The sequence below is a fragment of the Mytilus californianus genome, unplaced genomic scaffold (genome assembly GCF_021869535.1).
Source record: "Mytilus californianus isolate M0D057914Y unplaced genomic scaffold, xbMytCali1.0.p SCAF_1, whole genome shotgun sequence".
Classification (NCBI taxonomy): Eukaryota; Metazoa; Mollusca; class Bivalvia; order Mytilida; family Mytilidae; genus Mytilus; species Mytilus californianus.
The window spans coordinates 110,675,298-110,737,496 of record NW_026262581.1 but is presented as its reverse complement, the minus strand read 5'-3'; the positions used below and the strand labels follow the sequence as shown (position 1 = coordinate 110,737,496).

The 62,199-nt window shown below is 33.0% G+C and overlaps 2 protein-coding genes across 2 annotated transcripts; both read right to left on the bottom strand.

Annotated features, from left to right (window-relative positions):
• Positions 1 to 4,134: 4,134 nt before the first annotated feature.
• Positions 4,135 to 5,967, bottom strand: LOC127730497 (uncharacterized). Its single transcript, XM_052238932.1, has one exon. It carries the CDS (start codon positions 5,589 to 5,591, stop codon positions 4,440 to 4,442), a length of 1,152 nt encoding a protein of 383 aa, XP_052094892.1. The 5' UTR covers positions 5,592 to 5,967; the 3' UTR covers positions 4,135 to 4,439.
• A 33,524-nt stretch (positions 5,968 to 39,491) lies between these two features.
• LOC127738700 (ATP-dependent DNA helicase PIF2-like) lies at positions 39,492 to 42,491 on the bottom strand. Its single transcript, XM_052250044.1, has 4 exons — positions 42,481 to 42,491; positions 40,898 to 41,085; positions 40,293 to 40,456; positions 39,492 to 39,503 (listed from the first exon to the last, which is right to left on the bottom strand). Exons 1-4 carry the CDS (start codon positions 42,489 to 42,491, stop codon positions 39,492 to 39,494), a joined length of 375 nt encoding a protein of 124 aa, XP_052106004.1.
• Positions 42,492 to 62,199: the final 19,708 nt, after the last annotated feature.

Below are 62,199 nucleotides of genomic sequence, written 5' to 3'. Positions count from 1 at the left end.
AAGATATATGAAGCATGGTTTCAACTTTGACATTAAGTGATAAAAAAGTGCCTCACTTCTATCATAAGAAAATACTCAGGTTTTAATAAAATCAAGATTTTAATTGAGATTAGATATATCAAGATTATTATTTGTTTTGTGTCAGTGGGAGCCCACTTGTACATTGAAAGTATAAAACACTTATTTGACAAATAAAACGATTTTTCTGTTTCAATAGTACTTGTGATTTAAACATGTTAAAAGCTGTAATATCTCCGGAGATATTATTTTCACAAAATAGTATTGTAACTATATGTATTGTTACTGTCAACAATATCACTCGATTTCAAATTATTGCTAAGAAGTAGATGTTTTATATATAGATGTCAATAATTGCTTCGTTTGGTTCAAGTGTATAAATTCAGATGTATCAAAAGATTGGAGTGACTCAAAGTCAGACAGAACTATATTAGCTTTAATAATTGTAAAGAATGACCTCTTTCATTAAACATTTCTTTATGGCGCTGTGACATACGAACATGTTCCACAAGTTTCTTTGTTCCTATAGTTGTATGACAGTCATGATCATTAACAAATAATATGGAAGAATAATCAGGTGACTCAGCAAGGAACCTTACGATTCTCCCTATAGAAGGATGGTAAGCTGTTATCCCATAAATAGTTTAGAAACATCACAATCACACCTGGCTGTTGGTAAGGGAAAGGGGAATGATCCGTATCATGTCATGTATAAGAGTAAGGGTAAGGGGAAATATCCGTATCATATCATGTTTAAGAGTAAGGGAAGGGGAACTATCCATATTATGTCATGGCAGAATGGAGAAGTCCAGGGATCATATTTATATACCAGAGTCAAACATTGGGATGATACACAGAAACAGTTGCCAACATTACATAGCATTTTAATCTCCATTGAATGTAGTGTGATGAATGGAACCATCGTTCAATGTACAATAGATACAACTGGATTATTTGGTGTATTGAATCGTCCTTAATATGAATGAAATATTTGGAACAAACAACATCATAGTTTAATGAAATATTTACATGTGTTTATACCCTACAGGTAATTATGTTAAAAGGAATTACTTCTAAAGATCAACTAAAATGTAACGATACAATTGACATGAATATAGAGAAGACATAAACCGCCAAGGCCAATGTGAAATTATATCCAAAGTCACTTTAAATGAAAATCAGTTTTAAAAATACTTGAGAATTTTCTCACAATCAAGGACATCGTAATTGCTAATTACGATGTATAAACATGACAATACTTGCAGGCACCATGGCAACTTAACATCAAAATCGGGAAAAAACATCTAAAATTTAAGTTTTTAATTATCACGTCCTTTCAGAAAGGATTAATTTCAGCGTAAGTGCACTAATCCTTTATATGTTACCGGGGAAAGTAATCTCGTATTTGACAGTACACATTCTTGGTGCCGATAGCAAATATTGTCCTCAAACTTGTTTTTTACTTTTTTACTATTACAAAAAAAAATATCTTGAGATAGCGCTTATTATTTAGATTCTCAAAATACATGGCTGTTATTCAGACTACAAAAGCTAAAGTTACAAACTTCTATACCGACTGCACATGTGTTTGAACAAGAATGTAGAATTAGTCGTCTTTGTACCAGCATTTCTTCCTTTACCTTGATGATAGCCGAGGTACAAGTGTACTTTTGTCCTAGAGTTGTAAGTTCTTTGAAAACGTCTAAAGATGATGTTTATTTGTCCGAGGAATACACTAAAATGCATAGGAATAGACTTGGGTGTTGAACTCAACATCCCCCCTTTTTTTTTAATTTCAAGCTGTTCAAGTGGTCTTAAAGATGTTTTGCTTCCATGCACTTTCTCAGAATATACCAATTGATTAATTGTTCTGAATATACCTGTAGGAATAACAGGAGGTGTTGGGTATACGTCTGTCAGACAGCAACCCAACGACACAAATAAACAAAAAAAACATCTAGAAGCAACATAGCATATTTTTACATTCAGAATTCAATTTTAAAATGTTAGGTCAGCGTACTAATTTTCGAGCTAGTTGGTGTTCTGAATGTAATTATATGAGTAAAATCATTTTTCCATGAATAAAACGAATATTTATCGATAGAAAATAATTTTTATTTTAGAGGAGATTATTTATCTGAATCTTATCATTTATGCATATTATTTTGGGAAAAATTGTTTGTCCATAAATAAAACGAAACTTATCGATAGAAATTATTTTATGTTTTAGAGGAGATTATTTAGATCAATTTCTTACTTGGGAAATAAAGATATATTGGGCGCCAACACTTTTTTTTTGATATTACACGGAATATATTAAAACTGTTAGATTTGTAGTCAATGTATTTATGTGCGTTATGTGTTTTAAAAGATTGCGCCATGATTTTATAACGGAGAGTTTAAATAGGTTGTGTAACAGTTTGGCGGTCAGTATATAAGGTAACTGCACGAGTTTCAAGTTATCGAGGATTGGGTACTGACTAAACCAGCACACGTTTTATAGTTAGAAGTTTAATTTTCTTTTACAAAAATATGTATGTATTTTTGGCATATTGTTTAAGTATCTTATCATATGACTGTTTTTATTTTGTAGATTGTTTTGTTACTGAACACGTGCAGGATTCTGCCATGCAGATTCTTTTGTGTTAATAGGGACTTTATATTTTAGTTTGGACTTTGAGGCAGAGGAGATATTTTGTATTTGAAAATAAAAGTTTGAGCTGGTCACTGCGCCATTCAGTACCCAAACGTTGTGTTTGTGTTTCATTGTATTCAGTAAGAAAAGAACATATAATTGCATGTGCTCAATTATGTTCACATGGTTTCAAAGTAGCTGGAGCATTTTAGCACATACATATTTTATGTTTGGTTAAACAAAGTGAATTAAAACATAACTACATACCCAGATCAATTATATCCTAAATTGAACGATGTTCATGTACAAGTTGCGTCCCTTGGTCGTATTATAGACTATAGCTAATGAAAGTCCAGGTGTCTCCTTGGAGCATTTTATAATAATTTATTTTTCCGATTCATGCAGAAAACATTTTTTTGCTGTTGGTAGACAAGGACATTCATGTGTGTAATCTTACCTATTGGAATGTTTCATTTGACCCTATTATAGTAAGCATTTCAGTAGGTATACATATCAGAAATATGATTATAAATAAACTCATAGATTATTTGTTTGCTTTAGCAACTACTGTATATGTAAGGTCATTTATATCATGGTTGATCATTTTAATGAGGCTATGTTGTTATCAATTTGAGGAGAAACACTTTTTTGTCTAAACACTCCATGCCTTTAGAAGATGCCTCGTATCTCCTCGTGATGGTAATCCATATAAGACAAGATAAAATAGACTTACACATTTATACTGATTGATTGCTTGATAACAGCTCAACGCCTCACCAGCACACGTGAGTTAGGTCTGGCGGATACTACTTTTAAAAAAAATAATTTTATTTCAAATTTCGTCCAAATTTTAAAAGCAATTTATATTGTTCAGCGAATCCTTAACACACAAACAATTAAATCAAAATTAAAGTGTATGCAATGCTTTTTTTTTCCTCTTTCCAATATGCTTTTTAAAAAATTCTTAACCATTATTGAATAAGAACAGTATCTGTTTTATCAACGTAATCTTTGTTCACGGTACATTGTTTTAACTTGTGACATAATGGCTTTGTTCAATATCACAAGTCGTGGTTTCTATCAATTATCTTTTCTTGCACACTGCAAATGTATTATGCAATTTAACTGAAGTACAATTGTTTCAAAATGTAGTTCAAATCAACCAATCATTCAAATAGAATGATTACACAGAATGAGTTTTCATTGAATAAGAAAAAGGCGTAATTGTTTTTGAATCTAGGATGATGTTGATACTGGGAGGGTTGTATCATAAACTTTTTGTAATATCTGTAGCAAAACATTGGGTGCACATGAACATTTTTATCAGTGTATCGTACATCTGTGCAAATGATAGCCAATTATCTATAATTAACTTAATTTTATAGTTTATCAAGGAGATAAGGATCAAATGGTATTAAATTTTTGCAAGGTAATAGTCTAAATTACAGTTTGTGACGTCAACGAGCAAGCACATATAGAACTGTTGTATGATTTTGGTCTTTTTAATTACATAAAAAGGTATGACCGACTATTTGTAAAAATACAATAAAGTAATAAATTAATCTTGTAATATTAATAAATAAGCACTGTATAAATAGTTCATTAATAATAAAACAATGATAAAAACATTACAATTAAATTTTAGAACTTAAATGCCTTTTTAGTTTTGTTATACATTATAAGGATACTAGAAGTACGTGTACATTTAGATCATGATAAATGCAGGTAAATGTGTATTGCATAAATTGTAAAAGTAAGAAATGATATAAATAACAAGTAAAATTAATCATAAGTGTGGAGGTTTCACTGATGACGGTCGCAAACGAGATCGTGTTACCTTTTCTGACATAGGTCTAATTCTAATCTTAGAAACATCTGAAATCTTACTAGAAGCTGGCCTAGAATAGCCATTTGAAAAACTGCTTCCGGACAAACTTCTATACCTGTCTGAATTTTGAACCGTAAAAGGTCTTGCACTTTGAGCTCTTAGTTTGCCTCTTATCAAATTTTCATTCTGATTTTCCATTATTCTAGCACGTGTGCGATTCAGCCACATAACATTTTTACACACTTTCGATCCGTCCTCTTGGACAGTTGGTAAAAATCCATATCGTTGATACAAATCTATTCGTGCTTTATCTAAATCTGTTATTCCAGAAACGTGGTGCCTTACAGCCTCCCAATTCATTTTTACACTCGTTGTTCGGTGTTCTACTGCAGTTTCTTTCACATGGGTTTTCAAGACGCGCCAAGATCTCTTTGCACCACCTACTGACGATACTAATTCTTTTTCCCGGGTTTCTCTAACAATTTCTTCTTGTAATTCATCTTCACTTTCGCTTTCATTTTTCTTACTGTCTGTTTCATCCTGGTCACTGTCTTGTTTTGTAGCCTGAAATAAAGCTAATGCTGTTATAGACGAAACATTAGTCAGTCGGCTGATTTTTTCTTTCAACAATGTATAACCCTTAGATACTCCGTATTCAGTATTTCCCGACATTTCTGTCATAACATCTTTAAAATCACCACTCGATTTAAAATTAGGACGAGGTTTTAATGCAAGTTTATCACTGTCATCATTAATCCGTTTTATAGAATCATCTAAACTTGACCAGTAGTTGTTGGCTTTGTTTCCAAATTTGTTGTCAACATAATCGTCCTCTTCCAGATCTGAGTCAGATATATCCTCATCAGAATAAATTTGAGAACAGACACTTTCACGCCCTCCGTCTTGTAATATCTTTTGCCTCTCTTTATATCCAAGTCTTGACGATGTATCTCGAGGTGACTGAAATTCAGATGAAAGCCTCGAAAGAGAACGACCAATTTGATCCTTCTTACTTCTACTACTGTTAATAGTTCCCGGTCTTGATTGTTTTGAATGAGCCGTTTTTGGACGTTCTTGGACAAAATTATTTAATAACAGAGAATTTTTCATTTTTTCACTCCTGAACCAAGTCCAATTCCTAGTACAAAACTCTGTTTGACCTCTTGGTATACTTTCAATAATTCTCCTCTCCAAAAAAATCGCCTTATCGTATTGATTCCATCAGTAACGCAATCATCATGTCTTATACGAGCACCTTGTTGTAGAAACGATTGCTGTTTGTTTTCGTTCGAATCACTTAAAGTGACAATAGCATTGTTAGTATTGTTATCACACAGAATTGTTCATTATATTGATTCCAAGGAACAATAAATTTCCAGATATAAATACTAATGCAATACAAACATTAGTAGAGTATATATTTTCTGTATCTGATCGTATAAATTTCTTCTTCTGTTTGACGAGAATTTAAGGTTTTATGCTTTTGTCATTAAAGAACAGAAGTCCAACCCTCTGAAAAGTTTAAATGCCAATCATTATCCGTCAATTGAAATATTTTCTACCCATTGTCCTACATCGATTACAGGAGTTTTTGATAAGGTATTACGTTACTTTTCAAAGTATGGTCAATAAAACTTTAACATTTTTTGATTGACATAGCATTGTCAAAATCTTTTAAATGGCAAGATCTATTAGTTTTAACATGTCGAATACCAATTAAAGTAGACTTGTTTGAAGGTTTTCCACACCAAGTCGTGAATAAAATAGAAATATACATGTCAATACGGTATTAAGATACTTATTTAAAACTATGACAATGTTAAATAATTTGCTTTAAAACCCAATAAGTATATTTATTGTATTTGCATACAAAATATACAAAGAAGTGATAATCCTGTTTTTATCCAAAAACTGTTTTAAATGGGTTTTACTGTACTATATCTGTTATTTTCATTCGAACTCGTATTTGTAGAAACAAGATTATCAAAACAAGTGAAGATCAGTGAAGTTCTGTGTGAAAATCACCGAATCGATACTCAGGCTTTTGATCCTTACTTAAGAACTGAACATACAAAGGATGAAACATGTGAGACCTGTCTTCACTGTAGCTCCTTTAAGCATTAATTGAACCAAATGTAAAGTACGTAAGATATTGATATGGATGTTTCACCTGGATTTCAACCATCCGACAGTAACACCTATGCTTAAAAATGGGCGTGAGTTGGTCCTTGCAGAATCTTTATATGATACATTGTCTGTAATTCATTGTTTTAAGCGATAATATAGTTATTATGTCCGCTAACCAACCGAAATAGTTGCTAGTAGTCGTCGACACAAAAAATTATTTCTTGATGAAACTTCAATTGCTCTTAATATAAATCTATATTTTGACTAATGCCTCTAATTTTTTTATCGTTTTTCATACATTATACACCCTTGTTTTACAGTGACAAAAAATGTCCATGAAATGCATGCACTATTTTCCCTTGAAACTGAGCGACCATTAATCTGTCAATCGTTTTAGATTTGACTGATGACAATGATTTTTGTCACGTGAGAAATATAGGCTTTTGAAACTCGATTTTGTTTTAACAGCATTTTTATAGTGCGTACATGATATTTCGAAATTGAAAATGGAACCATATACAAGTGCATATGACAGACAAATATTATTTAGCAATACAAATATAATCATTAATACCGAGAAGCCTAAGAAGAACTCCACGTGTGATTCATGTGTGGGAAAATATACATTAAAACCGTTGGTTTTGCTTTAACACATATTTTTTCTAATATGGTATACGTTGTAAATTTTTCTAAGAAGTAAACATCTATGATACTGACAGATTCTGAATGAGCTGGATAAACATCACATATACACCATTGCACATTACCCAAACAAACACAAATGCGAGAGATAAGCACTTGTATTTTAAAGGGGAAAACTACAAATTTATTCCTTAACAACAAAAAAACAAACAATTTGGAATAACTTTGTCCTGCAAAATTATGTTAATATTTATTTAATGAATAAGAAATAATATACATCTAGGTTTAGTTGTATATAACGAAGTCTTTAGAAAATGTAAACAAATGTTTTTACAAAGTTTTATAACCTTTAGTTTAAATTTTCTGTTTATGTTAATTCTTTCTTTGAGACGAGTAGACCGGATATTTTTCTTTCATAACGAACTTATATTTAATGAAAAATATTTTTTTTTACCAGTGCATTGCAAAATATATCCCTAAACTCGTACAACGGTTGACTTTTCAAAAAGAAATTAATTGAACTAACAAGAAACTTATTGTAGAATGAGCTTTAGATAAAAGATTGAAGGCAAAGCATTTAAATACCTGATTGGAAGGAAAAGCTTAAGCAAGTTAATTATCTTTTCAAACGAAATTTAAATAGCAATAATTTTGACCCTGAAAGATTATTTCAAGTTGTTAACGATCGAAGAGTAAATACGGTTTGTCAATTACGGTCAAAATATATAATACTTTCCTTGGACTTAATGCGAAACGTAAATACCTGAAAAACCTACCAGGTGTATAAAGATAAGAAAACTAAGTCATTTTAAAATAGTAAAAAAAAGGAATCTAAAGCACTACACACGGAAGTAATGTTTTTACAACCAGAGGCCATCAATTTGGTATAACTTGACAAATGACCATGAAAGAAAAAGTCACGACGGTTAAGTATTAAGATCGGATCGAAGAGGCAATTAAGGGGGTAGACCTGGGGTATGGAAGACAACTCTTAGAAATGTTTTGGAAGTCATTTGTGCGTTTTAACCTAGCAGTAATTGAAACAACGATCAAGCATTTATGTTGTTTACATTTGACTTTGAGAATGATGCAAGGAGAGCTAGGACAATTGGACAAGTTAGACGCCACCAAGCATTAAATTAAGGAGCTATATTTTTTAAAGCTTCAATAATCAAAAGGTGAAAAGGTAGAACATTACCTTTCATGTACTGAAGAGTAATTGGAACGACGTAGTGTCTTGACATCATTTAGATAAAATCTTGGAAGTTTTTGGAAAAATTGATTGAATAATGAAGTTATAAGGTTTTAGTGCATTATTGTTTGTTAATAGGCTGTACTTTACTGTATGTCTTTGGTTTTTAAATACAAACGGCAATATTCTAGAAGATATAATCTGAACATCCATCCTTGTAGTCCAAATAATTATGACGTCTTGAAAGGCTATTTTATTTTTTTGCTTTGACGCCTTACAGCGACGTCATAACGCCGAACTCATTTTTATCTCACCGGGCCCGAAGGGCCCCATGTGAGCTTATGCCATCACTTGGCGTCCGTCGTCGTCTGTCGTCGTCTGTCGTCGTCGTCGTCTGTCGTCGTAAACTATTTCAAAAATCTTCTCCTCTGAAACTACTGGGCCAATTGGGTTGCTGCCACCGAATTGGTAGTTTTAACAAAATTTTGCAGTTTTTTGTTATTATTTTGAATATTATTATAGATATATATAAACTGTAAGCAGCAATAATGTTCAGCAAAGTAAGATCTACAAAAAAGTTGATATGACCATAATTGTCAATTGACCCCTTAAGGAGTTATTGCCCTTTAAAGACAATTTTACACAATTTGTTCAAGTTTGCTAACATTTAAAAATCTTCTCCTCTGAAACTACTGGGCCAATTACCTTCAAACTTTAACTAAATGTTTCTTAGGGTATCTTGTTTATAAATTGTATCCAAAGTTTGTATCCATCGACAAACATGGCCGCCATGGCTAAAAATAGAACATAAGGGTCAAATGCAGTTTTTGGCTTATATCTCAAAAACTAAATCTTTTAGAGCAAATGTGACATGGGGTAAAATTGTTTAATTGGTCAAGATCTATCGTCTCTAAAATTTTCAGACGAATCAAACAACCCATTGTTGGGTTGCTGCCACCGAATTGGTAGTTTTAACAAAAATTTTGCAGTTTTTTGTTATTATTTTAATATTATTATAGACATGTATAAACTGTAAGCAGCAATAATGTTCAGCAAAGTAAGATCGATCTACAAAAAAGTTGATATGACCATAATTGTCAATTGACCCCTTAAGGAGTTATTGCCCTTTAAAGACAATTTTACACAATTTGTTCATCAAGTTTGCTAACATTTAAAAATCTTCTCTGAAACTACTGGGCCAATTACCTTCAAACTTTAACTAAATGTTCCTTAGGGTATCTTGTTTATAAATTGTATCCAAAGTTTGTATCCATCGACAAACATGGCCGCCATGGCTAAAATTAGAACATAAGTGTCAAATGCAGTTTTTGGCTTATATCTCAAAAACTAAATCTTTTAGAGCAAATGTGACATGGGGTAAAATTGTTTAATTGGTCAAGATCTATCGGCCCTGAAATTATCAGACGAACCGAACAACCCATTGTTGGGTTGTTGCCACCGAATTGGCAGTTTTAACAAAATTTTGCAGTTTTTTGTTATTATTTTGAATATTATTATAGATATATATAAACTGTAAGCAGCAATAATGTTCAGCAAAGTAAGATCGATCTACAAAAAAGTTGATATGACCAAAATTGTCAATTGACCCCTTAAGGAGTTATTGCCCTCTAAAGACAATTTTACACAATTTGTTCATCAAGTTTGCGAACATTTAAAAATCTTCTCTGAAATACAGGTGAGCAATTCAGGCTCTTGAGAGCCTCTTGTTTCAGTTGGACTTTGAGAGAGAATTTACTGCTTTATTAAAGCGTTTAGCTGATTGCTACTATAGGGAAAATAGTACTATTACATTTTCCAAGCATTAGGTTGGCCTTTTGTGTACCCAAGGTAGGTGAAGGAAGTCAACTTAGGAGCACTGTGATTGGATGTAAGGGTACAATATATATTTTTTTATTGATCTATGAATAACTGCAGTGTGTATATTTACAATATAAATTTTGAAACCCATTGAAATATTTTCTAGAGAATTATTCGAAAAGACTTCCAGAATTTCATAAATTTGGTGTAAAATGACGGTGGGCATGGATAACATAAACAAGCTCCGTTGGAAGTTGGTCATAATACTATTTGGCTTCAATTTTTAAAACAGAATAATAAAGAATTAACTAACACCACACATAACTGTTTTGTCCAGGTTTTTATTATAAAAAGTGGTTAATTTAGAAAATGTTAGTATGGTCGCCTATGTCAGAATAAATAGTACCGTTTTCCCTTTAGGGAAAACGGTACTATTACATTTTCCCAGCATTAGGTTGGCCTTTTGTGTACCCAAGGCAGGTGAAGGAAGTCAACTTAGGAGCACTGTGATTGGATGTAAGGGTACAATATATATTTTTTTAATTATCTATGAATAACTGCAGTGTGTATATTTACAATATAAATTTTGAAACCTATTGAAATATTTTCTAGAGAATTATTCGAAAAGACTTCCAAAATTTCATAAATTTGGTGTAAAATGACGGTGGGCATGGATAACATAAACAAGCTCCGTTGGAAGTGGGTCATGATACTATTTGGCTTCAATTTTTAAAACAGAATAAAAAAGTACTAACACCAAACATAACTGTTTTATATAGGTTTTTGTTATAAAAAGTGGTAAATTTAGAAAATGTTAGTATTGTCGCCTATGGCAGAATAAATAGTACTGTTTTCCCTAAAAACGCTTCATTTTAGGAGTATAAAATAAATTTTGTATCCAAACACGGTAAAATTTGACGGACCTGAATTTCCGGATAATATAAAACTAACAATCCGGAAATTCAGGTCTGTCCAATTTTACCGAGTTTGGTGCAAACATTTATTTTTTATCTCCTAAAGTGAAATCAGCTTAACGTTTTATAAATGCTGTAGAGTATCGTCCGCCTCGGATGGAATTGTAACTTATTTTATCATTCCTTTGGTAAATTATTGGAAATATTTTGCACTAACAAACGCATAAAAGGTAAGCATTTGTATATATGCAAACATTTCTAGCCATCAATGAAAATTTTATGGCTAAATTAGGTCTCAAAGTTGAGAGCAAAATTCCCTCTCAAAATCCAACAAAAAAAATGGCTTCAGCGTTATGACGTCGCTGTAAGGCGTCAAAGCAAAAAAATAAAATAGCCTTTCAAGACGTCATAATTATTTGGACTACCATCCTTGTAGTACAAGCTAATGCTACCAGATAATCTACATTAGCACAAAGATAGTACTTAGATAGTGACAGACTCGCTGTCAAAACATTAAATTATAATTACCGTTTGCTTACTGGTGACGGGGGCATTTTGTAGGCTGGGGAGAGGAACCAACATTATGTATTATAATTTTGATATGTTAATTCGTCCTGAGTTTATCCATACTGAATATTACTGTTTTTCCTCATAAACTTGACTACAATTATTACTGGGACAATACAATTTTCACTTAAGCATACATAAATAATGCAAAGAAAGACTGTATGAGGTTTTGTAAGGGGAAAAATAAACTTTGTCCTATAAGTATCCTCTTTTCTTGTGCCTTTAAGCCAACTTGTTTTAAGATTTTGAAAATTTCAGTCAAATTAAATAAAAGTTTGTGATTTTCAAGTTTTGTAAGTAAAAATTATTTAAGCAATGGTTTACAGGAATTAAACGACAAAGTTTGAAAAAAAATATGTGTTATCTGAGCTGGCCATAATTTTGATCATATCAATAATTTTAAATCATTTATATACATTCAGGCTACAAATATTACCATGACATTTCAGATTTACTTTAGAATATGATTCTACTACGCATTTTAACAGTCATGGGTATTCCTAATGAGAGCATGTGCAAAAACACACAATAATGTACACATACCCTATTCTGGTCATATTTCAATACCTGATGCCATATTTGAAACTAATCGTAAGTGTGTCAGATAGAAAAGTAAAGTGTTTTATGAATTGGAAATCGTCATATAATAATAAAATTATTAATGTATTATTATATTGTAGAAGATCACATACATTCTAAATATTTTGCACCTTCTATTTCATTTAATGTGACCACTTTTATTTTTATTTGGTTTCTTGTTGCCAAATATAGGTTAGTACATGTATGTGTGCTTAGTTCAAGCACAAGAGGTTGAAAACGATGTTGTGCAAGGTATTCCCCAGCCTTTTATTACACATTGATGAAAAATTCCATGCATTGTTTCAGTTCAAAGTATCATCAAACAGCAATTGACTGCCTGTCAGATCTAACAGGAAGTGACTGCCTGTCAGATCTAACAGGAAGTGAATGCCTGTCAGTTCTAACAGGAAGTGACTGCCTGTCAGATCTAAACAGTGGTCACATTGTACATCTCAACATCATGAAGTTCCACACTAAATATCACACAATGCCTAAATACATAAGGTGGGTTATATGCAACTAAAAATTCTATGCTCAGTGGGTATAATACAAATTCAAAGTATCGTCACACAGGAGATAACTGCCGTGCAAATATGAAAATCGCTTACACGGTACAACTCAACAACACTGAGTTCCAGACCAACTATTAACAGTCATTAAAACATAAAATGAGAAATTGGTAACGAAAAATTGGTTTTCTAAAAACTCAATAGTATCGTCAAACAGAAAGTGACTGCCTGGCAGATCTGAAAACGCTTTCGTGGTACAACTCAACGCCATAAACTCCCAGACCAAACATCAAACCATTCCATAAAACAAAACTTAAGAAGTACTTGACGAAAAATTCAATGAACAGTAGATACTATAAAAATTCTAAGTATCGTAGCACAGACATTGTCGGCCTGGCAGATCTAATCAAAGTACTATAGTACTGAACATCGGATGACCGCAAATTCTGGTGGATAGTCACAGGTACTTGTCTCAGAAAAAATAAAATATCTCCATACCTGAAAGTTAGGTTAAGGTACATAGATTTATTTTTTTCCTGTGTGGAGGATGAGTAAATGGCAGAGAATTCAACCTCACCGTAATAATTATTATATTATAGTGATATAATCATGGGACAATCATTTGTTATCAGTATAATCTGGTTTGTTGTTATATATTATATTAATATTTGTACAGATTGAGCAGATCATCTTAATGACTCTACCGGCAAATTTTCATCCATTTAAACCATCATTCTATTTTACTATTCTAATGATAGTGCAGTGCAAGTGCATGATGGACACTCTTCTGTAATAATTCGTTTTTCTAATAGGTTTGATCTGAGTAGGCATTCATATTTCTCCCGCTAATAAATATGTATTGATGAAATTAATATATAACAAGCGATAAGAGATATTCATCCACAAACACAATTTTTCGGTACGTGTGCATAGATATTAATGATTTTTTTTACTTATATATATATATATATCAAGTGTAAATTGAAAACAACGTATATATATATAGAAGTCTATAAAAAGGACCAACCAGCAAATTTACTAAGTACCGGATCGTCTAGAATAGACGATACTGTGCAGATAAGGAAAAAATAATATAAGTCTAGAGATTTGCACAACGGTACTAATATAAGATGGTATTATACGAAGATGTTGTTATTAAATCGTGTTGACAAATATTTCGGCTTAACAAATAGCCTTCCTCAGTGTCAATAATTTTAACAATACTGATATGTATAAAAATAGCTCAGTAATACAGGTAAGTTTTGGTCTATTGATTTAATCCAAAATCCTGAACATCATAATATAAAACAAAACTCAATACTCAAATATACGTGACTGTGTATATTTACATCCCCAAAAGAGTGAAAAATAAAACTTAGTATTTTTTATTGATGCCGTTTGGATGATGTACATTTAGTTCCTTTATCCAAAAGCTTTCCCGAACCTGTCGCTGGTCATCACTCCAGTGAATGTTCTGTTCAATCACTAGGATCTTCATGCGGTTAAAGTCATCAAGTTTGTGACCAGACTGTCTGAAAAGCTGAGAAACTGGGAGAAGTGGCTTCTTAGAAATATCACTCTAATGGCCATTGAGGCGTTTGTGGAAAGGCTGCTTTGACTTACCAACATATTGGAGGCCACAAACCGAACATTCTAGAATGTAAATAACATTCATACTTTTGCAGTTAACATTGCAAAATATCCTATAGTTATTTTCGGTTGCCTTACTGTGAAAAGTTGATGAGTGATGCATCTGTAGGCAGCATTTGCAGCGTATTTCATCACACGAACGACATTCTCCAGAAGTACTTCGATTATTAGACACTTCAGCCCGCACCAGCAGGTTCCGCAGACTATTGGGTTGCCTAAAAGCTATCATAGGAGGCTCGGGAAAATCTTGGATAGTTTGGAATTCTTTTCAACTGTTTTCCAATGCTCACGAATGACACCGAAGCTGTTTTGAGAGATGGGTGGTAAGTCAGAACACATGGAGTCCTTTTATTTTTCTTTTTATATTAGTATTCTAACAGTTTACTCCTTGGAATAGTTTCCGCTTTCTGAAAACCTGAGTTTCTGAGCAAGACGCTTTAAACGTAGGTCACTAGAGACTGATTCGCCCTCCAACATTGTGGTCAATCTTTCCAAACACCAGTTAACGGAAGCTGAAACATCTCTTCTCTCGAGAGGCTTAAATTTCTGTCCTCTACCTGCCCCTGTCAATGAAACTAAATTGTCGGAAGACCTTAACAATTTTGCCAGAAGTCTACGCATTAAGGAATATTTCGCGTCGAAGGAGAAAAACAACAGAAGCTCGTATAGCGACTCAGAAATTTCAGAAGACGAGAACAACTACAAATTTATAAAAAAGAGTACTTGGATCCCTAAACCGAGCAATAATGCCACCTTGGAATCATTTATTGACAATTTTAAGTCGGACATTATTAGAAATACTAGAAATAACAATAAACCTTTTGACAATCTTACCAATGAAGAACGAACTGCACTGAAAAACTTACGATCTAACGACAATATCGTCATTAAACCTGCAGACAAAGGCAGAGCAGTGGTTGTAATGGATAAATCTGCCTATATTCAAGAGGTAAACGACAACTTGGCGATGCAAGGTTCTACCAAAAACTAGACTCTGATCCTACAACATCTTTTAGCAGAGAAATAACTGATACTTTGGTAGAAATGCACAACGATGGTTTCATCGATGAAAAGACTCTTGAATATTTGAAACCAGAAAATCCAAAACCGGGCAGATTTTATCTTTTACCTAAAATTCATAAGGCCAATAACCCAGGAAGACCTATAGTTTCAGCGAACGGTCATCCGACGGAAAAAATATCGGAATTCGTTGACTTCCATCTTCGTCAACATGTTGAAGACTTACCATCTCACATCAAAGATACTACCGATTATCTTAGAAAATTGCAGGCCTTAAATCCACTCCCCTCCGACACGACACTTGTCTCTATGGACGTCAACTCCCTCTACACGAATATTCCACATGCAGATGGCATTGATGCATGTAAAGAAGTTTGGAATTCCCGACCAGTGAAATATCCACCTACTGAATGACTGGTCAAAATGCTCACGCTGGTACTAAAAAACAACAACTTCACTTTTGATGGAGATCATTATCTGCTATGCCAACATATTTATGGGCAAATTAGAAAAACAACTCCTTGAATCTTCCATCGAAAAACCGCTTTCCTGGTTTAGATTTATAGATGATGTGGATATGAAATGGAATAAAAGTGACGAGGATTTAGATACATTCATCACTCATGCCAACAACATACATCCAAGTATCAAATTTACTCATGAGAAATCTAAATCCAAAATCACCTTCCTCGATACCTCCAGCTCGCTCACAGAAGGCTTCATATCCACTGATCTATATTCTAAGCCTACTGACACTCACCAATATCTGTCCCCTAAAAGTTGCCATCCTGCTCATTGTACTAAAAGCATCCCGTACAGTCAGGCACTCAGAGTCAAGCGAATATGTTCCAACACAGAAACAACTAAAAAACAACTACGTCAACTCGAAACCCGCATGAAGAGAAGGGGCTACAAACACAGAACTATCCAAAAAGGTTTTCAGAAAGCGGAAACTATTCCAAGGAGTAAACTGTTAGAATACAAATATAAAAAGAAAAATAAAAGGACACCATATGTTCTGACTTACCACCCATCTCTCAAAAACAGCTTCGGTGTCATTCGTGAGTATTGGAAAACAGTTGAAAAGAATTCCAAACTATCCAAGATTTTTCCCGAGCCTCCCATGATAGCTTTTAGGCAACCCAATAGTCTGCGGAACCTGCTGGTGCGGGCTGAAGTATCTGATAATAGAAGTACTTCTGGAGAATGTCGTTCGTGTGATGAAATACGCTGCAAATGCTGCCTACAGATGCATCACTAATCCACTTTTCACAGTAAGGCAACCGAAAATAACTATAGGATATTTTGCAATGTTAACTGCAAAAGTATGAATGTTATTTACATTCTAGAATGTTCGGTTTGTGGCCTCCAATATGTTGGTGAGTCAAAGCAGCCTTTCCACAAACGCCTCAATGGCCATTAGAGTGATATTTCTAAGAAGCCACTTCTCTCAGTTTCTCAGCTTTTCAGACAGTCTGGTCACAAACTTGATGACTTTAACCGCATGAAGATCCTAGTGATTGAACAGAACATTCACTGGAGTGATGACCAGCGACAGGTTCGGGAAAGCTTTTGGATAAAGGAACTAAATGTACATCATCCAAACGGCATCAATAAAAATACTATGTTTTATTTTTCACTCATTTTGGGATGTAAATATACACAGTCACGTATATTTGAGTATTGAGTTTTGTTTTATATTATGATGTTCAGGATTTTGGATTAAATCAATAGACCAAAACTTACCTGTATTACTGAGATATTTTTATACATATGATCAGTATTGTTAAAATTATTAACACTGAGGAAGGCTATTTGTTAAGCCGAAATATTTGTCAACACGATTTAATAACAACATCTTCGTATAATACCATCTTATATTAGTATCGTTGTGCAAATCTCTAGACTTATATATATATATATATATATATATTTCTCACGACAAAACATTTTCATATTATTTATTCATGTTCTTAAAAAATATTTTCATGAGTATTCATTGAAGAAATGAATTTATAACAAGCGATAAGGAATGTTATTTTGCACTCGATAATATCCGCGTATTTATACGAAATACGTTCGGTTATCAGTCAAAAACGCAAGTCACGTGGGTAGAAATGTCTGCGGCAACATAACACCGGAATGCCCTCAAAGCCATCCGCTGTAAAAATCGCTTACATTCTACAACTCAAAATTATAAAGTTCTAGACCATATATCAAATATTAATACAGAAGGTGAGGAAAATTTGACTAAATATTCCAGACTCAGTTGATATTATAAATATTCAAAGTATCGTCAAACAAGAAGTGACTGCCCAGCAAATCTGAAAATAATTCCTTATACAGAAGCTGAGTATGTAACGAAAGTTATCGAGAGACCAATGCATGGATTGACAGGTGATTGTAGTATACACCCCACTTCGTGAGTGATATTTCACTATATACGAAAGGAGGTACAATTGACCTCATTGTTTTGATCAGATTAAATTCCTTTTCCAAAACATGAATTTATTCATATTCAAAACTGTTTTATTCGATTATAGATGTTTGCAGGAGACACACGTCTCCCCGGGAGAACCTCATATAAATATACTTTTAATTTAAACTAATCTTTGCTTACACAATCCATACCAACAACGATCAATCGGACTGATACCTAAGTATTTAAAAAGTGGCCATATCTAAATAAGATAAAAGTGCACAACTTTTCTATTTTAACTCATAAATCGATGCATATTGCCATATCCATTAATAATGTAAACCTTCAAATATTGATACAAAGGTTACAATATGTGTCATTGATAATGCCCTAGTGTCCATCAAACAACTGGAAGGTAAAGTAGAATAAGTGAGAATTATTCTTATAATTTCAGACTTTTCTTATATAGAAATAAAAAGATGTTGTATGATCACCTGTGAGACAACTATACATGAGGAAAAAAAACCCAAAAAAAAACCACAAAGATGTGAACCATAACAGATCACCGTATGGTTTTCAACAACGAGCAAAACTCATACCGCATAGTAAACTCTAAATGGATGACAATTAAAGCAAATATATCTAAATTACGGATCTGAGAGCACTCGCTGTCATTAAAAGACAACTCAAAGCCCAATTTCAACAAATAAATAAACCAAGTTCTGCCAGTCCGAAATGAGAATCAAGACACTTCCAACGATCGAAATATTTATAAGTTGAAATAGGATTTTGAATGAATTTTCAGTAGCTGCTCTTTAATCGGTACTTTTTTTTGTTTTTGTTGTTGTTTGTTTCTGTGCTGAGCTTTGATCTGATGAGAAGCCCGTTTCAACTTATTTTTGTCGAGCCTGCGACATAAATGTCGTGAAAGCGAGACATATCAATCCTAGATTCCGTCGTCGGCGTCAACATCTAGGTTCAGTTTGTAGTTAAAGTTTTTTAGACACCAATAACTTTGCCATACCCTCATGGAATTTTAGGAAATTTAGACAGAAGCTTGTTTATGACCAAAATACAGTATCCAGATTAAAATTTTGAAAATATTTATTTTCGTTTTTCCGTATTTTACTGATAAATGGACTTGGGTTTTTTACATTTAACAAGTAGATACAGTCTGAGGTTAAAGTTTTACAGTCATCAAAAACTTTGTCAAACCCTCATGGAATTTTAGGAAATTTGGACAGAAGCTTAGTTACTACCAAAATACAGAATTCAGAGCAAAAGTTTGAAAATATTTATTTTCATTTTTCCGTATTTACAACAATGTAACTGATAAATGGACTTAGTTATTTTTACATCTAAGAAATAGACACAGTCTGGGGTTAAAGTTTGTTACACATCAATTGTATAATACTTTACCAAACTTTCATAGAATTTTATGAAACTTTGGCAGAAGCTTTTTAAAGATTAAGAGATAATGAAAATATTTTTTTTGATAGATGGACTTGCTTTTTAAGTCATCATTACACTGACTTTTATACTGACAGCAGCAATCGAAGGCGAGAAACAGGGTTCCGCGGAACCCCTTACGAATGTTTAGTTTGTTCTTATGTTGGTTTCTTACACTACTGTCCCATGTTAGAGGGAGAAATTTAGAGCTCATAAACATGATTGAGGCCGCTGGTTTTCTGTTTTAATTTGTTAGAACTTACTGTACGTATTTGGATTTTGATTATTGTTAAAAGACCGTACGATGACTTGTAAGTGTGCACATCTTTGTCCTTTGATCATTATGGATAGTTGTCTCATTAGCAATCATACAACACCTCCGCTTATTTTATAAAGACGCGATAAAATGTCTGAAAGAAGCACGATATTGTTCAATGCCACTTATAATTATTAACAGGATGAAGGACCATAAAGTGTTTTAAGTACCTGGATACCATTTAAATTTTGGAAGTGAATATGATCATATACATGTATTAATCTTCATTTCCCAAATCAAAAAGGTTTGCGACTAGCGCACAACTAATTGCAAAAACACGCGCAGGTGTGTTTAAACCACTGATAGCACGATAGACCAAGTTTGGTCAGTATCAATAAAATCCAGAAATGATTTCAGGCACTCCGGAAGTGTAACAAGTTCTGCTCAGCCTGAGACATTTGTTCATTGGTCCTTCAATGTAAGATAGGGAGCAGAATGCATCTCCATAATTAATCATATTCTCTTTATTTTTACACATATCGACATCAAAATGGAAGTAATATCTACTTGCGCTTCCAAAGCAACTGATATAACCCTTCTTTTATGTAGTTTGTAAAGCTGAATTTTTAGTTTTCGGCGAAGTGTTACGAGGACAATTGTTTGTCTTATCGTCTTCTGGTCATTTAGTTATCTGTCCTTTGTCTTATCGTCTTCTGGTCATTTAGTTATCTGTCCTTTGTCTTGTCGTCTTCTGGTCATTTAGTTATCTGTCCTTTGTCTTATACATTTAGTTATCTGTCCTTTGTCTTATACATTTAGTTATCTGTCCTTTGTCTTATACATTTAGTTATCTGTCCTTTGTCTTATACATTTAGTTATCTGTCCTTGGTCTTATACATTTTTATTGTCTACTTGGTTTTTAATTTTTTTTTAGCGATACTTGACTTCCACAGCTGTTAGAGATGTATAAATACTCAGAAACTATTATATTTTTAAAAAATCTAGTAAGTGCTTAAGGAATGACTCTCCACCACATCCGAAACCCGAGCTTGAAATAACTCTATATACAAAAGAGAAGCAATTACTAAGGGATTCATAGTACAAAAGTATCTATCCATTCTTCTTATTTCCTTTTCTGTCTTACTTAAAATTTAAATTTAAGACATCTAAATCTGTCACGATGCATTTTGATCCAGAACTTTTCTTATACGCAACCAAATTCAAACGTCTATTAAACGAAATTTCTAGTTTTAATTTTCGATAAAAAGTTAACCTTTGTCCCCTTATTAATTTAATAATAATGAAGATATATTAAAGTAAAAATTATGGGGTGCTGATCACAAAATTTTACTGAATTTGTAATGATCTCTTAGACTAGTCTTGTTTAAAATAGATAATTGTTTAATTGTGTATGGCTCGGCAAAAACAAATATATCGTACACCAAAATACTAGATGAGGTGCATCCCAAAGGTCTTCGCTTGTGTCTTTGTGCGCCTTTAAAACTAAACCAGTCGAGTGTTTGTACGTAGAGGACGACGAATCTCTGCAAGACGTTTGAAAATTACCTTCAATCTTTAGGCATTTCTTAAAAATCCTGCATACATCTGAGTTTTCAATCCAATCTTTGAAACATATTTGAAGAGTACGAAAATAAAATCCCTTTTGAGGAATTCGCTTAAAACCGCATCTTAATGTAGTTGATTTGAAATTCGTTTCACTATTATTAAGTACAGACTTGTAAAATGCCCTCCATGGGAATTTCCTCAACCAGAATTGATAATTGATCTCCGTAAATACAATAAAACTGAAACAAATACTATCGTAATTCAGCAACATTACCTTGAAATTAAATATTCAACCATGTATACTGATGGATCGAAGGATAAAGACGGAGTCGCATCTGCTGCTGTCTACCGAGGCCGAGCTGTAAATGTCCGCTTACCTCCTGTTGTATCCGTCCTTTCCGCAGAAGAAAATCAATAATTTTTATCTTATAGCTTACTGCTGCTTCTGATAATCAAATTTTATAAATGTTCTTTCTCACTTTCTTGTCTGCAAGCTACAATAAATGGTAAAATCGAAAACTCTATGATATTAAACACTCTGAATGCTATCAGAAATTTAAATAAACTTGAAAAGATAATTGTATTTATTCTGGCTGCCAAGTAATATTGGAATTCATAGAAACACAGTTGAGGACCAGAAGGCCAAACATGCCTTGCACTATCCGTTGTCGGAATGTGTTAAACCGTACGCGGATTTTAAGCCTCACAATAGAGAATACATTGCAATATAATATAAAAAAGTTGGCGTAAACTTTTTACCAATACATTCCATGAAATAAAACCAGAAATAGGAAAAACTTTGAATAATTAAAATAATAGAAAACTTTAAATGATAACCGTATTATTTCCACGTGCTGAATCAAACATTCTAGAATAACACGCGAATATATTGAAAAATAATCCGCAACCGGAATGTATACTAAACAATTGCTAGAATACTATTTAACACTTTTTAATGGAATGTATTGATTTCATTGATATTCGAAAGACACATTTCAGCGTCAATAATATGCACGGTTTGTTTGTAAATACTCCAATTCAACTACTGAAATATCCTTAAAAAAAAAAATTAGAATGAATTCCAATATTTTTATTATTACTTATTTGTGTTGTAAAATTTTAATGTTGTAAATATTATGTTTGTTTATAGTGTTTTTTATGGTTAAGCATTTAGATTTAATATTAAGTTTTATCTCTATATATAAGTAATGTTGTCTTTAACAACAATTCAAACTGATAGACATTTTGTCTGATTTTGAACAATAACTCGTTTGAATAAATATATATATCGGGGGCTCTAATTTCGATGTAATAATATCCCTTTTCTGCTGAAGCGACATTTTTCTTGCTCTATTGAGAAATACTTGTGAGATAACAGAGGACAGTCTTATTGGTTCCTCAAAGTGAGTATTTGCAGCATGATTCAGAATTCGGATAACTCATACGAGCTTCAAAAGGTAAAGTGTATATTTACTAGTTAACATGTAAAGGTTGTTGTTAACTGAAGTGCATGGTACATTATTTTCATTGTCCTGCACTAAATAAAAATTATAGCATATCCTTTAAATTATAATGGTGTAGTTCACTTCATTGATTTGTATCGCGTAGGAATATAGTCTAAAAAAAGAGGCGAAAGATACCAAATGAATATTCAAACTAATAAGTCGAAAACAAACTTTGGTTTGCAAGTTTGGCTGTACCTGTAGAAAACTTATTTCAAACGGAATAACACATCCTAAATTTTACGGTGATGTTGTTTACCGAGCCCGGAAATTTAGATACAATTCGGGTGAACTTATCAATCCTTTTAATAAACTTATTTTAAAAGGTTACTAATTCAACACTGTAATTAGATCTTTGAATATTGTTTTTATTGGTATAAATATTGATTTTTTTATCAGTAAATTAAAACCATACTAAATATTATTGTTATACACATATACACTTTCACGGTACTACAATCTGTCGATACCTATATTTTGGCATTGCACAAGGTCATGTTTTTCTCTGACTGTTAATGACGTCTTTACACTAAATCCAAAGGATGTATACTGATTGATATTTTAGTCTTAAATACATGATTATTTTTATTAGTTGTTATTGGCTTTCAACTAGCTGTCAGTAACTTCGAGTATTTTCAGATATGTACTTTGTGTCTTTTTTGTTGTTAGGGATGTATAAATTCCCTGCCACGTCCGGTCTGTGTTTTTGCTATATGTTTTTCTTCTTTGTATTAATCTAATGAGTTAAGCCCTTTTTAACTGAATTTTATAGTTTGTTTTTATGTTGTGCTGTAAAACAGTGTCCCAGGTTAGGGGCAGGGTTGAACGCTCACAAACATGGTTAACCCCGCCACATTATTGATGTGCCTGTCCCAAAGCCTGTAGATCAGGGGTTGTCGTTGGTTCATGTCTGTCATATTTGTTTTTCGTAAATTGTTTTGTTATAAATTAGGCCGTTAGTTTTCTTTATTGAATTGCTTGATATTTTTCATGTCAGGACTTTTTATAGCCGACTATACTGTATGGGTTTTTCTCATGGTTGAAGGCCGTACAGTGGCCTATAATTGCTTACATCCACTTTATTTGAACTTTGGGGGATAGTTGTCTCATTGGCAAATCATTACCATATATCCTTATTATTGTATTGACAATGCCATGGCAAAAAACATAAAAACACATCGACCATTAAAGACAAACATTAGTACACAAAACACAACATAGAAAACTACATGTGTAAAGACTGAGCAACACGAACTCCACCAAAAAAACAGAGGGTGATCTCAAGGGTAAGGAGATCCTGCTCCACTTGTGGAGTGTGTAATCAATAATGGTAAAATCTTAGAATAGTTCCTTACATTTGGACTGTTAAAATTTAAAAGATATAAACAACAAAGTATCTTAACTAACACTTCTTTAAATTCGTTTATCAACAACCATTGATTGTAAATTATATTTACTTTTTTGTATGCATAAATTCAAGTTGCCGTGTACAAAATAATGGTAGCGAAAGTCGTCCGGTTTACAAAGGGTTTAAAAAACAACTTGAACATTATATTTTTACGATTTTTTTCTAATATGATGGCATTAAAATAGAAATACATTAAACAGTATTCAAATACACTTAATACGAATCGACTATGTAATTTGTAAATGTTAGATTTTAGATTGTCTTCAGGATAGTCCTAGAATAACTTGGTATGGATGATTTTACAGCTTTTTAGATACTGGAAGGGTACATCAATGGTATCGATGCAAAGAACTGGAACCTATTTTTAAAGGAAAAACATAAATGCATGTATGCTATTTGTTAATTTTATCAAGTTGTACAATTTGTCACACAATTTCTGTATCATTATGTACACTCCCGATACGTTTACAATTGTATCCTGGTAATCTTCCTCGGAGATAGCATCATTGAAGATAATAGAGACTGGACTGAACACCGTGAATGCAAAAAAAAGCAAAACTAAAAAAAGAGATTAAGTCAATACAGTCCAACTGTATCCAGGTAATCTTCTTATGGAATAAAACCACTAATTCATAACCCCATTGCTTTCTATGTTAAATTCTGCAATTCCAAGCATTCATAGCTATTTTGTCTTACGTTCAAATAAAGTGGAAGTAATTTTATGTCAAAACTATATCACATCCTTGAAAAATTCAACATACCTTTAATTGCATATTAAAGCGCACTGGTTTCCGGAAGTTTGGTAGTACAAAAACAGGGACCTCTGATATGAACAAAAAGGCAAATATGCTCTCTTATTTTAATTTCATATATCTTTTGATTATTAGTAAGAAGCTTTGCACAAGGGTTCTACAGTGAGTCCTTAAGCTTTTATTTCATACCAAAATCATCCAAATACTTTACTTATTGACAAAGTTACATCTATGCGTAGGAACTATTTTGTTTAAATATGTACTACTTTCTGGCATGTTCTTTCAGACCTGTCCCGAATTAGTGGTTCTATACCTACAACAGCACCAAACTTGCTATATTGACTTCTGTTTTACTTATTTTCTTCTATGATTTATTTCTAGCAAAGAAAACACATAAAGCCTCAATGAAAAATTATGAAGATTGTTTATGAGTTTGCATCATTGAAGATAAAGGAGGCGGAGCTGGACTCCCCGAAAGCTAAAAAAAGAGCCAATGAGGCCATATCTGCAATAAACATACATACAAACAAATATATTTTTATATCATTAAGATATAAAATTAAAGAACCTTAGTGAGCGCGCTCGCATACCCCACGTCCCCACATTGTCACTGGAGAAATAAAATAACTGTAAGAAAAAAAAATTGTATAAGAAAAAAAAAATTGAATCATAATTTCCTGTCGATATGCACATCTACATGGTATGTCCTTATTATCTACAAAGTTTCATGAAATTCTGTTGTGTGGTTAAGAGGAGTTGCGATGACAAACTGTTGCAGAGGTATATTGAAGCAAATAAGTTCAAAGGGGCGTAACTCCTAGAAAAAAAATTGAATCATAATTTCCTGTCGATATGCACATCTACCTAGTATGTCCTTATTATCTACAAAGTTTCATAAAATTCTGTTGTGTGGTTTCAGAGAAGTTGCGATGACAAACTGTTGCAGAGGTATATTGAAGCAAATAAGTTCAAAGGGGCGTAACTCCTAGAAAAAAAATTGAATCGTAATTTCTTGTCGATATGCACATCTACGTAGTATGTCCTTATTATCTGAAAAGGTTTCATGAAATTCTGTTGTGTGGTTTGAGAGGAGTTGCGATGCCAAAAGGTTGCAGTAGTATATTGGGCAAATAAGTTCAAAGGGGCGTAACTCCTGGAAAAAAATTGAATCGTAATTTCCTTTCGATATGCATATCTACGTAGTATGTCCTTATTATCTGCAAAGTTTCATGAAATTTTGTTGTGTGGTTTCAGAGGAGTTGAGACGACAAACTGTTGCAGTAGTACATTAAAGTAAATAAGTTCAAAGGGGCGTAACTCCTAGAAAAAAAATTGAATCGTAATTTCCTGTCGATATGCACAACTACATAGTAATTCCTTAATATCTAAAAAGGTTTCGTGAAATTCTGTTGTGTGGTTTGAGAGGAGTTGCGATGACAAGAAACAGGACTGACGGACTGATGGACTGACAAAAACATTATACCCTCCGCAACTCGTTGCGTGGGGTATAATTAACAAACAAATATAATGACAGACTTTTATTGAAAAATAAATTACATTGATCAATCTAAAACTATTACGTATATGATGAGCAACTATTAATGACAAAGTAGTCTTTAGAAGAAATGGACTAAATACATTTCTTTTCATTACACATACTGTTTACGTTTGTATAGATAAACAACAAGTACAAACAACATAAACCAAGATGACTTTAATCTCCACCTTTGCAATGACAATGTGAATAATATATCAACTTTATTCAATCATCTACTTTTATTTTTTCCTATATCAGTTTTGAAGACTTTACTTTCTATTGGATTGCAATCATACTGGGTTTTCTTTTGAATTTGAGGTCAATTCACATTTACTAAAAATAGACTGAAATTTGTACAGGAAAGTGGTATCAGGATGCTAATTCAAATATTTTATATTCGAACGCAACCTTACCTAGATTAATGACAGGTAATCTCTATTGAATTTGAGGTCACCTGAAAGTTCCTAAACAGCACGAAAATAGAATCCGGATGCTTAATAAAATAATTTATATCAGATAGCAACGGTAACCTTACTTTAATACCTTTTTATATCATGAGAAGTTTCCTATTGATTTTGAGGAAATCATCTTAAAGGCCAAAGTCACAATAGATTTGCATTACTTTACTAACATTTTAGGTCAAGGTCAAAGTAATTGAAAAAAAGACTGAAATTTATACAGGAAAGAGTTTCTGCATCATAAATCTATAACCTAACATGGGAACCAAATTTAAATATTTGCTCACATGTAATGAGAGGAAGAACCCTGTTGATTTTAAGGTCAATTCCTCCAGGTGAAAGTCGATAAAAATAATCCGAAGTAAGAGTAGAAAAGAGGTTTTCAAATGATAAATGAGGCTTGTTTAGGGGGGGTATCAATATCCCATATCCCTTTAAGTTTTTGTCCCAACATCACATATCCCTATAATATTTACCCCTAATATCCCAACAAATATTTTTTCAAATATCCCGTATCCCTAAAACTATTTGGAAATATCCCAAAAATTCATTAATTCATTCCAAAACCCATTTTTGTATACAACATTCGTAAATACATGTTGTATGTGTTGTAGTAAGGATGTTGGCTTTTTCACAGAGAAAAGTTAATCATTCAGAGTTAACCAGAGGCCTTTAAATTTAAATCTACATGTCTTTGGAATAACCAATTATATAATTAAGCGTTTGTAACGTCAGTGGATAAATAAAAAGTTATTGTTGAGATAAGCATGTTATTTAAAAGTAATTATCACTAAATCAGTAAAACATGAAGGCAGTGTCAGATCGAGATTTTCGCTTCCTCTTTCCTCTCGTGGGTAAACGGTCAACATTGGTTGCAGATTCCTCCTCTAAATCCATCTCCACCTCTTCTTGTAATGTGACATCATTCATATCTGATCTTATATAGATATAAGAAGATGTGGTATGAGTGCCGATGAGACAACTCTCCATCCAAGTCACAATTTGTAAAAGTAAACCATTATAGGTCAAAGTACGGCCTTCAACACAGAGCCTTGGATCACACCAACAGCAAGCTATACAGGGCCCCAAAAATGAATAGTGTGAAACAGTTCAAACAGGAAAACCAACTGTCTAATCTATATAAAAAACGAGAAACAAGAAACACTTTTGAACCACATCAACATACGACAACCACTGAACATCAGGTTCCTGACTTAGGGCAGGTGCAAACAAATGCAGCAGGTTAAAACGTTTTAATAGGCGCCAACCTTCACCCTACCCTGAAACAATAGTGTAACATCACAACATAGAAAGACACACTATGAAATATCAATTGAAATGACTTAACTCAATCAAAAGACATATTAAAACAAGTGAACATACATTGAACGAATATATTTGATCTATGACACAATGTAAGTACAAAATTAATAAAAACAAGGGGGTTAGATGTAAACCAATATCAGAAAGACAACCATAACCTTGGACAAAGTGCCGCAAAATAAAATAACGTACACAGGTAGATTAAAATAATTCTGTTGTCAGGTATATATGCAGTACGGAAATATTTTTTACTACAAGATAAATAATTTTGTTATTCATAGTACGAGAACAAAAGTGAAAATTTATCGTCATACTGAACACGTATATATACAACTTGTATCAACATGTCAAATAAACACGAAAGTACGATTTGAGCGTACTGGCAGTTACAGAAAGCTAGTTAAAAGCCAAGAACAATAAATGCATCACAGACTAAAATCAACTAATTTAAAAACACATCCCAGGTATTTAGTGTTTTAACGTCATGGACAGTCAAAGAAGACATGGCTTGTGCAATGCCAAAGTAAAAGTATCGACAGGCAGTAGGATAGTTAGGAGTTAAACCTTTAATAAATATGTATAATGTTATATATAGATAGAGTAATCTCTATATAGAAAATGAACGTGGATGTGTATTTATACATCCCAAACACCGTTTGAAAAGAATACAAATTTAGTTATGTTTTAATTTGCTGATGAAAAAATCGATATTTGTGCCAAAGTAAACTATATTCAAAGCTATACACACTTCTGTCATGCAAGCATAAAAGGAATCTTCATAGAAAGTAAAATCACAAAAATACTGAACTCCGAGGAAAATTCAAAACGGAAAGTCCCTAATCAAATGGCAAAATCAAAAGCTCAAACACATCAAACGAATGGATAACAACTGTCATATTCCTGACTTGGTACAGGCATTTTCTTATTTATAAAAAATGGTTGATTAAACCTGGTTTTATAGCTAGCTAAACTTCTCACTTGTATGAAAGTCGCATAAATTACTATCCCATCGTCTTCAGCTTGAAAGTCATCTAGCTAATAGTAAAATTTCAATAACACTCTATACTATAAATGTTTCTGATGTTTCTGCATAGTACACTCAACGAAATCAAGAGGGGGAATTTTGTCCTGAGAAAACCACTTTCACGAAACAAATTTGGCATCATCAGGCATTTTATAGCAATCTGATGTGATGACAATGTAAAAAGGACTAGATGGTAGACCTTTGATATCACGTTTAAAAACACATACTGTTGATCCCTTGCTGTAGATTACATTTCTGGTTTCCTGGATTTCAACTGTAGTACCTACAGCTTCTGGTACATCTACTTTTAATTTTGAAAAATCTAGCTCATGAACATGAAGGTTTCATTAAATAATAAAACAAAAGAAGAGTTCCTGCGTGGTCTTCTGGTGCTCATGTTTCTTATCGTTAACTGGCGAACACATTGTCCATTTTCTACTTTCCATTCTCTCATTGCATTTATTTTTGTGTCTGAAAGTTTTACTTCTTTGGGATGAGACATTTCCTCAAGAGAATGATAATTCAAGCAATAACTTGAAAAATTTTCATAATGTGAATACTCACTAGTATAATACAAGATACACATCTATGTGATCTCGTACACAATTTGAAAATTTGCTAGCAAATTGTATCATTACTGGTGTGTCATCAATTACTCTCATCTCATAGAAAAGATTTTCAACAATGGTTGTGGATGTACTTTTCATCGAGAATTTTGCCTTGAATAAAGGTTCTGTTTCATTCACAACATCCCTAAGACTTTTCAACGCAGTGATTAACTGTGAAATGTCATGTTTCGTCTGCATCGAATTTGCACCATCTGGACTTTGAAGAGCATGGTTTTCTGATGTCATTGTTTTAATCTCAATGTCACAAAGACAAAGAAAGTCATCAATGTCGGCTAGTCTTGAAATAGCATCATCTATTGAGAAGTTCTGTTTGTCTTTAGTAAACCAAAATGTTGACAAGAGTTTGTGTAAAATTTCTAAATATATGAGTAAACTACTGCTAGGGGTTATCATTTTCACTTGACCAACAACAGTATCACATACAAACACGATTCTTCTCTGAACACACAGAAGTAGGTTGCTGAAATTGAGCAGTCGTTTGACATCCGTCTTCACTTCCAGCTCTACCTGTATCTGCCAATCGTTTGACAACTTTGGTCTCTACATTTATTTCCTTTACTGTTTTGTCATCAATATCTGAGAAATATATCCTTCAAGAGGTTATTCCATGTTCATCTGTTGTTGTAACTGGAGAAATGCCATGAACTTTCTAACAATCAATTGTACCATTTCTAAGAATCTCATCGTAAATAAATGTATCATCAATTTCATGGTAGGCAAAAAATCACCCTTTTTAATGTCTGTTGATGAAGTGTGTGTATCACGTGGTTATGCACAAATATGCTATAAACAAGATGTTACACGCCAATAACTCTTACTGCCGTTGCTTTCATTTGTCTGAAATTATGATGTATTGAAAATAAACTCAATGAAAATCAACAAAGCACTAAAATGACCTTTTCTAGTAAATTAGTTTTGGCAATTTTATCAAGTGAGATGTAAATATTTCTGTACTTAACTTTCAAATTCCACATTTTTTTTTCATGTTCATAATTCAATATCCCTTAAAATGCATCAATATCCCATATCCCATTTAATTTTAGAACAAATATCCCATATCCCTAAAATTAAAATGGCAAATATCCCGTAACCCAATATACCCTATACAAGCCTCATAAATCCAGATTGGAACCAAAATTCTTTGTAAACTTCCTGTTTCTCAGTAGAGTTACCCTTTTCGCCATCGAATGGCGTTTACATATATCTCAATTGATACGTTAGTTACGCACCTGCATATGATTCTATTATATGGAGTTCATGAACAGGGGTGTTCTCATAACGTAAACTTCTTTTACTGAAATCAACAATTTGCCGGTCACCATTAAACAGATACGACGATTATGTGTTTCAACTTACGAGGTACATGTTTTAGAGATTTTATTATACCAGGAGAGTTATCTGATCTAAAAAATATACCGATTGTGTCATATTTCCAATTGTGACATCGTGAGTCTAGATTCGCATGACTAGTGACAGATTCATAGGAGAGGCGTACTCTGTCGACGCACCCGGTCTCGCTCCTCCTCTTGGTGTTCATACGAATCTCTCATGTTTTTGTCACTTGTATATTCAAAATTTATTTAATAGTTTTGAAAATCGTTTCTACTATTGTCTTTTCTTAAAGAGGTAAAACTGTTTTAAATTTTTTTGACGGAATGTTAGTCCAATAAAGTGGTTTACTTTTATTTCTACATTGTGAAGTTTAACTAAAAAATGAATTTTGCAAATTGATTATTACAGATGAAACATTTTGTCTTGCTTTTTCAAATGTCTTTATGAAAACTCGGTCACTCATCATATTTCCTGCTCTTGAAGACGGAGGAATTAAAAGGCAGACTAATGAAATTCGATTATATTACACTTTGTAGGCTTTATAAAGTTTATTATCATTCTTTGCGCCTCGCTAATGTTGAAGACTGGAGATATCTTTTTTTTGCAGTATACATGACATGGCTATTTGATATATGCTCCACATCTTCTTTCATCTATATTAGTGCTCTGAAAAAGTACTTACATAATGTTGTTTTTAGGTTAAGGATCCTTACTGTTCCACTTCATCAGACTCATTCAGTGTGTTCTGTTCTCTTTATTTCTGTTGCTGCCTCCAGTTTTTTCAGCTCGTTACTCAGAATAATAGATTTTTTCATTTTCCCAATGTTTATCTAGTCTGTTTTTGAAAACGTTTATTGATTGGGCCTTTAATTATCACTTCGTCGTGTAGCTTGTTCCATATTTTTGCAATTCGTACAGCAAGGCTATTTTTCCTCAAACTACTGTTAAATCTTTGATGAATAATTTTGTTACTTTTTGCTCTTGCGCTATGTCTACTTTCCGTATTTGCTACTAGTTTGAGAAAAGTACTTGTTTCTGGGTTTAATTTTCTATCTAATATCAGTCTTTAGTTTTCTATGTTGTGTTTTGTGTACAATTGTTTGTCTGTTGGTCTTTTTCTTGTTTAGCCATGGCATTGTCAGTTTATTTTCGACTTATGAGTTTGAATGTCCCTTTGGTATCTTTCGCCTGTCTTTTAAATGTCTCTATCTAATCCCTCGGATTCTTCTATATGACAATGTAGCCTTCGCGTCTTAAGTCTTTCTGTGTAACTTAGTTTGTTGAAACCTGGTATTTGTCGTGTTGCTCTTTTCTGTACATTATCAATTTTATCTATATACTTTTTTTTAAAAGGGGCCCATACTGAAATAGCAGTCTAAATGTGTCCTCATTAATGTTTTCTATAGTGGAAGGCAAATTTCAGCATTAAGAATTTAAAAGATCTTCTGCTTTCAGCACAAATGAGTTTGCTTTAATCACTTTTTTGCAGATATGTTTATGAAATGATAAATTTTCATCTTTGACCATGCCAATATCCTTCACTTTTTGCATCTGCTCATGTTTTGACTTACTAGTAGTAGACTGTAAGATGTGCGTTCGTCTCATTGCATTTCTGCTCATATTTATGTGTTTACATTTTTAAGTGTGGAATCTCAGGAGCCGTGTGTCACTCCATATTTGTAACTGATTTATATCATTTTTTAATAATACCTTGGTCACTCTTATCTTCTATGATCCTGAAGATTTTAGTATCATCAACAAATAAGAAGGCATCCGTTTTAACCGTTGCCAATCTGGTAGGTCATTTATATACAAATAACAGAGTGCCTAATACTGAGCCTTGAGGTATTCCCGATGTAACCTTCTTCAAGTCTAATGTTTCAACATTTACTGATACTCTTTGTTTTCTATATGATAGAAAATCTGTAATCCAGTCTACCATTGGATTAATAATACCACATTTTTCAATTTCCTTCATGAGTCTCATATGCGGTACTTTGTCGAAGGCTTTCGTAAAGTCTAATATATGAAATCTACCCGATATCATTTATCTAAGGCTTATGTCCATATATCGATTACTTTCAGTAGTTGTAGAGCGGTCGATCTTCTCGAAATAAAACCATTCTGCTTGTTTGAGAATAGTTTATTAAGCTTCATGTCTAATAATATGTTCTCTTATGATTTTCTGCATATTTTTCCAAACAACGGAAGTAAGACTTACAGGCCTTTAATTTTTAGCTTGTGATTTATTTCCTTTTTTAATATAGCACTCACTAGAGCATTATCCCATTCTTTAGGTACTATTTGAGAGGTTAATGATTGACTAGAAACTAAGCTCAAGGATTCAGCTATATTTTCTTTTACCCAAAACAACTTTTGGTTGTAAATTATCCGGGCCTGGGGATTTATCCGTCTTTAGTTTTTCTAGATGTTTCAATACTATTTCTTTACTAATGTTCTATTTTATTTTCTATGAAAATTGGTTTAGGTTCAGGTATCTCATTTTGCGGTTCATTTGTAAAGACACTAGCAAAGAACTCAGTTATATTTCTGCCTGTTGTTTGTTATCTTCAATTATTCTACTGACTTTACATCTTCCGGATCAATATAAAGGTCACCCATACCTTCTTTTGTCTTTGATTTGGATTTTATATAGCTCCATATAGCTTTGGGATATATCTTTTTCAAATAGGTTATTTGTTTATTAACTGATGATTTAGCCTTGTTCTTTACTCTTTTATATTCTGTTCTAATTTCGGAGTCTTGGCTAGTCACATTTTGTTTGGACAGTATATTTTTCTTCTAATAAAATTTCTTGTTTTCTTATCTATAGGGAACACGTTTTTCTTTTTTTCCAATTTGGGTCATAGTTTTTGTTGGAAACAATCTTTGTTCACGGTCCTTTAAAATGGTTAAAAATAGCTCTAATTTGTATCGATGGAATGTTTAGCATTCAGTTTGTTGTGCTAATTTATGTTGTTTAATTAGTTAAAACATATTTCATTTGCTTACATGTGCAAAAGGGATGAGACACAAGTTAAAGAAACTTTTAAAGTCTTCTCCCATTAACAATTTATAACAATAGAATATTCACAAAGCATACATGTAAATAAGACAATACATTATATGTATTGGATATGTGAATGGTTGTACACAATATATGTCATTGCTTATCGCAGACCAAACATCTCAAAGATATACTTGTTACATCTAAAGTAAAACAACTACATACCTCTAAAATCGGGTGTTGCAAACAATGCGTAAGAAGCAATTGTAAATGCTGTAAAGTCGCCAATACTGAAAACTCTTTCACCAGCACACAGTAAAAAAGCAGCGATACAACATCTATATAACATGTAACATCTAACTGTAAAATGGAAAAAAGTATTTATATTCTTACTTGTGGAACTTGCAAGCTGCAATATGTTGGCGAAAGAGAAACTTAATTCAACAACAGACCTAATAATCACCAGTCATTATATACCAAAGGTGGAACTGCCCCATCACAAGACACCTCTTAAGAACAGGATATACTTTTGAAAATATCACCTTTCAAATAATAGAGGTCATCCAAAATTGGGACACCAAAAGTAGAAACAATGAGAGATTTTGGATGCAGATACGTACTCTTGAACCTAATGGACTGAATGAGAGAGATGAAACACAATTTTATTAAAAACCCAAAGAATAAATCTTGAACTTCATACTATTAAACTTACCCAATTATTTGTGTTTATTTATTAAATGCAATGTACAATAAGCTGCAAAATATATTTAAAGAACATGTACGATAATCTTCAAAAACGCATCCGATTTTACCTTGGGGCGAGTTTATTTATCTACTAGGGTAAGTGGTGGAGTAACTCGAGTGAAAATTAAACTCGTAGAGTACGCATAGAGTACGCACTCGAGTGTGTCATCGACTTACTCTCTTCAACCCACCACTGGACCACGATTCCTCGAGTTCCAAAATGGCGTCTGAAAAAGAAAACATGCAAGATGCAGTTGTTAAAATCTGCACAGTATGTTTAAAAATATCTTTGCAGATTATCGATTTTACTTGATAAAAAAAAAATACGTGCGATGTGGCATATTTGTTATTTTTAACTTCATCATGCAAGAGACATGTACGTCCCTGATCACGTATTTCCACTATCATCTGATCATGTAAAAAGTATTTATATAAATATTTGTTTATATTACTATATAACTGCACAAGATGATAAACACAAATTTTTTGTTTTGCCCAGTGCATTAGAAATACTGTTTTGGATAAAATCTATTATTATATCAGGTGATTTTTTTTTATCAAAAATGAGACGGTATGTTTCTGTAACAGTTTCATGACCCCTGTCACCTATGTATTCGCGTTGCAAATTTTTTCAGTATTACTTGAATGAAACTTTACACACATTATGTAATGCTATGGAATCACTGTTTTACTCTTAGATGTTGGATTCACCTCCTGATAAAGGGCGGGGAACAGGGAGATGGATTGGAGTTATATAAGAAGTTTTTTGTCTGGTGCAATGGGCTCTTTCCCTTTCTCAATATCTGATACGAGATCGTTTTTTGCAACATCTAATATTTGTTTGAATGTTTCTGCGCTGATCCTACAATGAGATTGAAAGTCAACAGGGACAAATGTTGGAATAACTGTTTCTCCGTAGCATGTAATCCGTGGAACATGGGGTCTACGGAGCAATGATGCTATGGTAATAGCTAAATTATTCAGTTGCGTCTGTCTAGTCATTGCTAGATTGTCAATGCCCTTCATATTCCATATGAACATGAAACATTGCAAGTTTTGTCAATTTCGTCCTCCATGTTCAGAGTTACTCTTGTACCAAGTTTTCCGTTCACGTAAAACATTGCGCGCGCATAGGCACTAGAATAATCAGAGTAGATAAATAAACTCGCCCTTGATGGCTGCACGCGGCTGATGAAACTAATTTGTTTAGCGAAATGTTGCGTGAATATATAAAATGTAACAACTATTTTTATAACACTGATTAGCGTGTTAAAGTTACATTCTAAGGAATTTATATAATTTTTTAGACAACTACTTCAAAGAAGTTAAACGTTGGAGGACTACAGCAAACCCACTAGCCTTTGGACCACCAATAAAAAAAGTATAAGTATACTCTAGTAAAAATTACTATTTACAGTTCACATGGACCCAAGGCCTATGTGAGCTATAGCCATCAATTGGTGTTTGTCATTGTCAAAAACATTTTAAAAAATCCTCTTCTGAAACCACTTGGCTTATTGGAACCAAACTTTGGTTCAATGTTTTTTGTGTAGTCCCTTTAAAAATTTTAATAAACATATACCATTAGACTTGAAATAGCAAATACTGTCATTGTTAAGGTATGCTGTTATTTAAAGTTGTCTCACATGTAAAATCAGTTGTGTAATTGGCTACTGTGAACCTGATGAGTGATAATAGACACCTAGGAGCCACTGGATTGATTCCAGACAAAAAAGGGGAAACGGTGGGTAGGGTAAGCTATCTGCATATAATATATGTAGACTATGGGTTTTGCTCATTGTTGAAGGGATATGGTGACCTATAGTTGTTAACTTCTATGTCGTTTGGTCTCTGGTGGAGTGTTGTCACATTGGCAATTATACCACATCTTCTTATTTTTATATTGTTATGATGATTGAGCCATGTTTCTCTGTGTCGAACAATTATAACACGAAGCAATTTTTTTTGCCAGTTTGATAACTAATCTATTATTGTTTAACTATATATGTATTTACCTCATACACTTGTCCTTTTATCTGCATCTGGACCTCTACCATACATGTCATATGAGTACCATACCAATTCCATTTTTTTGGGTCTGTTATGTTGAACAAGAGCAACCTCTATCGATTCAAACTGTACATACATATACAGACTGTCTTTACACAAACGGAATTCCTTAACTCAACATATACACGGACAAGGTAGTTGTTTTTTCCTGCTAATTGTCTCAATGAAACAGTCCAAAAAGATTGATCCTAACAGTGTGGCTTGGACATTCAATGCCTCCTGCTCAATGTCACTTATGACAGTTGTTGTCCATTTATTCTGTTGGTTGATATAGTCTACATTTGAAACAAGATTGATCCTAACAGTGTGTGGCTTTGACATTCCATGCCTCCTGCTCACTGTCACTCTTCAATTTTTGAATAAGTGGATCTGTATGTGCATATTACAAAGATATTTCAAATATTTTGGCATTGAGCATCACTGAAGAGACATTAATTGTCGAAATGCGCGTCTGGAGCAGTAAAATTGGTACCGTTAATGTTATTATGCAGTTGTTTTTCATTCGTTCTGTTGGTTGATATAGTTAAAAATTTATGTTAATACTTTGTTTCCATATCAATATATGTTTGTTTAATGTATGATGAATAGTATAATTATTTCAGACATTCAGAACAATACCATTGACTTCCTTATAATTCATGCCATTGGTCATGATTAAGTTTTAAACATGTTCGATCATACAAATCACAAGCAATCCAGTCCCCATTTATATAAATTGATTTGCATAATGGACATACAGGCTCCTTTTCCTCTTGATTTTCTGTTTTTGAAGATTTTCGTTTCGACTTTGTAGTAAATTTTGATTTGAGTTTTCGTCGCCCTAGTTGTGTTTCAGATGAATTTCCAATAGAAGTTGACGGTGAAGATTTAGCAGAAGTTGACGGGGTAGATTCACTAGAAGTTGCCGGAGTAGATTCAGTAGACGTATAGAAGGTTGTAATATCAGAAACAGTTTGCTGTAGTTATTGTGGGTAACTAACTCCTTCTAAAGAAGGTATTTTAGAACAGAGTTTTTGTTTTATGACAGCATTTGAACTGGTAGAGGACATTTTAATTTCATATCCTTTACATAGTTTAAGTAAATTATTTTTTACAATGCTGACAAAAGCAGAATTTCCCTGGTCAAATATAGCAGATTTTAATTTAAAGTGAGAACTTTGTTTGGAATCTGATTTGTCATTATATATGTTCTTCATGTTAAGGATTGAAAGAGCCACTGCTTTACTATCAACTCTTTTCCTCAGACTCTCAGATTTAGATTTACCAACTTTCTTCAGAAAATCTTTTCTGAACTGATTGTCTGCAATCCTACAGAATCTCTGGACAACATCTTTATACAGTTCATGTAGACACAGTTCTGCTGTTTCATTTACAACACGTAAATAATTAGTAGAATAATCAAAAGTTTGAAATAAATTTCTCCAAATATTAAACAGATTTGTATCCTTAAAAAGGACATTGGGACAATGACTCAAAAAGTCAGAACCATACAAATAATTTTTCCTGCTGAACTGAAAGTCTCTTTTCATCAACTTTAGTTATGAATTCAAATGTTGCATCAGTAATGTTTGTTAATCCTTGTGATAGGCTTTGCTTTCATTGTGTCTCAAAAAGTGTTTCTTTGTATTTAGAATCATGCACCAATTCAGTATAGCTCTTAGTAAGAGAGTCCAACATTTTTACTTTCATAAATGACTTTGCAAGAGATTCGCGGTTTTTTTGGGTGTACATATTAGTTTTAGCATGTTTAATGTAATGAAATCTACTTTTTTCAATACAACGTTCAAATATATATGTCAGTTTGCCCTTTCAAGAATCTGACATAATATGTTTTTTATTGTAACTGGCAACTGACTAAATGCTCTGTATGCTTTTGTAATACAACATATGTAAATTTGTAATAAATGTTACTGCACATTTCAAAGTCCTGTCCAGTAGGCTCAAATTAGTTTAACAAGTGAAATATATTCTTTTGAAGTAGAAAACTTATAAAGTTCTGTATAATATTTTGTCCAAGTTTTAGGTTCGGTTGATTTCTGGGTTACATCACCACATGTTTTCGTAAAAAGGTCATTTATTACAGAGTACAACCTGCTTACAAAATGTTCAATGTCAATTCTTTTAAGTAGTTCTTTGTAATATGCACATACAGACTGTTCTAATGGTGCGTTTGTTTCTCTTGAGAAAAGATCTGTTATTTCAGACATGTCAATAATTTTTTCCTCAACCAAAATACTTTCAGTTTCATCTAGTTCATCATGTTCATTTGACAATAAAAAGCCCATTTAATCTATTTTTGCATTACTGAAGTCAGATAATTCTTCTGGTAAAGGTTCAATTACTGATCTGCAAGGAATATTATTTATAGTATTGAAATGTTGTTTAAAGCATGAAAAATCAGTGTCATCAAACATAGTTTGTGTATGGTCATAATATTTATATAAACTGGGGTCATGTCTCATGATGGACGATTCATTGAAACCACTTAAACGGAGATTTTTTTTTCTCTTGCTCTACTAATAGCTACACTAAAAAATTGAAAACAACATGTTTAATAATTTCATGTGTCCGGAGCGCTTTTCTGGATTTACCTTCATCAGGAACGCTCAATGCCAAACATTTGAAATCCGAGGGATGTGTAAGTACCGAAAAAGTTGAAGAGCTACATGACAAAAATACCTAAAACAAATAGCCAAATTCATCTAAGGTCAACTTTGCCTGATGGAGTTGAAACATTAGTTTCTTTATAATTTCAAAATTTATAAACGGACAATTTTAGAAAAGTTTGTTATAAATCATGTCAGTACCGAAGTACTGACTACTGATCTGATGATACCCTCGGGGACTGATAGTCCACCAGCAGAGGTATCGACCCAGTGATGTAAAAAATTGAAAACAACACGTTTAATAATTTCATGCGTCCGAAGCGCTTTTCTGGATTTACCTTCATCAGGAACGCTCAATGCAAAACATTTGAAATACGAGGGATGCGTAAGTACCGAAACAGTTGAAGAGCTATATGACAAAAATACCTAAAACAAATAGCCAAATTCATCTAAGGTCAACTTTGCCTGATGGAGTTGAAACCTTAGTTTTTTTTTATAATTTCAAAATTTATAAACAGACAATTTTAGAAAAGTTTGTTATAAATCATGTCAGCGTCCGAAGCGCTTTTCTGGATTTACCTGCATCAGGAACGCTCAATGCCAAACATTTGAAATCCGAGGGATGTGTAAGTACCGAAACAGTTGAAGAGCTGTATGACAAAAATACCTAAAACTAAGTTGTCCTGGTGTAAAAATGTATTTGGCATCTACCTCAACTCTGTCTAAAGTAAGTCCTTGTGCTTTGTGTATAGTAATGGTAAACGCAAGGTATGAATGAAACTGTCTTCTAGAAGCTATTACTTTACTGTCAATGTAACTGAAAACAGTGAATGTTTCCTGCTTTATTTGTATTTGTGAAATTTTTGAATTCATGTCTGAAATTAAGTTATACTTTCTTTTAATGCTGAAGTAACAATACCCCGGAGACCATTTACAAAATATTCACTCAAAATTTTAAGTAACATGACTGGATAGCCTAACTTAATATGTAAATGTTGTGGGACACGGGTTCTTTCCAGTTTTGAAACATCTCCTTCATCAACTGCACTGAAATCAAACTCTTCTCCATCCATATCCATCAGTTTGCAAGCATTATAAATATAACAGTCAGGTTACTAGCACAAAGTCTAATTGGATCTTCACCTGGTGGTAAATGACGACTCAACCGCTTTATTAAGTGAAGAATGTTTTTCTGGTAGGTCACCTCTAGAAACATCATTAATTGTCTTCATAAACGCATCCTGATATTAGCACATAACCTCATTAAAAATAAATTTATGACAAAATATTTCTTTCAAAAACAGGAGACGTAAAACAGTATTCTCCAGAGTCCATTTTCAAATAATCTGGAACAGGTGGCAACTGGAAGAAATCCACAACCACTATTACTTGCTTTCCACCAAAAATCAAAGAACTATTCGGTATATTCCGACATACAAACTCTAACTGTTCAAACAACTTCCTAGAAAGCATTGAAATCTTATCAATAATAAGACATTGGGTACTTGTTATATTGGTTTTATACACACTAAAATGTTCATTTCTTTCTAATTTTTTCAGTAAGCTTTCATTAGAAAAATGACCGTCAATAATTCCAGACCAAGAGTGAACAGTCTTGTCCCCAGTATTGACGAATGCTATGCCTGTTGTTGCCGTGATTTGGACTAATTAACCATTTTTTCTTGGTTCTATTGCTGTTTCTTTTACCAGAAAGCTTTTACCGGTACCACTTTGTCCTAAAACAACCATAGCATGGCCTTTAAGGATGTTCGCTACTCTGTTTCAAAATAACAAGCTTTTTAAAAGACTGTTATCAAATGATAGTATATAGATAAAGGAACTAAAAAAGCAGAAAAAAATGAGCGGTCCGTGTGCTTGTTTTCGAGATAAAAGCCATTGAAAATTTGGCGGGAAATGATTCTCTCTAGATTTTTCATACTTTTAACATTGACCGCTTTTTGTTTCAAAAACTATGAAAAAATAACAAGGATTTTATAAGATTTTCAAATATGGCTTTTTAATCTATATGTAATTAAATTATGAAAAGAAAAGTAGGGGTTAGTGGGCAAATTTTTTTTAATGGAAATACATGGATAAAACCAGAGGATTCCGAAAATCTGGCAGAAATTCAAAAACAAGAGGAGCAAACATCCTTAAGCGCCTTCTCTAAGATAACACGTCGAACTTGTGTCAAAACCATGCTTTTACTTTCAATATAACTTTCGTTTTTACTTTGCAGGTAATTATAGCTGACCAATCAAATACGACCGTAATATATACTGCCAAGTCAACCGGAAGTAATAACATTGAAAAGTTGGTAGTTCAAGAATCACAACGGATTAGTGAACAATAGTAAGATTGGTATGAAGAGGAACACTAACGATTCATATAAGGTTGGGATTATTTTTCATTACGGTACAAATAGCGTCCGAAGCGGAGACGCGCGACCCTCGTTAGCCATCTTCTTCTATTACATATGGGTAGTCGACCTTCCCATGGATAGAAACATGTGCCTGTGACTATTTCAGATTATTAGATATAGTTTGATTTTTATATAAGAATAATTAGGACATTCAAAAAGGAAGTGTTATGAATCTTCACGCTTCGCACCACAGCGACAAGACGGATCTGAAATGATATTGACTCTGTTAAGATCACATTTAAAAAAAAAAGCTGAGCATTTAAGTTGAGTCAAAATGATGTTGAGTTTACGATTTCCAAATTCATAATGTTTAGGTACTTGGGCTTTTGAATTCATTTTAATATTTTTTAATTCGGTTTTGAATTTACCCAAAGAGTCAATGTTGCGTGTTACCACATTAAAGTTATTCCACAGTCGTATAGTTGAAGGTATAAAGGATACTGGGGTCAATGAGAGTCTACAAAAAGGGTATATTACATCATTTCCATTATGTAAGGGGTAAACAGCTGTACTTTGGATTGTTGGTTTAAATTGCAAAGATAGGCTGGTGCATTATTATGTTGAATATTATAAACTAATTGTAACTTCCTCCTTTCTCTTCGTTCAACTAGAGTTTCTCAACCAATTTCATCATAAATAATTCTACAACTATAAAAAAAAAAATAGGAAGACCTGTTTAAATTCAGGCTGCCTCAACTGAAGCTGGTCTTATTTGTTACAATAACCCACACCCATATTATCCCAAACTTCACAGGCATATTCGAGTAACGGTCTTATAAAAGTCTGTTCTAAGTGATTCCTTCTTAATATGTACTTTTAATTTTCCAAATACATTCAAATGTTTCGATACATTTTTTATGATACTTTGCACATGAGTGTCCCATTTAGCATCTCTACTAAATGTAACCCCAAATGTTATGAAAATCTGTATCTTGAATATTCTTATCATTGAACATGAAATTCATTTCTGCAGTTTCAATGTAAGAAAACAACATAATCTCTGTTATTCTTGGTAAACGGACATTAGCCATTTCTTAGACCAATCGCTCAGCTCACTCAGGTCGTGACGAATCACTGATTTTATTTGTGACATGTCACGACTAAAGCAGCTGAGAGATGTGTCATCTGCAAATAATCTATATAAAGAAATCAAATTTTTAGCAATATCATAAATATAGATATTGAATAAGAGAGGTCCCAAAACAGAACCCTGTGTGACACCAGCTGAAAAATTGCAAAGCTCTGACGAAGATTGTTTAATAACAACTCGCTGTTGTCTGTTGTTCAAGTAACTTTTAAACCAATGCAATAAAATTCCGTCCACACCGTATGACTTCATTTTATGTAACAACCCCTGATGCCAAACTTTTATCGAAAGCTTTAGAAAAGTCACAGAAAACAAAACAGCTAATTTCTTTATTTTCAAGTGAATCTAAAATACAGTTGTAAATTTCTGAAAGCTGGTGCTGTTTACTGTGAAAGTACTTACATTCGTGGGTATCAATTTTCTTGGCTTGAGCAAAAGTTAAATGTTCTTGGGTTCTTAAATTCGTGGATTTTAGTTTTCTGAAACGGAGATTCTTTAAAATAATCAAAGACATATCTTGTTTTATAATGATTTGTGGGACATTGCAAAACAAGGTGTTCATTTTCACTTTCTTATTCGTCTTTCATTACTAACAACATTCATAAATGTTTAAATGAAATAGCTGCTTTTGGGAATAAGCTGATTCATCTTTGCTTACGAATTGTCTCGTTTGAAGAATTTGCAAAGTTACATTTAAGTTGTTGCACACATGTAAACAGCAGTGGTGACACTAATTAACCCAAGATGGAACAGATAAACGATCATCGAAGGTGTTAATTTGGCCATAAACATGTCACATGAAGGAACGCTACAAATGTACTTTGAATTGTAGAATTAATTCTTATGAAATAAGAAAGCAAGTCCAAAATGAGATATACGAACACTTCGTCATCGCAGATCAATACTAGAAATCGGACTTTCATCGATCAAACTATTTTGTCATGAGAACAAAAAGACTATAAGTCGTACAATTTAGGTTTTTTAAAGATTAAATGGGTAAAATCCTTAAGTTGTATTTATAGTGCGCTTGCTGATAGTCGATGTATTCTCTAGAATATATGCATGTATCCATGTAGTCAAACCTACATGGGGATCTTTCTATGTCTTGATTTGGTCAACAGTTGTATTATTTCATTGGACACTTAAAATCGTAGATAAAGCAATTCACGAAAACAACGAAAATTGGTAACCCACGAATAAAATTTCTATTGCAGTGATTCCTTTTTTAAATTATAACACTTTATACACTTTTGCTATTCTTAGTCTTCAATTTATATTTACATAACAAAGTCAAAAGATAAGACCAAGAAAATGGTCACTTTTTCCGAGTGGGCTCATATATTCTAGGTTGGATATCATTTCTTCCTTGTTTCTGATTAATAAGTCTAATCTATGTGGGGTGTCAGAACGGTGTGGTTGTATGTTGATATAAAAAGTGCAGTGATACTAACAATCTATTTTCATTATAACTGTTTTTCCGCCTTGTGTTTTCCAGGTATCCCAATCAACTTCAAGATAATTGAATCTCCCCTAAATAGTTTATGTGAAAATCCCATTTTTATTGCCTCTAACAATAACTTTACCAATCTATCATTATAATCGTTAGTATTATATATATATGTATATGTTAATATCTACATACAACGAGAGGCCCCTTCCCTCATCTGTATTTAGGTATTTCTTGAACACTTAATAATTTCCTACTGCTGGTAATGAGTATTCCTCTGGAGATGGTCTATATCTATTTGCATTTGGCTTGACTTTTGGTATTCCAATAATGTTTGGATTGCTATCTCAGGTTCGGACAATAAGCTCAGACAACTTATTGAATAGCTGATCTGCATTTGTATAAAAACAGTTCGACTTGAGAAGAACTGTAAAATTATTCACATTTGAGCCGTTTTCTACATCATGGTCAAATCTTTCCTGCCTACCTCAGACTCATTTTCATTTATGCCATATATAATTTCCCTTGTTTTTCTTTCGTTAATTAGGGCTCCGCCTAGTGGCGGGTCGTCCTATAGTGACCAGTCTGTGCGTCCGTCCGTCCGTAACAAATTGTGTCCGCTCTATATTTAGAGAACCATTATAATTTCATACTTTATACTTGACATGTATAATTACCAACACCAGAGGGTGTGTCATAATGTTTGTACAACTTCCTAGGTCAAAGTTCAAGGTCAAAAACTTTTGCCCAGGAAGTTGAAAACCCACAGCGGGGCCCACAGAGATAGCTCCCATCTCAATGTCTAGTTTCTTTCTAAACTGTAGTTACTGTTTCCTTTTTATGGGGCACTGTTCCTTCACTAGACTCATCTGTTGTTATTTGTGCTGTAGCACCTACTTTGCTATTTCTCTTACCCTGTCTGTGTTGCAGCTGTATTTTGTGAGTTCTTCACTGACAATTTATCTTTCTTCGTGTACGTCGCATTTCTTGTCAATTGCTATTTAAATGTCTCTGATTCTTTGTTCGTAGTTCTTCATAATTTCCCTTCACATCTACTAAATTTTTAGGCCTGATTTTATGTGTTCCTCCACAAAATGTCTTAATGGGGCGCAAAACCACATTGTATCGGAGTTACCCAAAATGTAATATTTTGTATTTGTTTTTGTTTTAAAATGATCTTTGCATCGCTTGCATTCTGGGAGTTTTGCATCATTGTCTTTGTAGATTTTAAGGCATAATCTACATTCTCATGGATCCTCTGTCTACGAGTCATCTGTGGTATTTAAGATCGATTTTTCTTTCTTACTTTCACTTCAACTACATATATGCTATATACGGCTTCTTTATATGTGTTCGCAACAGCGATTCTTGCTAAAATGTATGACAGAGCTATTTATGGTTTTAGGGCTTTTATTAAAAGTATTCGTTCATTATAAGAATTTCTTGCTTTCTCATTCTCGAGAGCAGGTTGTATAGGGCTTCCTTCTCAGACCTACAATATTCCTATTAATTCTTTTTAGACAGAGCATTCCTATCTAAACTACGGTTCATGTTGAGTTGTTTGCAGAGCTATTTATGGTTTTTATGGCTTCAATAAAGAGTAAACGATTGTAACAATAATATTTCCTTTCTACTTTTCTAGGTGAGGTCGTATAGGTTTCCCTATTAGACCTACTATATTCCTAATACTTCTTTAAATAGAGCTTCCTTATCCAAATTTTGTCGGTTACAGAATTAGGCTTCCCTGTTTCGTATTGACCCCTGTGTTTTCTTATATGTATGTATCTATGCTATTTTGATCAGTATGCTTCATCTTTGTTGAATTAAACATTGAAATCCCCTAATTCAAATTTATAACCTGTTCATAATTGGCAAACCCAGGACCTGTCATAGCTTCGGTGTTGCACAGAATCTATTATTTAGCATTAGATGTTCTTTACAGTAATTGATTTGCTCGCAAACCTTTTTGTCTATGTTAAACGGTATTGTACTTGTCTGTAGTCTTGAAATACTTCATTCACCAGAATTGCTGGGAAGTGTCTATTTTGATTTGTTAAATTAGGGTTGATCACCTTCTTTTACTTGTCTCCATTTTCATTCACTCTTGTAATTGAGAAGTATGGACATTCGATAAATAGAACTGTACTTGAAGGTTGAGTGCTGATTATTTCGTCTATTAAGTATCGGTGTTGAGATAATGTGTATTCAATATTCTAATATGGATATTCCCTGAATTGTATGGTCTTGTTCGTCTTTTCTGTAATTTGACATGTTCCTAGCCATATTTAATAAAGGGGTTAATATAGATTTAATTGTCTCGAAAAGAGACTTTATGTGGCTCTCACTATCGACAGTTGCATATAGATATAGGAAGATGTGATATGAGTGCCAATGAGACAACTCTCCATCCAAGTTACAATTTATAAAAGTAAACCATTATAGGTCAAGGTACGGCCTTCAACACGGAGCATTGGCTCACACCTAACAGAATCACTTTTTTGCAGCACTTTAAGTTTTTCCACCATGGAGTAAGGAACAAACGCCTTTGGTGTCTGTGAAAAAGAGAAAGTTTGCTTCCAACTATGCTTATGGTTACCCTGACCACTTAAAGTTTGATATTCAAATTGTTTTTGATTACGTAAAAATAAAATGATCCCTATTTTCTATCTGTCTACAATCAAAAATCGTAGCAAAGTCAAGAAACACCGTCAAAAAAAATATTAAACAAACACATGCGACTGTCATACAAGTGAGAGGTTTATCTAGCTAAAAAAAAACAGGTTTAATCCACCATTTTCTTCATAAAGAAATGCCTGTACCAAGTCAGGAATATGACAGTTGTTTTCCATTCTTTTGATGTGTTTGAGCATTTGATTTTGCCATTTGATAAGGGACTTTCTATTTTGAATTTTCATTGGAGTATGGTATTTTTTAATTTTTTTACACAACTGTACAAAAAAACGTGGTTACTGATAGACGATCTCAAGTTTTGATTATTCTTTACGTTTTGATTTGGATTTGGTCAAAATACTTTGAATATGATGTAATATGATAAGGAAAATAGAATTCATGTTATTTTGTGGTCGATAGACACATATTAACAACTAAATCCAAAATGTTTTATCTGATTTTCATTAGCTACAAAATGTCAGCCAAGTAGCTTGCCATGTAATTCTCTTTTTTTTTTCCCTTTTCGTCTGAACAATAGATTGGAGAAATCTGAGCTGCCTGCCTCTATTCAATTTAAAACCATTAATACGGAATGTTTTGCTCTCCCCCAAGAGAGAATAATGAAAAAGTAATAGAATATCTGTGACACAGATGACCGCGGATATGTTCCACTTGTCGTAGCCACAATCAAGTTCTATTTTTCGCGTCTGTGACAACCGAATACGCTAGCGTGGATGAATGAATGAAAAACTATTTTGACAGAAGAAAAAAAAATGTTTCTCTTAGAAATTACTTAACATCTAAGAGTAAAAACTGTCTCTTTTTTTTTAAAGAATATACAAAAGCACAATACTACAGAGCTAAAACTCTGGAAAAGCTTTCGCAAAAAATGTATAAAAAAAATTTCCAAAACAAGATCCTCGCATATACAAATGACAACATGTAAACATCCGTTTTAGACACTTCCGGTCTATGTCTTGACATATTTTAGACTGTCTAACTGCCTTTACTTTATATATTACTAACAGGCTATCTAGATCTACCACAACTTGTGGCCCCGAGGAACTCAGGGTACGGAAATTGAACATTCCCAGGGTGAGGTCCCTTTAACGTGTTACAGCAATACTCAGATGTAACCTACCTAGTTAACTACGGCAGAAAAGGCCGACACCAGGTTATTCAAGTTGATCGCATGAAACAATGAAAGGATCAACGTTTACAAGGTAAACAATTACAAGGTGAGCGTTCACAAGAGCTCTAGCAATCAAACCATGTGTCCGAAATAGATGACCAAGCGACCAAGCTCAAGATGTTGGCGAAAGTGCCTGAATCGAATCTGGTTTTGATAAGAGAGATGAGACCATTGAACAAGACGAACAAGTTCACTTACCAAGACTTAGACGGAGAAGAAAGTCTACCACTTGGTTATATGACTATGTACAAGACTAAGAATTAAATGCAACGCTTATGTAAAGTAAGATCCTGTAAATAAGTTTTAATTGTGCATATTTTATGTATATATTTACGATAATTTTGTATAGATATGTATATATTTACGATGTTAACTGTTTTAATTGGAGATGGCCAACACTAAAATGACACCATGCTGGAGATGCTCAGTATGCCAAATAAGAGTTTAGTGTGAGAAAGACTTGGCAGACCACGTATTAGCGTGCGTTTAGAAAAGGTTTGCTGAAGAAGAATTCCTGTGTGACAATTATTCATTTGCAACCAGCAGAAAACGAATTTTATGAGACACTAAAGAAGGAGGCATCCTACATCATTGTCAACGAGGTCACGGACAGCAAACGGGTGAAAAAAAATCCAGGGACTCTGTCCGATGTTATTTGAGAATCTTTAAGAGCCAAGACAAGTAAAATGAGCACTTATGTGATGTCATCAAGTTCTCTCCTCCAAGGCAGAGTGGTCAGATAGACCACTTCTCCCGCACCGGTGACACATTCAAGGAAGCGGCTATTGGATACACTGAAGAGTTCTATGGGACCCAGAAGATAACACCTAAGAAGTTCACGTTTCCAGGACTGCCAGCAACCACTACAACTATTGTGGCACCTCCTATGTCCAGCAATTTCTTAGTTCCACAGATGTTTGAATAAGATTAGGATTAGTTCCATGTCACTATCTTCACCATTATTGTTAGCATGCCCACCCATTGATGTTGAGTGCCATAAGACAACTATGACAGGAACCATCCCTATACCAGCACAAGTTGCTAGGCCAGCAGCCACTTCTCGATTAATTTTTGTAGAGAGAAGAGTCGTAAGAAGATACAAGAAGAATGGCAATGACTTTCAAGAAACAGAAATTTGGAAAAAGAACAGAAACAGACGCTAACAACATGCAAACATTATAGCTAAGTAGGCTAGACAAGACCATATCCTAATCAGTCAGGATGACAATTTAGATAATTTTGTTAAGTGTGGGATTTAACTTATAAGTTCTCTGAATGTTCGCGTGAGATCGGACAACACAGGCCTTTCAATTTATTGTTGAAGGAGAGAGCTTTTCAAGAAATATGTGTTTTATCTATATATTATGCGCTGTTGCTATGTATGTCCGTCGGATGGGGACATTAAATCCGAGGCTTCATGTTCAGAGAATACCAGGCTTTGTGCACGTTAAAGATCCCTCCACGCACACTCTTTTTTAGTGGTCCATAATTGACCGGTTGTTGGGCAAAATTATTACATACCGGTTTTGGCTTTGTGAGGTTTTAAAATGAACTATTTGGAATGTTGGTTTTCATGGTAAAATATTTATTGTTAAAAAATCAGTCAGCATTTATAATTTTAAATTCAGATGTAAAAGGGTACTTGAGATAAAGATGATGTATTTAAGTTGATGCCCATGTTAAATGTTTTCTCCAATGTTAAATCAATAATATACCGTAAAGTTTCGGACCGGAAAATGTCCATCTGTTGTAGATGTGCTCAGTTGATTTCTTTGAGGCGTGGGTAGTGTGGTGAAATTGTAAACTTACCTCTTTTTTTAAATTAATTTATAATCCAATTTATAAGTCCAACAGAAAGAAATATCATTCATCTCCTCCATTTATGCAATCATTCTTCTACTTCTCTTTCGATTTCTTAAGTTGGCGCGATAGTATTTTCTGGCCCATAGGGATAATGATAGCCTTTTAATAATTTTAACCACTTTCTAACAATGCCCAAGAATCTACATACACAGTTAACTGAAGTACTTTCATTATAAAATTCAGAAATAAATTTCAATATGTATGATGATCGTTTACTTTTACTGCTATCTTTATAAACCTAAGGCCACTAGTGCTTTTAGGTCTTTTATCATGCAGTAAATACAAAATATAAAAAAAATCTCAAAAATTCATTTTCACCTGTATGTTAATTATTTCATATATTTCTACACTGATTCATCCCACATATAATGAAGTATGTTAGGTAGATACTGTTTTTGTCCGAACACAGTGTTCAGATACATGACTTAAGTAGGGTATACAAAAGAGCAACCTTAATTTCGGAATGTAAAAACGACCGTGCCACCGGTGAAAATGGTAGTATTTACTTCCATAGGCGACAATACTAACATTTTCTAAATTTACCACTTTTTACAGTAAAAACCTGGACAAAACAGTTATGTGTAGTATAAGTAATTTATTATTCTGTTTTAGAAATTGAAGTAAAATAGTATCATGACCATCTTCGAACGGAGCTTGTTTATGGTATCCATGCCCACCGTCATTTTACATCAAATTTATAAAAATTTGGGAGCCTTTTCAAATAATTCTCAAGAAAATATTTCAATGGGTTTCAAAATTAAAATTGTAAATATACACACTGCAGTAATCCATAAATAAATAAAAAATATATTGTACCCTTGTTCTGTGTTATTGGTAATCAGGGAAGTCCAAAAAGTCCATGGTGTGGACATCGGAATGTGTTATACATTACATGTATCCTTGATATCTAAATCGATTTAGAAGATCCAAAAAGAATCCAAAAGGAACAAGACAGCGGCGAGTGAACATTGTACGCGTCTCATGCTATGTATGCATCACCCGCCATGCAAATCCACATGCAACCGTTCAAACTGTCACAATCGGTCATATTACAGATTAAACGACTATTCTGGTATCTAAAGATACAAGACTGCGAAAACATGTCGTATCGGTCAACCAATTCGTGATGGATGTCGTAAACATTATGTAAGGTCGATTTCATCCGTTCTTCGTCTTAATTCTGTTTTGTAATTTTGTGTAAGGAGCACATGCCTGCTAATGAAGTCCACATAGTGTGAACTTTCCCGAGCGTAACGTATTAACTGAGATATGTAAACACCATACGACTCATTGGGTATGTTACTGCTGAGAAATGGGAAGTTGATAACATTTCTTTAGGCTTTATGACGTTATTATCGTTTGTGTTTTAGCTCAATGCTGTTTTATCTGACATTTTATTTTGTATATTAAACTTTCAACAAGTTATATGAACACGGATTTTCGAAACAAGGTTCGTTCATTATTACTGTAAGTTTGTTACCCGTACCTCTTGTTACGCACAGCGCTGATTTTAAATTTAAAATTGTAGAACAAATATTTTCAAATAAATTATAGAAGAAATAAATTTTGTCAATTTAACTGCGATTTATCTGCTTTGCAGAAAGAAAGAAATCCTATATCTTGCAGCTGGCTTTCCTAAACATAATTCTGTAAATAGCATGAACCTCGCATTTGGAAATAAAGCCCGTCAATACTTTTTTTAGGATGCATTGCTGCAAATATATATTCATACCATAAACGAAGACAATTTGAACAGAATAAGGTCTTAATAAATTAACAATTGACAATTTAATGGCGTAAATACTGAAAGACTTGCCTCGCAAGGTCTGTCTATCCAATTGCACAGTTGTCCATTGTTTGGAATGTAGAAATCAAACCGCCTTTAATATCATTGACATCTGTAATTGTTTATATGTAATCCTTCGTTTATATGCACAAACTAAATTTCGCCCAAAAATAACCTCTTAAGTGTGAATAACCTGTTTAGAATACCGGTATATTTAGATAATATATTTGGATAGAATTACCCGTTTGGGGAATAATAGCCCGTTTGGGCGATTGTTTCCTACCTGATAAATCTTAGCTGCATTTGAGGTTTATGCAAGGTGACACGTGCATGATAAATGAAAAAAGCTTACTAGCATCAACGGAATTTATTTTCCTGAGCTTGTGTTTTTAAGATTTGCATTGCTTATTTGTTTTTTGAACAAACCAAACACCCTACTTATTCAGTTTATTGAGGTTTGTTATTGACATGAGTATTAATAATTGACATTGTATTTAGTATGTTCCAAACAGCAAACGCATGACGAAATGTATTTGAGTCTTATAGTCTAGTCGAATTTCTCAATCTTTAATTTATAGTCTTCATTGCAACAATATTATCTTGAAATAAAAATTAAGTTATCGTTCTTTAGCTTACAATACGAATAAACTGTTAACACGGAGATATGTCTCGTCTATTTGTTATTTTGATAATGCAAATGTTGAAATTAAAATAGCAATACTTTATTAATATGTAAGTTATGCAAATATTCAAAGTCAATGAACCATGACTGAAGTGACTGGGCTAAACAATCTCCATGGAAATGAGATGTGCCAATACTTATACAACTGTATACCAAATACCACTGAAATCTCATAAGTCGTTCCCTTTAAACAAACACAAACATTAACTTGTAAACTATGTAAAAGTTTCAAAGTCAATGAACCATAATAAGGGTGTGGGGTTATATAATCTCCATGGAAATGAAACTTGCAAATGCCAATACATTAGCATACCAAATATCATTGACTTAACATTAGTGGTTCATCTTAAACTGACCTAATCACAAACTTATACATGTAAACGAGGCAAAAATTTCAAAGTCGATAGACCATGACTGAGGGGGCATAGCCAATTAATCTCCATGGAAATGAGATATGCCAATGCTTATACAACTGCATACCATATATCATTGACCTACCACTAGTGGTTCCCCATAAACTGACCTAATCACGAACTCATACATGTAAACTAAGCAAAAGTTTCAAAGTCAATAGACCATGACTGAGGGGACGGGCCAAATAATCTCCATGGAAATGAGATATGCCAATGCTTATACAACTGCATACCAAATATCATTGACCTACCACTAGTGGTTCCCCATAAACTGACCTAATCACAAACTAATACATGTAAACTAAGCAAAAATTTCAAAGTCAATAGACCATGACTGAGGGGCGGGGCCAAATAATCTCCATGGAAATGAGATATGCCAATGCTTATACAACTGCATACCAAATATCATTGACCTACCACTATTGGTTCCCCATAAACTAGACCTAATCACAAACTAATACATTGGTGACGACGCCGCCGCCGACAGCATACCTATGTCTCGCTTTTTGACTCCGTCAAGGCGAGACAAAAAGGAGATGTGGTATGATTGGCAATGAGACAACTCACGTAACTCAAGTAACACCAGGATAAGGATGTAAACGGCCTTCGGTAATAAGCAGGGCCCATACTGTATTGCAAGCTGTAACAGGATCCGGGATAACAAAATGCAAAAGAGGCAAAAAAGAAAATCAAATTACATTAAATAAAAACCAATTATGGCAGAACAAGTGAAACTGTGAGCTTTTACTCACTACTGTTGCCCCCGCTTTGAGTAATCGGCAAACAAGTATATATAAGAGAACGATAATCCCTTTCTTCGTGATTAAGTTCGAGCGTTAGCGAACCTTTCTAAAATTTTCCGTTTATAAATTTTGAAATTATAAATAAACTAAGTTTTTAACTCCCTCAGGCAAAGTTGACCTAAGATGGATTTGGCTATTATTTAGGTCCTTTTGGTCATTTAGCTCTTCAACTGTTCGATTCTTATACATCCTTGGCTTTCAAATATTCGGCTTTGAGCGTTCAAGATGAAGGTAAATCTAGAAAAGTGCTTCGGAGGCATATGATTTATAACGTGTTGTTTTCATTTTTTTTTACAGGGTCAGTGCAATGTTTGTAATTAATATATGACTTCCTCTTAAGGGCATACGATACAGTTTCGATCCCACGGTGTTTTTTTTTACGAAAATTTGCATACTAGCTTTTTTTCACCTAGTCAATTCAAATACGTAATAAAAAATACCTTCATGTGCTAAATTTAGAGATAAATGGGGTCAAAATATTTTACATTAACCTTAAAATCTCGGTTTCTTGAACAGTTCTTTCCATTGGACAGACATACTTCACTTTTTTATTTCAAAAGATAAACACATGCGGATTGGTGTAAACATATCTTTATTTGTGTAATAATTCTTTGGAAATAATTCATTTCCATCAAATTTTCATGATTATAGAAAAAAAAAGCATTGTTTGCTGTTTATTTATCTAATTTAACAAAAAAGATCATCTGTGATTTCTTCATAAAAACTGAGACTACTATGTGTTATAGTAGTCTCAGATAAAAATTGGAACAAATAATCTTCATACCGTATCAAATCAAATGTCATTTTAAAAAAGAGGGGTCCATGAACTCGTTTTCAAACTAATGATAAAAATCACTCGAAAAATGTGAACTCGATATGTCGCAGTTTGACGTCGCGAAAAATAACATTTTACGCTAGCACGTCATTACCTCCCCTGTAATGGTCTGCCCTTCTGACGTTTCAGTCTCGTTGAAATCTCGTTCTGGAATTATTTCCAAAACATGTGATACAAGTGGAAAATATCAATGAATTTAAAGAATATTATAATCAAACTTAACTCTGAAAAAATTGTGTATTTACAATAAGTAGTTTTTGAGTAATAAAATTTTCAAATTTTATAACCAATCAAGTCAGTCTCATAAGCCAAAATGTTGAGAAAATGGGTGAGGGGTACAAGAAATGATTTTACCAGATACATGTACATCCCATATCAATTTTTTCTTTTCAAATTTCTTAGATATGTCTATTTTTTCAATCATTTATAACAAAGAATTTGAAATAATACGCTTTTTGTTCTAAAAAGAGAGAAAAATCCCAAAGGAGAAGGTCCGGTAAGGGCTAATTTTGGCCTAAAATTGGAATTATATCTGATGAATGATTTTTGACATTTTTTAAACACTTAAGTGTCTACTTCAATTGATTTTATTAGTTTGTGTAAAAGATTTAAACGGATTTTGTCATTAAAGACTCTCACATTCAAGCTTAAATATGATAAATCTATTTAACATGCCATAAAACGTCACTTTTCAGATGGTTTTTGTCTAAAATGTAAGTGGCCGCGTTCGTGTTCAGTCTCAACCTTTATATATGTTATGTATTATCCACAATATCAACATATATTTAAATTTTAAGACTGAACACAATTGCGGCCACTTCCATTTTAGACAGAAACCTTCTAAAAATTAGAATAAATGCTAAAATTGTGAAGATTTCAGTAATTTTGCAAGAATTAATGATGCTAGTACCTGATGCATGTGCATTGTATAGTCCAAAACAGCCCATTTTTATGTAACAAAAGTTTTCTATTTTCAAATAAATAGCCAAAGTTTACGTTTTTAACAAATTTGTAAAAATGCTATATTTTGGGGCCAAAAAGGGGTCTTACCGGGCCTACTCCTTTACAAAATTGACAAAATGGAAAATTTGACACGAAAAAGCAACAAAATTTTATAAAACTTTCTTATCTTAACACCTACCTATAGTTTTCCTAAAAAAGTTCATCGGAAGATACCAATACCTTGTTGATGAATATTTTGTAACAACTTCACACATAATACATGATAGAAATTAACAACTATAGATCACCGTACGGCCTTCAACAATGAGTAAAACCCATACCGCATAGTCAGCTTTAAAAGGCCCCGAAATGACAAATGTAAAACAATTCAAACGAGAAAACTAACGGCCTGATTTATGTACAAAATAATGAACGAAAAACAAATATGATATACAGCAACAAAAGACAACCACGGAATTACAGGCTCCTAACTTGGGACAGGCTCAAACAGAATGTGGCGGAGTTAAACTAGTTTGAAGGCGCGCCAACCCTCCCCTAACCTAGAACAATGGTGTAACAGAACAACATAAGAACAAACTATAAAAATCAGTTAAAAAAGGCTTAACTCATCCGATGGATACAAAGCAGAAATACATCTAACAAAAACACTGAGTGGACGTGGCAGGGGACTTGTACATTTCCACAACAAAAAGACACTAAGTGCAGATCTGAGAGTATTCGCAGTTACTAACAGCTAGTTCAAAGCCAATAACAACTAATAAAAAAAAATCGTGCATCGAAGACTAAAATATCAATCAGTACACATCCAACATCCAATGGATTTAGTGTAAAGACGTCATTAACAGTCAGAGAAAAACATGACCTTGTGCAATTCCAAGATACAGGTATCGACAGATGGTAGAGCCATGAATGTATAAAAAATAATATTTAGCTTGATTTTAATATACTGATAACAAAATCAATATTCAAAGATCTATTTATAGTGCTGAATTGTAACCGTTAAGAATAAGTGTTTAGTCCATTTTTGGTAATATACTTTTGGCGTGGCTCGGTATTTATACATCCCGCCATTGTTCTATTATCATTTTTGTATTCTTGTTCCTTTTTGCGTATGTACTTTGTCCATAGAGTGTCTATATGCCATTTTGTTTTTCTTTGTTGAAATAGTTATTAATTTTTGTTTTTATAGCGATTAAGATTATAACACAATGTTTACAGCTGTACCCCAATTTTTGACATTTTTACCTATTATGTCTGTTTTTTTTGCTAACACATTAATTGTTGTCAATATAATGGAATTCTATGCGCCTGTTATACAAGTGAGAGGTTTAGCTAGATATAAAACCAGGTTTAATCCACAATTTTCTACAGAAGGAAATGTCTGTTTTAAGTCAGATATATGACAGTTGTTTTCCATTCGTTTGATGTGTTTGAGCTTTTGATGTTGCCATTTGATGAAGAACTTTCCGTTTTGAATTTTCCTTGGAATTTTTTTGTTACATTACTTTATAAGGCATTTCGTTTATGGACTAGTTTTAGTGATGTAAGTACTTTCTTATAATTTTGGAAACTATAATAAATTGTGTTTTAGACATTATATGATACAATAGTACGATAAAATGGTAAGAAATGTACAAGTTTCCTAGTTTCCTAATTGTGAGTTTGAATGTAAATCATGTAATATTTTAGTGAGGAAATACCTCTTTGTTTATTTACTGTTCAAATCAATTTATTCAAAATTTGAGCTACAACTATTTTTTTTCACAGCCAATAGTGTAGTCCAGCTCTTTACATCTATCAAATACTACTTCATTTTGTAAGGTAAATAAACTAAAACTAAATGTTAAAAAAATGCTATTTATATATATTCAAAAGGTAAATTAAATTCCTGCATTTTCTGAATTTTATCGGAATTTTGGAAATTACTGTTCTTACCAACAGCGGATTCAGTATTTCTGTAATCTGAGCTTAAGATTTTGGTTATATTTAATCTTAGAACTGCTTTTCTTGTTTACATTGCTCTGATATTGTTTAATTTTTAAGTAATCAAATCTTTTCAAGCTGATAAATGTGTTTCGGGGCATTTGTAACTGATTTATAGAAACTCTTTGGTTTGAACTGTAAGTAGGCCTAAACAATAGGATAATCCCTAACTAAGAACATGATTTAAATTCAATTTTCAAAAATAAAGAAACACCAAATCCTACAATTTCATTGGTCGAGAGCACCTTTTTATACATCCTAAGAAATTGAAGGAAAATGAATCTAAAAAAATCATTACACGATGAAGAATGCTCACATGAAGCCTGAGAGCAGATTTTAGGAAGTTCTTATTTGTATTTCTATAGAAATCGCATTACACAGTATAGCATGCTGACTTGAAGGCTGATTATAAATTTTTTAAAGTTATTATTTCTAGTCTGTAAGAAAAATAAAACGAAAATTATGTTTAGAATATATAAATATTTTGTAAACAGGAATTTGATAATCGATGAATCTGAAGCCGCGTTACATGGAACATCATGCTGACATGAAGCCCGGTAACAAATTAAAATAAGCTTTTATTTGCAGTTTCCTAGAAATATGAAACGAAAATTACATACATGCCCATATCTTTATAATTTATAAGTATTTGGTAAACAGGAAGCTGATGAGCGATGAATCTGAAACCGCGTCAAACGGCAAAGCATTTCATGTGAACTTTACAACAACAAAAAATGGCAGTGTTCATGATTTATATTGAATTTGAAAATTTAGTTGTATATATATATATATTTGAATAAATTTATTTTGAAAATTTACGTGAAAAAATACATGCAATTTACGTGAAATTCAAAATTTTCTCAAAATCCCCACTATATAATGCTATTGTGTATATATATATTTTATCTCAATTATGTTTCAGGTTTTCTTTACAAAGTGGTCGGGGCCATATAGTGTTACACAAAGTGGTCGGGGCCATATAGTGTTACACTTATCCTCATTCCGTAACCAACAGTAATACGCACTTTTTTCCTCAAATTTAAAATGTTTTTAAGTTTTAATTCACGAAATAAATAACACTGATTACATTCATAATGAGGTTTACACCTGACATATTTGTATACATGTATGCTGTCCCCATTTAAGTTTTACTAAGATTGAAAATAATCGTCTTTAATTAGAAAAAGACTTTTGAATATTCACAGGACTGAATAGGAAATACCTCTGATTATCTTAAGTGTGATGTAACAAGCCATACAGACTTGTAACTACAAGGATACTAAACAATAAACATTTGATATGCATTAATAATTTGTTTTGAATATATTTTCTGTTAAAAAATCTCAACAATTTGTTTTTACTCGGTCGCGGTACAAATCCCTAATGCTGCCTTATGCAACACAATATTAACATACCGGAGTCGCGACATACCAAATGATGGATATGAGAAAGTTTTTATCTTTACTGGAAATATTCCTCGTTCATCTTTTTGGTAATTATATATATATATATATATATATATATATATATATATATATATATATACAAGTCTAAGTTGAAAACAACGTTCAAACCTATGATTGCGTTGGATAAAAACCGCAATTTTTATACGTGTGCATGCAAAACAAATTTCTTGTTAGAGGGGTCTAAATACAGCACAAACAACATTTTCCAAAAGACCAAAAAAGTGAAAAAGTATATTTGAACAAAACGCATTTGACTAACAGGTCGAACAACAAATGTTCTTAAACCCTGCTGACTGCCATTGGCGATTGCCAAATAAACGGATCACCGATGTAATAAATGGATCTTAATTAAAAATTTAATACTAAACAGAAAACAATAAACTTGCGGAAAAGATGATATACCGCAAACAAAAGGTGCAAAGGTTTTTGTACACCATATCCGGATTTCGACAATAAATGTCTCTTCAGTGATGTTAGGAATCGAAACGGTATTTGGAAAGCCATACAATTTACCTCAATTTAGGATAGACTCTTGAATTTTGAGGAGTCAAAATAGGATGAACGGATCATATAAACCCGAAGGCAAATATAATACAAGCACAAACTTTACAACAACAAAAAATGGCAGTGTTCATGATTTATATTGAATTTGAAAATTTAGTTGTATATATATATATATTTGAATAAATTTATTTTGAAAATTTACGTGAAAAAATACATGCAATTTACGTGAAATTCAAAATTTTCTCAAAATCCCCACTATATAATGCTATTGTGTATATATATATTTTATCTCAATTATGTTTCAGGTTTTCTTTACAAAGTGGTCGGGGCCATATAGTGTTACACAAAGTGGTCGGGGCCATATAGTGTTACACTTATCCTCATTCCGTAACCAACAGTAATACGCACTTTTTTCCTCAAATTTAAAATGTTTTTAAGTTTTAATTCACGAAATAAATAACACTGATTACATTCATAATGAGGTTTACACCTGACATATTTGTATACATGTATGCTGTCCCCATTTAAGTTTTACTAAGATTGAAAATAATCGTCTTTAATTAGAAAAAGACTTTTGAATATTCACAGGACTGAATAGGAAATACCTCTGATTATCTTAAGTGTGATGTAACAAGCCATACAGACTTGTAACTACAAGGATACTAAACAATAAACATTTGATATGCATTAATAATTTGTTTTGAATATATTTTCTGTTAAAAAATCTCAACAATTTGTTTTTACTCGGTCGCGGTACAAATCCCTAATGCTGCCTTATGCAACACAATATTAACATACCGGAGTCGCGACATACCAAATGATGGATATGAGAAAGTTTTTATCTTTACTGGAAATATTCCTCGTTCATCTTTTTGGTAATTATATATTATATATATATATATATATATATATATATATATATATATATATATATATATATATATACAAGTCTAAGTTGAAAACAACGTTCAAACCTCAATTTAGGATAGACTCTTGAATTTTGAGGAGTCAAAATAGGATGAACGGATCATATAAACCCGAAGGCAAATATAATACAAGCCCAAATGAAAAAATATAAACAAGTCTAAATTGAAAACAACGTTCAAACCTATGATTGCGTATGGCTTTCCAAATACCGTTTCGATTCCTAACATCACTGAAGAGACATTAATTGTCGAAATCCGGATATGGTGTACAAAAACCTTTGCACCTTTTGTTTGCGGTATATCATCTTTTCCGCAAGTTTATTGTTTTCTGTTTAGTATTAAGTTTTTAATTAAGATCCATTTATTACATCGGTGATCCGTTTATTTGGCAATCGCCAATGGCAGTCAGCAGGGTTTAAGAACATTTGTTGTTCGACCTGTTAGTCAAATGCGTTTTGTTCAAATATACTTTTTCACTTTTTTGGTCTTTTGGAAAATGTTGTTTGTGCTGTATTTAGACCCCTCTAACAAGAAATTTTTTTTGCATGCACACGTATAAAAATTGCGGTTTTTATCCAACGCAATCATAGGTTTGAACGTTGTTTTCAATTTAGACTTGTTTATATTTTTTCGTTTGGGCTTACCTAGTGTTACCTTTCCTCGTCAGTAGAATCTAGAGTTGTAACACAGTACATGATATAATAGACATGAAGATGAAATTGATTGCAGATTAGCTAAATATTTATCGTAAAGGATCGTAAGATACAGTCACAGAAATAATTATTTTGATAAGTACGTCTAAACAAGTGACAACTCTACGACAGATCCATCCATTGGATCACCAGGATGATAATGTTAATTACCATGCCGCCACATCAAATTTTAATTTTATTATACACGTCTAAACATGTGACAACTTTAGGACAAATATATAAATATATATTATATATATATCTGCCTATGTGTAGTGACAACTGTAAATTATACTTGTCCATCGGATTTCTTATGATTAAGAAATAGCAGGCGTTAGAATATTGATAAAGTGCCTAGAAAAACAACCTAACAATGTTAGAGTAGATCGGATTCTTTACTTCCTCCCCAAGCGGGGTTGTAACCTGTACTCTTCATTTCTCACTTCTACGACAACACCGCCTAGCATTGCTCAGACGCCTTATCCCCTCCTCTAACTATAGCTGATGAAAAAAATCAGCCTTCGTTTCGAGAAGTGTTACCTCCTCGTAAGTTTTAAACAAGGACATTGTTCTCGTAGGTATTAAACAAGGACATCTTTAGTGATGCATATACTAAAATAAATGCCAATAATCGGCATCATAAGATAAAATCGTTAATGGATAACGTATTTAATTACAGGATTACAGGACATTAGGATATTCTACGGATTTCAATTTTTCAACGGGAACAACCACAGAACTAAGGAAAACGCGCGTGAGGTTCGCCGGGGTAATAAGAAGCAACGCCCGGGTATATGGTTTAGCAATACCCGGGGCTTTGTTTTTTTTTAGCTACGTGTCATTAACCAAACAAAATCCGAGAAATATACTAAGTCGGTGATATA

Bases quoted from the DNA above. Each gene is read 5' to 3' on its own strand.
- LOC127738700 (XM_052250044.1), bottom strand. The intron at 40,457-40,897 runs GTTTTACGTCTC...ACTTAATTTCAG, and splicing joins AATGGACTCTGGAGAATACT to ACATGAATTCAAAAATTTCA.
- LOC127730497 (XM_052238932.1), bottom strand. From the start codon at position 5,591: ATGAAAAATTCTCTGTTATTAAATAATTTTGTCCAAGAACGTCCAAAA.